General features: G+C 39.9%; 1 protein-coding gene across 2 annotated transcripts; it reads right to left on the reverse strand.

The window, feature by feature from the left end:
- Nucleotides 1-14722: 14722 nt before the first annotated feature.
- N4BP2 (NEDD4 binding protein 2) lies at nt 14723-39190 on the reverse strand. Of its 2 annotated transcripts, none has more exons than XM_086463765.1 (16): nt 38974-39190; nt 35876-37100; nt 34929-35053; nt 33639-33727; nt 31781-31857; nt 30254-30409; nt 26836-29156; nt 25346-25431; nt 24593-24635; nt 23312-23556; nt 21774-21892; nt 20284-20422; nt 19993-20178; nt 17700-17868; nt 15755-15878; nt 14723-14927 (listed from the first exon to the last, which is right to left on the reverse strand). In XM_086463765.1, the coding sequence occupies exons 1-16, from the start codon at nt 39188-39190 to the stop codon at nt 14882-14884; spliced, it is 5367 nt and encodes a 1788-aa protein (XP_086319891.1). In that variant the 3' UTR covers nt 14723-14881. The 2 variants fall into 2 exon arrangements, with proteins under 2 accessions (XP_086319891.1, XP_009952997.1); XM_009954695.2 differs by having other exon boundaries at nt 26836-29162.
- Between the last annotated feature and the right edge of the window lie 29592 nt (nt 39191-68782).

Here is a 68782-nt window from a genome sequence, read left to right on the forward strand (position 1 = left end):
TAGCGCTCCGCTGCTCCTACAGCCGCCTCCTCTCTGCTACAGCGGCTAATGGTATAGCACAGCCCAGCAGCTCCTACACATGCTAGGAGAAAAGGAGCAGATCGACAACTGCCCGGCAGTGCTACGTGCAATTCACACTCCAGTAGCATGAATGAGACTGGGGATATTTTTATGCAGGCTGGAATATGGCCCTGACTTTAAACAAAGAGAGTATACATGTTGCCCTTGTGCAAAACCCAAGGCAGGCACTTTTGGGCTGATTCAACATTTGTTTACAGGGACTTGTCGTAATTCAGTGAGGATTCCCCAATAGCATTGGTTAGGATTGACCAGTATCATTTTACTAGCATACACATCCGCTCTTCTGCCAGCACGAGGAGGCTGAGCAGGAGGAGGGACCACAGGCGTGGAGACTCCCACCTTTCCCAGCATAGACATCTTGAGCTGGCCAGACTCTCATCACTTCCAGCTTTCCTATCACAACACTGAAAGCAAAGTTCTGATGATAGTTTCAGGATTTCAAGCACCAGGTCTGTGCTCTACACTCCAGGAGTTGTGAGCACAAGAGGTTGTTCACTTTGGACGACCAGGCAATCAGACTACAGGGAGGGCATTCCTGTCCCGTACTCCTGAAGCAGCCCAAGAGCCCTGGCACAGCAGGAGAGCTGCCCCAGAGCTGAACGCGAGGAGCCCCGATGACCAGCGCAGTGGGCTGTCTGCTCCTCAGTCAGAGGCATGAGCAGTGGGTTCCCCAGCAGCCTCAAAACTGGCCCTGGAGGCAGAGAAATGGAATCCAAGACCTTTTCAGAGAATATTTTGGGTTCAGTGAAGCCATTTCAGACCAGCTGTAGCTATGAAGCAGTAGGAACAGACTGCCTGATCCAGATCTAAAGCCTTGCATTTTGTGTTCCTTGCAGGATGGGAACTCTCTGAAGACAGCTAACGAATTTGTCCATGTTAACATTATGACAGTACAACGCATTCCAAGATAAAGTCATACTGCTTCCAAGAATGATTACAAAACAAATGGAATAAATTAAAAGAAAAAGCAAAAAGGAAACAAAAAAAAAAATTTATGTGCAGATGAAAGGCAGTTTGTGCCTAAAATATAAATAGCTGCCGAAAGAATATAACCTGTGTAAACCTGTTGTAAACCTGCTGATACGAAGCTTTCAGAACAGTGCTGCACAGTTAGGCTGGGGAATCAATTTCTTTTCCCTATGAAATTAATTTAATTCAGTTAATTATCAACAGGGACGAAGGTAAGGAAGGGTGGCTCATGGATGGCATTGTTGAAACACCATCTTCTTAAAAGCTTCAATCCTCCTTTTACTTTGAGACAAGATTTTGGATAAAGGGCTTCAGAGCATTATCAGTTTATGTGAGAACTTGTGTTACTCAATTTTCACATTGAACAGCTATTCTTCTGTTTTTAACCAGGTTTGGGTTTCCCAATACCAGCGCACGCAATCAGGCAATAAGTTTCCATTGCGATCATGATAAAGAAAATCAGACGCACATTCTGAAATGTTTCCACCAGAACGCTGCGGCTTGTCAGAAGTAGAGAAATAAATACAATTCGCAAATTACATTGATATTAATGTCTTCGGTGATCATCAACCGTTTTAGGTCTGCTACAGATAGCTTAAAACTGCAACTACTCTCTTCTGGTTTGTGCTGCAGACTAATCCAGATGTGAGGCCATCTGGCTAAGCAATTTGCATTTTGGACAAAGAGTGCATCCATCTGTAAAATACACTTCATAAACAACATTTGAATCGAATGAGCTCAGCAAAAAAAACCCAAGATTGTAGAATAAGAAACGTGTTCTAACATGTCTTGATTTCTACCCATTTCCCTCCACTGTGCTTCCTGGAGCATCTTGACCCAAAAACTTCCCAAAATTAATTGAATGTCAGATTTATTTTTGCTGTTTCCATTCTTTTGGGGTTTTTTGAATAAAAATTTGAGACCATTCTTAGTGATACACATGCTTCATGCACTTACTCCATGACTTCACTTCCTAGTGACCTGGAACTCCATGAAGAGACTCACAGCTCCACGCTTTTCTTGGGCAATTCCAAAGTCAGGTGTAATATTGCAGCCTGTCATGTTTCTCTTGATCTTTGCTTTTTTTTTTTTTTTTTTCTTTACTGCAGTTTTTCTGCTCCTTTTCAACTCTTCATGCTGTGCAATGAAGGGAAACATCCGTCTGTATGAGAATATTGTTAATACATTAAAAAATACACTGCTTCTCCTTTTTTTTAGACTCAGTATGAGTCATTATCTGGAACTTTCAGAAACAAACACTTTGTTGTGGAAAATAATTATGGGGGTGGATTGGAGGGTTGCAAATTATTTTTGCATTGAAAAGTAAGTTGACAGCAAAAATAAAGTCTTAAACCTCAAGTAACTAAGGTTTTATGACAAACTACATAAAATAACATTATTCAGGGTTTTGTCATGTAAAAACATCGGCCAGTTTACAATGAAAGGTCACATTTGTTTCTTAATCCACTGATTTCAGTCTCACTTGGAGAAACCGGCAGCCTGCTGATGTCAGGAAGGGGTTGAGATCAAGGAAGGAAGCTACTCCTGTCTTCCCTGCCCAATTTCCTTTTTGTTCTCAGATTCACTCAGCTCTGGTCTGCTTCAAAAAGTATGGTATGTGCAATGCTCAGGAAGTAAACCATGACACTCTTGATACCCATTGTATTTAGCCCTACAAGCCATTCTGTTCTAGGTGATCACTACATTATACAAAATAAAGCTAATTGTTGTTCATGCCTAGGCACTGCAGCAGATACAAACAATGCACAAGAAGTGTGCTTATTTGGTTAAAAAAGGCCTAATTTTCTTTGTTAACATTTTTGAAGGGAGGTAGGAAAAACATATGTGGTCAAGATGCCGTGCATTGGTATAAGAGTTGGTCCGAAAATGGGGATGTGTCTATTTCCTTTCCCTCGGGTTCCTGGACAGTACATGGGAAACCAGGTAGGTTGTCCAACCCATTTCAGCCTAGAGGTGAAAGAACTCCCTTCCCAGGAACAGATACCTCAGGAAGGGAGGCTTCCTCACAGCACGATGGAGAGCATCGCTAAAGTCTCTAAAGTAGATCAGACATAGCAACCTCTACAGCATTACTCATTGTCAGAGAAGGAAATCTGAAAGGGGAAATGAAAATGCAGTTTCACAAGCAGTTCCTACATGGATTTTGGTAAAGCTCTGAGACTATGGATTTTGTAAAACTCTTACACTATTCATTACTTTGCCTTGATGAATTTAGGCTCTGTTTCCTCAGCAAGCTAACACAGTGGTTAGACACGCCTCAGTTTTGGTGTTGCAGTGGCACAAACCTAAGCGCATGGTGATAAAACAGAATCCAAAACCCAGCGTGAGGCAGTTTCCTGACACATCATGTGTGGAGGAGGTCTTCAGAGGGTGAGTCAAAGCCCTCCAGCATACTGAGGTTGGAACATGCCTGACAGAGAAGCCCAAATGCAGGAGCATGCCTGAAATGCCAGCCCCTCCTTATGGTCCCTCCTGCCTCCCTCCTGAGCTAAACGGCAAGTTACAAAGTTCAGCCCTCAATTCAACAACTCAACTCAACTCAGCTCTTGAGCCCCTTCCCAAAGCATTGGCTCTTCCCTGAGACATGCCAAAGGAGCTGACACAGCTCTGGTGCAGAGGAGGAGGTAATGTGTTGCTAGTGGGGAGCCGCGGCCACAGCTGCAGATCCCCGCTGTTGTGGGCATGGGCTCCATGCCAGCTAGGTACCACCTCCAGCCACCCAACAGGACTGTGTGAGGGCCATTGGGAGGCAGAGGGGCAGCATGGGGCAGCCACAGCCTGGGCACTGCCAGCATACCCAACAGGTAGAGTTGGCCAAGGAGTGAGAGCCTCCATCTGCCCTGCAAAAACAGATCTGCCCCCCCTGTAATGCAGAAATGGAGCTGCCTTTAGTGACAGGCTTGCCCTATGCGTCAGGTAGCCACAGAGCAGCCCCCCCAGCTACCCCTGCTCTGAGGTATTTGGCCCTGGGCCACCCAGTTTCTGGGTGCAAACAGTACTGAGAAGGGTGCAAGGCACTGAATGACTCAGACCTGGGCACACCTGAACAGCACAGACCTCTCAGGCGCACAACAGAGAACCCTGAGTTGTGCAACTGGTGATTGAACTTGGGTTTGGTACTAACATTTGGGTGTGGGCATCTATATTTATCCAGCCTCTTTTCAGGACTGACGTAGCTCTGTTCCATACATTAAACCCATACACTCGTGCAGACAAGGCAGACACCAATTTCCCCACTCTCTGAGACCACAGCCTCCTGCAGTTTTAACTACAGAACTACCCTTTACGACTTTATGTTTTCCTGCTGTGTACAGGCTACTGATTAGCTATTTCTCTGGAATATTCCTCTTGAGATCAGGTTGTCAGCAATGTATGCCATGTGACAAAACTAACGTTTACACACTTTTTTTTTCTTGGTATCTGATAAGCAGAAACTAGCGTGCTAACTTCCTAGTACAATTCCTCCTGTGACGCCAGTGCAGAACTGGCAGTCAGGACAACGTATAGGAAGTACTTTCCTCCAGGGCAATATGAAAACCTACTTCCCCTTTCTTGAAAGGGAAGCATACTTTAGGAACCGCACCGAGGGTTACTTAATTCCCCTGTCTCTCGTTCTGAGGCAGTCTAGTATAAAAGCAGTCACACCACTGAGAATAAATTCACTCTTCTTTCCCAAAATCAGGTACTAATTCCAAAAATACCTATCTGCCCTACTGAAGGAACAAGATTTCTTCTGTGTTTGCCCACTGTTGTTTTCTTGCTGGAGCTCTTCGGAGATGTTTGCATCCCAGAGGAGCACAGAGTGGCTGTGCAGTCCCGGACCTGGCAGGGACAGGACAAGAGTGGCCAGGCAGGTGGGCTGCCTGTGGCAGGGATGTGGTGGCCAGGGCTGCTGGGCAGGCAGCAGACAGCCGACAGGGGCGGCCAGGGCAAGCAGGCCCCACTCAGCAGCCCTGGGCTCTGAGGGACAGCCCTCTCCCACCAGCAAACACTTCCACACGCATAGCGTGCAAGCCCACATTGGTTTCTGTAAATTGTCCAACTTTTGCAATTTTCACTCTCCCCAGGGACATTCACACTTCCTTCCCCCACTGGACTTAATGCAAAAATAATCCCAGTGGCTTTGCTAAAACCATGGAGGAGGCTCCAGTTGTTTTCTCTGTGAAATCACACCCAACCTGAGGCCACTCCATGGCTTCAGGGCCAGGTGGCTTCCCGCACACATCCCCTGGCCTTGCCCAAGGGTCAGAGCAGCTGAGTGCCCCCCCAGTGCTGCTGCCCAGGCGAGAAAACACTCACGGAGGCCACAAGCAGAGGAAACATTGGGTTCCTCCTTTCATTCTGCCTAGCTGGGCAAAGACCTGAGCTCTGCCACACAGAGAAGTGCTGGAGGAAGCAGCTTTTCTCACCAGCCCTGCTGCGAGGTGGCCCAGGACAGGCCCCATGGCCTGCCTGCCCTGGGGGTCCCCCTTCCCTGCCTTCCCGCAGCCCCCTGAGCACCCACGCCCCAGGACACCACAGCTGCCAGCCCCCTTAATGTCAAGCACACAGCTCCCTGGGCATCCACCCGTGGCAAGCAGGACCAGATGCTCCCCTCTCCCTTCTCCCCAGCAGTCGCTCCTGCCCTGGCCCTGCTCTGCTTGTGCACCTTCCCACCCCACAGCGCTGCCCTGCCTCACTGCCTTTCTGCTGTCTGCACATTATTCTTGTCAGGAAAAGAAATGCCAGCACAAACTAGGCCTCTTGCCCCAGCAAAGTCAGAAGAGATTGGCGTTCCCCTCGGTAAAATCAGCAAGACGAAGGCAGCAGCTGTTTTTATCTCCAACGTGTTTTTCCCACTTCCTCCTGCTCTGAAGGAAATGGGGACAGTCACACTGTGCAGTCTCAGGCTCCCCGCTTCACCAGCCAGTTTCTCCTTTCTAGTCTATGAACCCGCAGTTGTTTCCCCAGAGGAAGGCTCAGACCAGGAGCCTGATGGAGGTGCCCTGAATTGCTCCCAAAGCGCTCTCTGGGGGAAGCCCCTCTGCCAGCCACGGTGCATCATCCCTCCAGGGACGTTCTGTTCTCTCTGCAGGATATCAATAGCCACTTTAGGTGGCCACCTTGATAAATACCAAAAAGCTGAAGCTCCTAGTCACCCATGGCTTGCCTAAATGGCACTGCACAGACAATAAAAGGGGATAATCTGGAAAGGCAGGAAGGACACACAGGTGACGAAGACTACTTTTACCTTGACTTAGAGGTGGGAATCCGAGGCAATGCCTTGTGAGTTAGCCAACGTAGAGCAAACACCATTATGCAGAGCTCCCACAGCCCAACCTGACATGACTACTGTTCCTCCGTTTACAGATCAAAATCGTGGCACAAGCAGAAGATTTCCACTGCTTGCTCTCCTGTCCAGTGTGTCCACGGAGGAGGGTCCTGTTTCTCAAGATAACACAAAACCAATAATGATCCATACAGTTGCCTATCAAGCTTGTAGAAAAAGCCATTGTCATAACAGCACTACCACACTCAAATGCCCTACTGCCCAAAGAAAGTTACAGATATCACATCCTGATCACACTGAGGAAATGCATCAGCAGTTAATATTTTTACTATTATTTTAGCGCTCCCCAAGTCACGTAAGATGTCTCCTGAGCCATAGGAAACAATGCTTGCTACTCACAAGGAGTACACAAATCTAGTTTTAGACCCAACGCCATGACAGAGGACACAAAACAGCCAAGGACAATAGGGAGGAAAGCAAGATGGTGGCCTTTATCCTGTGCTGCCCCTCAGGCCTTTTCGTTGTCACAGTTCGAGTTTAAGATCACACAGCACGACAGGAGAAGGGTCTCAGGCCATGGGGACCTCTGGTGGCACTGGGGATACATGTCTGCCTTTTTCAAACCCTGGAGTGGCAGGGATGGCCTAAATGTCCATCATGGAATGGATACCAACAGCCCCATTTGTTCACCAAAAGGCTACCAAAACTGCAAGTCCTCCCCACCCCACCTCCACAGTCTGCAACTCAGTTTTTGTCTCAGTCAAGACAAAGATCTGCAGCATTTTTAAAACATGAAAGCCACATAAATAAAGCTAAAAGAAAACCCCAAACCTGAAGACGGTACAAAACAAGTCGCTCACAGGATGCTGAGCCCTATCTACTGTATTCGTTTCAGCAAGATCTCCAAATGGCGCATCCCAGCGACAGTCTGCTTTCAGATGCTGTTTGGATATACCAGCACTGCTTTGCTGGAGCTGAGGGAAATGGGTTGCCCCAGGAGTAGTGCCCCATCCATGCATGGTACTTTACTACACGGTCCTGCAGCACCTCAAGGTCTCCCAGACACCTCTGCACTGCCCACCTGCCTTTCCCTATCAGCTTTTGCAGATCCCTTCTGGTATTTGCTATGCTCTCAATTCACCGGCATGCCCGTGCTCCACGGCACCATCCACCCTCTGGCATAAAGCCCCTCACGCTAGAACAGGCCTTTCTTCTTCATCACAGCAGTCTCTTGGTACTGATTGACTTCTGGATCCAGTAGCCAACCTTCTCCACAGCTCTTTCAGGGCCTGTGCCTGCGCCTGGTAACATGCCCCCTCAAATGTGGCCCATTCATATGCCTCCATAGATCTTCCCCAAAAGATTCTTAGAGCTTACAGGGTGTCTGTGTGCCCCGTAGTTTCCCTTACCATCTCCCTGATGTATTTTCCATTGAGGTGTGGGAGAGAAAGGCTGTGGGCCTGATTCAGCATCCCAAGGGCTCTCAGCACTCACGGATAGAGGGCAGACTGGCCCAGGGGGTGGTAAAGACTCATGGATCTGGCAGAAGGGTGGAGAGGGGAAAGGGACACTGTGAGTATGGTAAGGAAGGCCCTTCCTTACCAAGAGACAGCTGCTAAATGGCACACTCCTGGAAAACCAAGGCTCCTGTCATTCGGGACAAACACAGGCCCTGTTTATGGCAAAAGCTTTCTGAGGTCACCCTCAAAAGACAGCACCTCCCAGCTCCATGCCATGTAGACTATTCAGGCTATAGGAAAAAAGGGACTTTATCACCCGACCTACCCCGCACAATTAATGATGACAACTAACAAGAAGCCTTTGCTAGCCCAGCCAGACCCCAGGATGCAGAAAGTCAAGCAATATCAGGAAGGTCCTTCCCCACAAGGGTTTTCGAGAAGACTCTGTGCCACCAGCAACACCCAGAGTGGCACAGGACTTCACCAAACAGCACAATGTCTTTGTGTCAGTCTCTGAACAGACCGATTTGTCCAAGCATCCAGACAACTAACCTACAAAAAACAACACAGGGTAGCTAAAGGAGAAACCCCAATGTTACCATCTTCAAATCTGAGTGCAAAATAAACTTGTCTTGCCCACCTTTAGCAGAGAGGAGCAAGTATATTTTGAAAACAAACTCTACCCCACCCATCTGTAAAGAAGAAAAAAAAAAAAGTCACAAAACAATACTCTGAATACAGTATTCTCCCCCTGAGGAAGAAATGAACAGCACGTGATATGTAATAACATCCTTTAGTGCACGTCACCCAGAGAAACAACAGCTCTGGTTAAGGGCACAGTAAAAGCTGCTGCCACCACCACTCTATGCCATTGGCAAGGGCACCACCTATTGTCGAGCTACCCGATGCATTCCACCAGCAGACACAACATTTAATTATACTTTAATGATTTTGGCTGAAAATTTCAGTTTGCCTCAAGCAATGTTTTTATTTTACCACACTTCAATTTTCAGCCTTAAAGTTCAAATCATTTCCATAAGTAAGGACAGACTAAAATGTTCCAGTTCTCTTATTTAAATAGAAAGAAGGACTCTCAGAAGCCTCCAGAGCGCTGTTGAGGAAAAAAACTCGCAGCTGCAAGCAAAGAGGAGCTCAGATCTAGCTCAGCACACAGGGGAAATAAGGGCATGAACTGAAACAGAAACTGGTGAATCAGGATGGACTGCTTTAGCAAGGGCAGGAGTTAAGCTGGGTCTCCATGTTGAACTGCTGTCCTGCCTCCAGAGAGACGGCAAGTCCAGTAGCAGTACCTCCACTTTAAAACATGACAATTTGAGAGACTAATCCCCAAGCTGGACCTTGAGCCACACTACCAGAGCAGGGAGACCTGTAACTAAGTAGCACACAAGCAAGCAGACATTCACCGATTCTGTGGTCTAGCAGCTGTGGCTCAAAATCAGCCATGTCAGATCTAAGCCAGCATCTGCACCCAAAACCCGTTTTCCCTGCTCTCTTGAACAGTTTATTAGTTAGTGCTTTGCTGTGCAAATGCACAAACCCGGCTTGTTTCTGCAGTCTATCCAAGCTACAAGGCAATGAAGTCATAGGAATGACTCTGCAGGGTCAAAGCCAGTTGTCCTCGACCTGAACTAATAAAATAGGCTGGACTCCAGACAGCACTTTGCTCTCGGGTGTCTTTCCACACTTCCAGGAACATGACACAGGAATATCTGCATTTGACCTGCACAGAGCAGGCTTGGGAAAAGCCAGGCTTACTAGCTCTGAATCCACAACGACAGAGCGATTGTGCTTCCTCAGGATCCAGCCTGTCACTGCCCCTGACCTCAGGCATCTTGCTAAACCAGGTCTATCCAGACCGTTTCCCTCCCCCAAACTCTCATCTCTGCAGCAGTCATACCTGCCCCTCCCCTTGACATATACCACTGCCCTCAGTCTCCCACAAACTAAGCTAGGCCTGAACAGCATCTCTTCAGCTACTTCAGGCCAAAAAATATCTGAAACCATGACCCCCATTCTCAGTAATGTGAGCATTCAGCTCCCACTCGCAACACTTAAAATCAGGCCACAAATCTGTTCCTTTTTACGCCTGCAGATGGTTGCTTCATCTCCCTACAGATGGTATCCTGAAGTCAAGGCAAGTGGCTTTCATGTCGAACTCCAAGACTACTATTTGACAAAATTTGATACAAGCTGACATGTAGTCTTCCAAGCAAAGGCAGAAGGCTATACTTGTGGCAAAAATCCTTTATTAAACTAGATTTTGTAAATTCCTTTTCACATTAGAAATTCTAAATGCAAGTTACAAAATTGTATTTCAGTAAAAAATGAAAGTTATAGTTAACAGCAAAATTACAACTTTATACAAATAAAAAAATCCATTTTTATTTTAATTTAAAAATAGACATAGATATCTTCCAATGTACTGGTCCTAACAGCTTTTACAGCTGATAGCTGCAATGCTAGGTCTTTTCACATGCATATTCACATATAAGTAATTTAATCCTCTGCACAGTTTATTTAGCTGAAATAGCATAAACAGTTGGGCTTTGGTTGGGTTTTGTGTGTTTTTTTTCAAGAGAACATCATACTTGGGAATTGTGGTAAGTCAATGAACTCTTCTTCGTTACAGCGTTCATACTCTATCCTCTCCTTGGCTCTGCAAAGAGGACAATATTATTCTGGAAATGCGAATTGCATCTGAAGACATAAGCATCAGTAATGTAAAGTCTATGTGTAATTTCTCGTATTCCATTTATGATGATCCTTCCTTGCCATTATCAACAATGAAATTATTCTCTTGTTTACCCACCATATTCTGTGGCAAGGTTAACAACCAAACTGGTTATATGTCACCTCAAGTAAAACCTTCTAGAATACACATTCTGCTAAGCATGTAAAGATCGTCCCTGACAGTGTACACATTCACAACAGTGATGCTCTAGATGTTCCAGTGATGTTCTAGGTTATGACTAGAGAGCATCTGGACATTGTTTAAATGGGGATTCCCAAGTCTCAATGATTTCCAACAGCCACAAAATGAAATGCCATTTAAACTTTGCCTGAGGTGTCCTTCAACAAGCCTACAGAAACATGAAGTTTAAATAAAATTAGACCACATACTATTAAAAGCAAAAGCCAAAGTCATTAAAGTATTATCAAGGTATCTTGAAATATTTTTCAAAAAATCACTTTTGCCCTACTACTTTCACAATCAACTGAAATATATTTTTAAACACTCACATTACTTAGAAGAACAGCTTTCTTCATTGCACCTCTGGGCACTTTTTTCTTTACTGCAATATTACTCATCAATGCCAGCACAAGCATTACATTTTGTATTAAAAAAAGATAATTTTCCTAAATTAAAAATTGGGATGTTAAAATGTTTTGTAAAAAAGAAACCAGAAGTCACATATTAAAGGCTACCAGTCATTACAACCACATGCTGCTGAAGAGCAGAATAAAAAGTGATACACAAAATAGGTACTTTAAGTCACACATTACATCAGAGTGCTGGTGGCAATACTGCGAAGTGCTACTTTAATTAAAAGTATAAGATGATACAGAAGTTACATGATACCTCGGGATTCTCACTGATGTAACTGCAAAAGACATTAGAAAAGCTGGAAGTTCTAAATGTAGCCCACTTTGAAACACCATTTTGAAACAATTATATTTGATGGAATTCATCCCGCTATACATTATAAAAACAGTCAAAGAAATACAAGAAGTCCACTGGCTTTTTTCTGGACAGTTTGGCAGGTAGCTGAAGGCATGGAGAACCTTACTAACAAAAGTCTACTTTCCTCTCTCTGTGCACTGATCTTCTGCTCCATTCTGTACCCAGCTCAGCACAGTTTCTACGCACATGCTTAAAATCCTACAGAAGAAAAAGGCTGAGCTCATCCTATTTTCTCTAAGGTGGAACTGCAATGCCTCACCCCGAGTTGCTGAAGCTGATGGAGGCTCTGTCACTAACTTCAATAAAAGCAAGATCAATTCTGCCCACATTACGATTTTAAACCACTGTTTCATCAAAGCTCAGCCTGTAATCAAACAATTTATACTGGGCAAATTATCAAACTATAACCATACAGGGTATTCGGAGCCCCTTAGGAAACCTCAACCTGTACCCAAAGGGGCAATGAAGAGAGGGAAAGAGAGAAGTACTCCAAATTGCTCTTCAGCTATGCACTCATCTGCTGACTTTGACAGATCAGAGAAAAACTCTCCTAGCAAGGAGTGGAGCTGAGGTTTTGCCCTGAACATTTATTATGCATTTATCCAAATAGGACTAAGAGTTAAAAAAAAAAAAAATAATACAGAGGGACACTGAAGCTCAGAGGGAACAGCTTCTTTTCTAAAGAGTCCTAGCCCCTCTTCCACAGACCGTTTATGCACTTTTTATTCTTTAATCTCTTTTGTCCCCTTAATCTTGCATTTTTAGCTTGCAGCGGCAATTCTGAAAGAGGCTCAGGAAGTGGCGACTTCAAGAATGCCCCTGAGCACTCTAGTTAGAGCATTTTTCAGGGAAGTGAGAGTCAAGCTCAATTGCCATCCCCTTGCTAGGCCAGAAGAAGGTAAAGAGCATGTTTCTTATCTCCAGGGTAAACTTGTCAGCAACGAGATTATGATGAACAGATGGGCAAGACAACCACTTTTTCTGCTCGTCTTTTGAACTGTAATCTAAGCTGCCTTTGTCCATGTCAGGAATGGTGTGAACGTGCTGAGTGAGTCAGGCCCCCTCCCAAAACAACCAGAAGTGTTGGCACTGCCCTGTTTACGAGCACATTGCTGTAGGGCACGGGCACCTAGCAGCTCAACACGCAATGCTTCTGAGCATCCACTCAGCCACCCAGGCCAACAAACAGAGCCTATGCTTTAAAGAGCTGCCCCAGGGAGCTGCACCTCCATTCGTTATAAACAGCAGCACTAAGGAACACCTGTTCAGGAGAAGGAGGAAGTTCCTCAGTCCAAAAGAAAGATCTGCTGAAGCAACTCTAGCATCTGCAATCCTTGACAGCTGACAGCCTGAACTGCTGTCTTGAGTCCAAGTGCCTAAACGACATCTCAGTCCATTTTAGGCACGGTCACAGAGGATGGAGCATGGGCTTCACCGCACAGGACAGTGTGTGGTGGTAGAAACAGCTCTGCTAGTGCTGTTTGGGGAGCACAGATCTTTTGCATTTCACCCACTGGTTACCAGAGCAGCCCAGAGAGAAAGAAAGAGAAGGGAGAAAATTCAGATGAACTAAGTACCCACAAAAAATATAAAACTTATTATGGCAGTCTATTATGCCAGTTAAGAGACTCTTTGATTAAATATTATTCAAGCTATTCTTCCACTTGAAATCACCATGAAAAAAGATTACCCTATCTGGTGAAGCATGACAAACTCATTTTTAAGTCTACCGTACACTGCATTCACTGGGTACATAGTACAGTAAACATGGGTATTCACAAGACATCATGTCTTTCAGTTTGTCAGCAATTTATACAGACACATTTTCAAGTGAAACCTATTTCTGTGCACAGCTTTTCTCACAGAAGTTCCTTGCTTATTACTACCCATGCACACAAACAGCAGAACTTGCACACACATATGGATTCATACACAAATTCTATGTGCATGTAGTTCCCGGATAAAATTTACTGCAAAAGTGGTTTAAAATGAAAAAAAAAAAACCACATCCCACTAATCCTTAACCTATTAATATTATTCCTAATACACAACTCATATCTGTTCTGAAAAAGCCTTACAACAAAATTTAAATGGTTTGTAGTAAAAAATTCATATGCGTTTCAAGAGGCAAAGATTTAATTATAAGTAGTAACGCAGTCTAGAATATATTTCTATTAAAAAAATGTTCTGATTGCTTACTGGAAACACTTGCCAAAGTACAGATGTTTATATTTAATGGGGGGGGGGGGGGGGGGGGGGACAGGGGAGACGGGGGACTGTTTGGGGCGCGCTTTTTTTGTGTGTTGTTTTTTTCACACGGGTATTTCTACATGCTGATGCAACACCATCACCACCAGATTAGCTTTTCTACTCCCAGATTTTCCAGTTCGGCAATTATTACTGTAGTATTAGCATTCACTTTGATGTTAAAAATACATTTAAAATGTCTCACAGACAATTATATTTTCTACACGGAAATCACCAAATTTAATACACACAGAGTGAAGACACGTCACTATGAGACACCTGTAAAGTGAAACAGTACTCAATTTGCTCCACTTAGAAAGCCATAAAGGAAGAAACACTTCTAATCCAGTAGATGTTGAAAAAAAGTAAAGGCATTTCCTGCAAAATTACAGTATTAGCTATGTGTAAGTAGAGATTGAACTACAGCATTGTATTTTTCCCTTTAACAGATCACAGTAACTCTGCAAAATTACCAAACACACAGCTGGTCTTACTGCACAGTCCTTTATATGCAACTTCCACCAATATCAGGAGAAGTTTAGAATGGAATAAGGACAACAGAACTGGTCAACCCATCAAAAAATAACCACTAAAAAGCCAGACTTTTGAAGAAACCTGGAAATACTTAGCAAGCAGCTGTGACTGCATGTGAAACACCAGTAGTTGCCCAGTTCCCACCTCCCTGGTGCTCTTTTGAAGGGTTTAGCACAAAGCTCAGAATCACAAAGTAACTTTGTACAAGGTACTATGTTTTAAAAACACAGAATCCACAGCAATTAAAATGTGTGAGGGTCAAAAGACATAGACTGGGTATGCTGAGAAGACAGTTATATCTAAAAATTGTACCTTAACCTCCCTTTAAAACATTATATACTGCTCAGCAGAATTTTTAATTTGCATTTCTGAGACTTCAAATCTTGTGTCTTCTTTTTGCAAGTTCAAAAAAAGGATCCATTACACACAAAAATTTTCTTGGAAACAAACTGACAAAACCACTTGATGTAAATTGAGAACACTTCTAATAAAATATTGTCCTTTAAAACAGATTACAAAATACTATTGCAGTTGTTCAAAAAGTTTTTAGCCATAATCCGACACCTCAGTTTCTATATTCCTCTTCTCCATAACTCTTCAATTCAGCATGACTTTCAGGCAGCCTGGTTTTACTTCTGTGAACCTGTGAAATGAGAAAAGATGAAGCTTCAACATGAAAGCTATGTGCAATGCCATCTCCTTCAGGCCTCATCAAACATGTGGAAAGCGAGAAGGTTCTCAGTTAAGTATGTGTGCATGTGAGAGTCAGGAAATCAGCATCATGTCCTCTGGATGTGACAGTGCAGGAGAATTTTACAAGGTCTGGAGAAGTGGAGAGCTGGAAATAGCCAGAACTAAGAGGAAGATTTAAAAAAAAAAAAAAAAAAAAAAAGAGCTGCCCAATAGTCTTGATTGTATTCATCCTGCTCCCCTTTCATTCCCTCTTCTTTCAAAACAGATTTTCTCCCTTGTCTTCTGTAGAAATTAAGCAGGAAATGGGAAGTCTCTGCTGTTTCCGAGTCCCACCCTCACAGTCACCTTCACACACTCCCATAAAGAAAAAGCAGCAAACTGATGCCAGCCCAGACTTGCTAAATCACTGTCCCACATAAGCAGCCGAGAGCTAAAGCAGGTATTGGAGACCAATAAAAAGCAGGATTAACAACTTTTCACAGTAAAGCTGGCAACCCTGAATGGAAATATGTAATTATCTATGTTAGATAACTTTAATTCATAGTGTTTTCATCTGTCTCAGAGTAAAGGATCTAACATTTAATAAGTGCTCTGTATAAGACGGTTTTGTGTCACACAATTGCATTGGATTTATGAAACGGCAGATCTACTTTGATCTGAAACAGCAGACGTGTCTTATTCCGTTTAACAGTATTCTAAAACTAACTTCAATTTTCAGTTAGTTAAATGTGGGTTGAGAAAAAAAAAAAAGTATCAGTAACAAAAATCTAAACTCACCTGAAGTTGTGGCTTGTGAGGTATCTGATAGCTGCTGGTCTGATGCGAGCAACTCCTCCCTGACTATGGCTTCCTCTTCCCGTGATAACACAGAGATACGGTTTGCCACCAGTCTGCTGGTACTCTGTAACAGCAGGGATTGTAACGGTTAAAATTTTCCCTCAGCAGAGACCTGGCGTTCAGTATAACCTTTCCATCCATTCTTCTGAAAACTCTCACTCGTGATTTAGAACTTTGCTGGCCCATGCTGGCTATGCATCTTTTACATAAACATAGCCATTTTCCCCCTCTTCTGGAAAAAAAAAGAAAAAGTGTCAAGCTTTTTAAATCTAGATTGCTTGCAATATGTTGTGATCATCACAAAATCCTTCTAATTTCATAGCAGCCTTACTGTTTCTATCATCTAATCTTCACTTGGAATTTACATACTGTGATATAAATTAAAATTGCAAAATTAAAAGAGGTGGGTATAGTTTAGTTAATTTTTAAGTGACGCTTCTCTCTTATTTCATGTTTTATCTTAAATTAACGTGAATAAAGAAATAATATTTCATTGGAAAAAGAAAGGAAGGACGAAACTATAAATCCACACAGTTTTTGACACTTAAGTCACATTTATTTGGACTAACTTCTGCTACGTTGGAGCACATGAATCTACAGATCAACATATCAGATTAGCTTCCTGAGAGGCATCTAGCCCTGATAACAAAAGAAATTGCTCTTCTCCCAGAGATCCCAGCAATCTAAACGGAAGAGTTCGAAAAAGAGGAAAAACTATAAACTAAACTGGATTCTCACAACAAGCCAAGGCTTGCCGGTTCCACATAACCAGTTCACATGACATCTTTCCTCGACTACCCTCTCTCTCTCTCTTGCTTAACTTTACTTGGTTTTTTTTGTGTTAGTTTACTGTTAATTCTGCCAGCACTATGTGCCCGGTATTGATCCCTTTCCCATGTATGCACACTGAAATGAACTTTTTTTTTAGATTTCAGTGAATGGACTGAACAGAGAGTCCCTACCATCATTACAGGACTCCTGATTTAAATGCAGCTCAGGAAATTTAGCTCTAAAAAGCATTAGGTAACAGCTTAAAGTATACAACCGCCATTTTGGGAACAGCACAAGATAATGCAATTTAATTATCTCTGATGTAGACTGAAAGAAAAGGATAATCTAAGGTCTCACTGAACACTTTTGTCTCTACTGTGCAAGTTAGATGTTTCAAAAAATTAGGTTTGTGCAGCGGTACCTTGCGTAAGAAGTATTCCTTATAAAAGCATTCGCAGTGTGCTTAAATTTATAGGGTAAGCAAATGATACAGAAAATATATTTTTTTTACAGCAAGAACACTCATGAAGTATTTGAACACTCCAGTGAGAGAAAAAACAAGCCCTCAAGCAAAACGGCACAAAATGACATTTATGGAAGCAGCAGTATTCTAACGCCAAGAGATCGTGCTACAAATCGATACGAAGTTATTGAAAGACAGGTCAAATCACACACTTTCATGTAAAAGTTGAATATAATCATTGTGGTTAGAATTCCAACATAATGATTTTTCTTTAAAGATTAAAAAAGCAACGTAGTTCTGACAAAGCAATGCAAAGATGGCACAAATGTTTGCAATACCACCTCTGTTAAAAATGCCAGGAAGGATAGATAACGTCTTCAATAAAAAAATAAAAGTAAAGGATAAAACAGAAGGAAAAGGAAGATTTACAAAGCAGCTGGGGGGAGGGCAAGACAGAGAGCAAAAAGAATCATTGCCATGTCAAAGAAAAACAATTCCATGGGGGAACTTTGAAAATAACACAAAAAACAGTTGCTTTTACATGTTATTAAATTACATTCATTCCCTCTGATATTGCCATATATCATGTTTTCTTAGTAGAAAACGAGGAGAATAACTTTTAGGGAGCAGGAATTATTAGCTTATTCCTACCTTCACTTTTTTCCTGCAGTACTCTGGACAACTGATTCACAGCTTCATCCACATGGAGACCATGCAGATCCAACACATTCATAGGCAGCAAGGAAGTATTTACTTTCTCAAAGATTTGCACAGCAGCAGCATGGTTGGCTTCTTTCATCTTCTGCTCATGAAGGCGACCCTTTATTCATAAGCACAGCAACTATTACACGCTGAGACATAATCTAAGCTCCACACTGCTCATCGGGTTCAAAATGACAGTATGCTTTTACACCCTGCAAAATGGCAGGGTGCTTTTAGCTCACAGTTTGAAGCAGTAAAATTTATAATCGCAACAGAACGTCTGGAAGAGGCTCAGTGAGACCTACTCACAAGGAGATTTCATGAAATCTGTTCTTAAGAAACTACTCAAAGCTGGCACAAAGAAGTAATTATAACAAAAGCCTTACAAGAAAGAAAAAGAGCCAGAAAAGGCACAAAACCATAAGGTCTTTACATAAGCTACAAAGTTACACTCCATGCTGGTTTTCAGACTCATTATCCTAACAACAGCATTTTACTTTCTGAAAAAATAATTTAATGAAACAGTGTCAGAGAAACTGCCCAACAGCCCAGGAAAAACCTGCTGAGTGTTACAGTTGAGGTTAATTCTTCTGAACACACTCCCTAAAAATCAGACAAGACAACGGCAAACACTTTTTATTTTTTTTAATAATTGCCTACTATCTTTCCTAATATTTTTGAAAGCTCTTTTATGACTGTCAAGGTCAATACAGTCCCTACTGGAATTAGGGGCAAGGAGCAGTACAGGGTTATTCGTATTACACAGTGAACAAGTATGAACTATTTCCCATGAACCTTGCACTGATAATATCTGAGAGACTGAAGAAACAAATTATGTCTTCACAGATCTGTAGGCACAGTCTGAAAAGTAATGGAAGACTTAACTTCAGGTATCAGACTGACAAGGGCTCAAGAGAACAGAAGTGACAGCCTGTCTGTCTTAAAATGAATCATCTGAAGTGCATTAGCGTCAGACGAGAGACACCAGCGCCGTAACTCTCACTTGCAGAGGATTCCCAACACAGGCTAAAGCCACCAAGCATAAAGTATGTTTCATGAACCAAGGCAGCTTAGTTTGCCTTTTTATTACCTAAAAGAATATATATACTAAATTTCCAGATTGTACTTGTCATTATGGCTAAGAACAAAAGTAAGACAGGACTTGAAATTACATTTCTATGTAAAATCATGCAGACCTTCGTTTAGAATCCCTCCAAAACTCAAGAATATATAAACCAAGAACATAAAGATTTCATTATAAAGACTGATAATCAGTATTTCCTACATGCATACTAACAATCTAAACATTTAGTGACCCATTATGGTAATTGCACGAATTTGCTTATTAAAAAAACTCTCAAGTGATTCATTATTACATTTTTGATCTGTCATAATGCAATTCATAGTTCAGAATTAAATGCTTCTATAATGTGAATTCTTAATGAATTTTTATATGCTATCAGATCAGGAAAAAGCTACAGCCTTTGAAGATATTCGTAACAGAACTTTTAAGAGTGGTCCAAATCAAACATGAATGGAAGGGTCTTGTGTGAAGGCACCGTACCAATGTACAGCAATGCTTAGGAGAACAACTGATACTTACAATCAAGAAAACGATCATCATCAATGATCAACAGTAATCAAACTGGTATATACTGAGAAATGGGCTTGAATCAAGCCCAGAGAGCTTGTGCTTCAAGGCCAGAGCACACAAGATTGATCATCAGCAGATCTACACTACAAAACCAGCTGGATAGCAAAAAGCACGGCACACCACACCACGTTTATCCCAACCCAAGACAGAGTGTAGTCATAAAGACAGTCGGAACAAGAAAGCAAAGACAGCAGGCAGCAATCTTGCCCAAGATTTACAGAGAATGAAGTAAGCAAGATTCTGAGGCAAAAGATTGCATCTCAATACATGTCCGATTCCTAAAAAGTACAAAAGACCTGTCTAAACACAGTTCATCACCAATTAAGAGGAACGCAAGGGACATACAGAGGATTCGAAAACTAATGTTTGCTGCAGTCCATGTCACACACGAGTGAACCTGGCCAGACCAGATGGACACAAATCTCGGTGCTTACAAGTATGTGGACACAAGAGTGAGATCACTCACACAGGGAACAGTAATTGAGGAAATGTACAACTGTAGTAGGCACAATATTTTTCTTATTACTCCCAATTCGGTATTTAAGTACCTCTCTAAATTCAGGCAAAAAGCAGAATATTTATGTTTACCTGATGCGCATAAAATGCTGCCACAGGCTTCATACCCATGCGATAGGCCTCCCCAGCCTTTTTCAAACATTCCTGTCTCTTTTGCTGGTGACAAAAAGCTTCTGCTCTTAAATCATCATATTGTGGGTACTCAAAATCTTGAAATACTTCACTCAAAGGATCATCCTCTTCCTTACTTTTTTTTGCCTGTAGGAATTTGCAATGTTGAAGCTAAGTATGCATTGTAGGATGTTTTCATTAACATAGCTTTGGATATGTTTCTAACTACTATTTAAATAAAAATAAAAATACCTTCTTCTCCCGGTTCTTTGAAGCACTGTAGGAAGAAACAATTTCATTTTGCTGAACACTTTCTTGAGCTATAACTGTTTTTACAGGATCTGCCTCCAGAACGCAGTTCAGAAACTGTTCAGTTTGTTCTAAAGAGTAGCTGTAAAGGATAAGTAAAATCTGTGACTTTACAAATACATTAATAGCTGATTTATTCAAATGCATATTAAAGACCTTGATATTGTTAAAGAAATAGATGACAATAGAAGTAAAGCACTGGAATGAAATTTTCCACCTTATTACAAAAAGGCTTGCAGACTCACTGTACTGCATTACTGGCATTGATACACATGCAGTCTTGGTTGACTGAAACATAATTGAGGGGGACTTGAATATTTAAAAGACAATGAAATACTAAAGTAAATTGCATCCTACCTTAAACAGTCATTAGTTTAGAAGTAAACACTGCTTTTTTAGGTGGGTAAGTTACTTCGTCTTAAATCTTCTCTGGTCAGGGTTAGATAGTACAAACTAGCTTAAAACTTTCTCAGTTTTATGAATGCATTATGCAGGAAAATCCTTGTATTTCCAGTCAAGCTTTGTTATTAAATTTAATGAAATAAGAATAGGACATCAGTTGCCATCAGATCTCTAATAAGCCCTCTTTGTTATTTATTCTTCTTGCTGTTCAGTAAGCAGACAAGAGAAAGACTGATCAAAAGTAAAGACAGATTTTGAAAAGGTTACTCTATAAAGAGTATTTAGAATGTGGGAAAAAAAGAGACGGTGAAATGTTTGAGCTGTAGAGATGGGTGAAGGACATATTTTAAACATCCCACAAGGAAAGGTTTTGGTAACAACTTGGACAAGCAGAAAGACTGACAAGTAGGCATGCACACTCATATGTAGAGACAGACACTCAAGTGGCCAAGGATGATAAAAGAAGTTTCTCTTGAAAAAAAAAGTTCAGTTGTCAGGAACTTGGATGTAAGAAGGTAGCCACATACCCAGAAATGCAATGCAGAAAAGAGAAAGAATGTCAGCAGGAAGAGATGGAGAGATGGCTCACTCCTTCAGAACTGCTGTAGTAACCAGGAACGTACTCACAGCTAGCATCAGGTGATGGTAGTTTTCCTCTTGGGTGGATGTCATTTTCTGTGACCCCACTACTACCACCCCTACTAATTTCTCCCACTCAATTTAAACCTCAGCTCTAGAGCAAACACGCAGTTCCACTGACAGTCAGAGGTCAATAGTCAGAGACATTCTTCTCCCAATGAGAAACTATCTACTCCCCCCTAAAAAGAAACAAGTCTACACACAGAGGTTTTATGCCCTTTTTGCTTTTAAGACCAGGTAGTTTTGCCTTTATTTAGATCTACAAAAAGTGTGCTAGTTTGGAAAAAGCCATTCTTTAGCAGTATCTTAACACTTAATATTTAAGACAGTAACTGTGCACTATAGAGTGTTACCAAGAACCATTTTTACAAAGAACTTTAAAGATTTCTTACTTGTTGTCCTTGAAGACATCCATTAAGAAATTTTGATTAATAGTTGGAAACATCTCAAAAAGTTGCTTCTCCTTTAGTTTAGCAGCACAGTCTTTTCTAGTCATAGAAGGAACACGATTCTACCCAGCAGACAAAGGAAAAATATTACAAGCCTTTGATTAGAACAAAATGTAGTAACAGCAGAGCCACTCCAACTTTACTGTTATTTGTTAAGATTTCAAAAAAATCTACTCAGTAGGTGTGCACCCACAGCAATGACAACATGCCCCTATCAGCCTGCCACACTGATTTGATAAGAATAAAGTAGGGACAGGTGAGTTGTATTATATACCACTGCAGTACTCCGCAGGCATTTGAAGTGACTCAGCTGGAGCTCCCTCATAACTTGGACAAAGCAAAAGGAGGATTTTTTTAGGAAGAATTTAAGTTTTGGAATGCATTCCCTGCTAGACTATCTATTCAAATGCTAAGTTTGTGCAAAGTCCACCTCTCTACTCTATACTGAGGGCCTGGGGTTGAAACAACAAGTTATTATTAAACAGCATAAACAATTTTGGTTTGGTGTATCTGAAGCTGTACTGTAATAAACATTCATATTTGTGAAGTCATGCTGAGAAGAAAACAGAATAAATTGGACTGATCATTCCAATACTCAAGTTTAAAAAAAAAAAAAAAGGCGGTCAAAACAAAGCCAAGCTCCATGAATCCAAAGTGAAAGTAAAGCTGCAGACGTCGCAGTTGTTATTATCGGTAAGCTACATACACGCAGTTCAAATAAAGGACCCACAAGCCATTCTCTCAAAGCACAGGCTAATCCATCCAACTTTATACGCCAGTAGAAACAAAGCTCCTCTTTTTTAGTACAGCTACTTATCAGAGACAATTACAAATAAAAATGCCTGTTCTGAACAACTGCCGGGCAGTAGAGGGCAGCATTATGCACACGCCAACCAGACAGGGTATGGGAACTGTGTGGAAGACAGAATTAATAAAAATCTTTTTAAAAATTACTATTTTCTGACAAGTGAGTACAGAAACCTGTTTGAGATCAACCTCAAGTACTTCTTTTAAAGTCTATTCTCCTAGGAATATTGTGGGTTCTCCTTACAAAAAAATACTAAAATAAATTCAATCCACTTTAAACAAACAAGCCATGGAGCTGATTAAGAACTTTTTTTGATATCGCCTTCCCAATAAAAAGGGTGGGAAATCACACTGATCTTTGTTTTCAGGTGAGCAATCAAAAAACAATTCAACCAAAACACAGATGCTAACCTGTATAGTGAAATGGACCATGATCTTTTTGTGAAACAATCAAAATACATTTTAAAAATGAGACTTACGTTTTTAAAACAGAAACATCTATCTACCACAAGCAGACTCCTGCATCACGGTAATTAACAATACTAATTGGCATGCATTTGTCTCAGAATTCAGGCTGTAATCAGCAGCACATACATGAGTCACCAGATAAGACACATTCTGTTTCATTAATAGCAACGAATTTAAACTGCATAAAAGACTGGTGTTATCCATACCAGGTTCTGTTTCTCCTGCATCGCTATTTCTTCAGAAATTATTTGTCTGAGAGAAACTTTTTGAATCTGAGCATTCCAGTGATCCATAAAAGGAAAAACATCTGATGTTGCTGGTTTTTTAGTCTGTATGTCATTAGATGAGCCTGAAACCCAGCTCATATTTTTCTTCTGTATTTTACTGTCTGCATTGTGAGATAACAGCATTTCTGAGTCATCCGTATCTATCTGCTGAATCACAGTAGGACCTTCAAAAGCAATAAAAATGAGGTGACAAATAAACCAATTATTAGCTTATTTATACAAGCAAAGCCAAAATAATCAAGACAAGTTTTTCAACCTAGATGGCTTAGGTTTTGTTAAAACAATATTATTAACGCTGAAAGAGAAAACACCACATTGTTTTCACCTTCCTCACTTCTATTTTCCAAAGACTGTCTGATCATCTTTACCTGTTTTGTAAAACAAAAGCAAACCCATCAGACTCCCTCATCAAATTTTCAAGTGCCAAGACATACCTTACAGCTGTAAACTACCTTGCACATATCTTAAGTGGGGATGTTTGGTTGGTTTTTATAAGAGATTATTGAGTTATGTGTTTACATGTTTACTTGCCTTTCCTCTACAGCTTAAGGACAGATGGTTAAACAATTTGGTTTTACACTTCTACGAGTTAATGCTAACAGCACTGCTCGGTCATTCGCATGTAGAGTTTGCACCCAACACTGCAATACAGGTCTTCACCCAGGTCCCATGTAAGAGTATTGGGGTTCTGCAGAAGAAGGACATTTCTTCTGGCAGCTGAATAAAAACTAGATTTTAACACTTTTTGAACAAGGACATGCATCCTCCTGCTACAACCAAGTCCTCTGACAAGGACAACAACATGTGAATGCTGTATTCCTGATCACCTTCCCCCAGCTGCAAAAAATCTTACTCCGCTAGTAATTCTCTGGCCACACCTCTTCTTGCCACAGAGGTTACAGAAGTCCTACCAAACAGCTGTCTGATCCAGCCAGAGCTTCTCTAAGCTCTCTGCAGTACACAAAATGATAGGCTTTTTGCTTGCATCTACCTGGGACTAGTGATTCCGCTTATAATTAACCTCTTTTTCCCCCAACTCTGTATGAGAATGGTAAATGGAACCAAGGGCAATAAATGAAAGCTTAGCCCATCACTTTTCAACAGATAGAATATTTGCAACCTTACTGAAGTTTCAAATAATTAAGTATTTTTATAATGAGAATTAAGTGGTTTTACAATTAGGAGAAATACATAACATACCTTCTGCAGACAACTTACATGATTCATCTCTCCTCTGACGCTTCTAAATAAAAATAGTAAAACCATGCACATTATAAGTAAGCCATAAATTCTGCACTGAAACTTCACAAGTGTCAGCTTCTAAGCAAACCATCTTCAAAACAATGTCTCACAGTATTTCTCAAAGACTGGATATTTTAAAAGAGATATATTTAAGAAAAATAATTAAAGTGAAGCTTAAAAGATAGAACTATCTTTCAAAAAAACACATCAAACTAGACGGACATGCCCTACTGCTAAGATTTTGTAACCAAATAAACCAAACAAAAATTTTGCCAAAAAGCATTCCAAGTTTCCTAAGGCTATGAAGGAACAGAGGTTAGGGAACCCTTCTCAATTAATGTATATGGAGAAGATTTGCATATATAAAAAGAGCTCTTCTTACATGACAAAAAGCCAGCAATGATTTTTGGCCAATGGAATTTTTGAACAATCTTGTAGTGAAATTGTGCATTATGATCCTTCTTTTTTAAGAATCTTGGTTTCGCGATGAGGCATTTGTGCAGTTTCTTCATCCCTTAAACTGTCTTTCAACAGCTCTGATGATTATGACATGCTGATACACTCCACATCTTTTACAACTACTATTGCATTTTATCATTGTTCTCGCAAAGATACAAGTATCTTTCACAGTTAGACAAACATTTAAGGAGACAAACGGTCTGACAAAGCGCAAGCATGCCATATCATATCATAAGCAAGAAATCTACTAACCAGAATAGATTCTTTCCATTTTTCATGAATCACTTTTGCCAAATTCAGATCAATATGAACCACACAATCCTCAACAGTTAGTGATCCTTATGGAAGAAAGAAAATATATTCATTAAAGCATTCTATAAAAACTTATCTAAGCAATTAAAGCACAGTAGCCTAGACTTATTAATTTGAATTCTGGGGATTCTGCACAAACTGTCATGCCTGAAAAAAGCTTCAGCAACTGCCAAGTTAAAGGAAAAAGCACTCCACACAGAATTCATTATCTGGTGTTCAGCAACTCCAAAAGGGTAGGAAAAAACAAGTTAACATTAATTATATCTTGTTGAAATATGACAACCTGAACAACTACGTTTTTCCTCCTTTTTTCCATTTCTCTAGCAGAATCTTCTTCTACAAAGCCACCGCTGATTTACAACCACAGTTTCATCCGTGAAACTGTGATTCTCCCTATTTCATTGCAATCAACATGCAACTGCTCTTATGTAATACAACGTACTCACCACTGCCCAACAGCAGTCACATCCCTCCTTTCAAACACACAAACTCGGAGAAGCAAACTCCAAGCATCCCCTCTAACTCTAAAGGAAACGGCAAGGATTATCATGGTTATCATAATGATACATCTTTCCCTAAAAGATCTTTCTGATACTGCTTCTCACTCTTTCAAAAATAAAAAGGCAGGAAGTACATATGTATTAAATAAAAAGGCTGGGCATATTTCTGACACAACAGAACACCTTTCTGCTATCAAAATCAAACTTTTTTTAGAGGAGGCAGGCATGGAAGGCAAAGAGGCAGCAAACCCACCAATAAATCAGGTATCCAGGGTTTCACATCACGAAATCTTCAGGAGAAAAGAAAAAAGGAGAGGAAAAAAAAAAAAGGAGAGAAAACAAACAAGGTATACATTCCTTGTGTTTTCCTTTCTTCCTTTTTCTATCAGTCTAACTTTTGTGATGCCTGTTCAAGCTGTTTATGGCTTCCTTCATCATAGTCTCTCAGCAGACTAGTCTGTTTTCATCTTTTAAGTATAGCTGCGCTTTATCTTCTCTTTAAACCACTCATCTTCTCCTTCCCCCATTTAACTAATGCCTAAAGCTTTCTTTTCTTTCTTTTTTCCTAAGTAGTCATAATTTGCATCTTACTCATCATCTTAATATCTCCTTCAGAGTTTGAATATAGGCTCAAAGGCCTGTTGCTCAAAATGCAAACAAGCCAATATATTTTCTTATGATTTTAAAAGTATGTGCATATACAGAAAGATAAAAGCAGAAGGTAGCACTATTGCATTTATATTTTATGCCATGCTTAGTTCAGTCCGTTTTTAGATTAACAACAGCAAACAACAGTATCACAAGGAATTGTGCCAATCTGTTCCCTAAAAATCAAGCATGAAGGGGAAAAAAGCACAGGCAAAGGAAGAAAGGTTTTTTTTACCCACACTGAGCATTTTCATACAAATATGAATATAATTATGCCCATACCTGCATCAATGCCAACAGGACCAAATATTTCTTTCAACTGGAGTGCCAGTTCAGGAGGCAATGTTAGTTCCAGGCACTCTATACTGAAGGCTGCACGTGACGCCGGTATAGCACTTTGTATCTCGGCTTTAGCTTCGGCCCAGCTTGGAGCTTCAATTTCTTCTTTACCACACATCTCCCTAGAACTCCCCTCAGCTTCTTTATCTGTCTCCAGTTCTTTATCACTCCTAGGACCGACCAAAGGTACATAATCCCCTTCCAGTAACGAAGCAGTTACTTTGGAATTCTCTGCATTGCTTTCTGAAAGGTTACTGTCACTTTCCTCATTTAATTCAGATTTTAAATTGCTAGAAGCTGCATTAGGACCATGAGGTAAAGTCATGGGTATACAGAAACCTGCATCAACTTGTGAGACTGATGGCTTATTTATGGTCTCTTCAACAGGACTCTCAGACTCCATCTTCTGCTTTCCTGAAACGGACGGCTCAATGATACCTGCTGCTGAGTTGCCTGTGTCAGTTCTAAGGGCTGCATCTCCAGAACTTTCCAGTTCTGCTGAATCATTCAATGAGGTAGCAGTCAACGAATCAGACACATCAGCATCTGCCACAGTTGCCTTGGTAGCCCTACTTTCTGCAATGAGTGATGAGTTCTTGCCTTCTGAAGGCTCAGAGGTATCGCCAGCCCCAATTACTTGTGGTGTTTGTTCGCAGTCTTTGACATTCCCATCATAGTTTGTACTTGCCTTGAAATCATGGTCTGCAACAACTGGCTCAGCTTCTCTTACTTGAACGCATTCAGTATCAAGGTCTTTGCATAACTTTTCATCAGAGTCTAACAGCAGACCCGTGGCCCAGTCTATGTCTTTGTTACATCTTTCATACAGATCTTTCAGAGCTTCATATGAAACAGACTCAAAGAGCTTACACAGCGTATTTAGCTTTTCAGACTCATCAATATTGATAAGTTCACTTTCTTCCACAAATGTACTTTTATCATACATAACTCGATAGGGTATTTTTTGCTGAGAATCTGAGGCATTACCTACATCTTTGGGTTTGAAGCCATCTAATCTGCCTTGCAATACTTTGGTAGCCTCAGTAAAAAGCATTTTCTTTTCTAATCTCCACAGGAGAGCAAAGTCCTGCGATTCAGTCTGTGAATGGCTACTTTTTTGTCTACATAAGCATGCATCCTGTTTCTCTTCTGCTGCGTTAAGCACAGACAAATGTTCCTCTTCTTTGGGGTGGGGCAAACTATTGTTTGTAAAAGTGAGGGCTAACTTGTGATGTTTCCTCATCCTCTTATTTTGCTGGGGTTTTTTCTCACCTCCTGTTTCATTAGCTACTGTTTCAGGTTGGTGTATACGCAAACTCTTTGTATCTGGTTGCTCTGCAGTGTTCACAGGTATCCCACGAAGCACATCTACTGTCTCAAGAGCATTTCTATTAATGTCACCTTCAGCATCTCTACCTTCATCAGACTGATTAAGACTGGTCTTTCTCATTCTCCTTGACCTTTGTTGTCTCTGTTCTAATGAGCTTGAGACAGGCCAATGTCCTATCATTTGCAATTCCAGTGTAACTTTATCTGAACTAACAGAGGAACAGCTAGAGGCTAGATTTTCTCCCTCACGTCCTTTTTCAACGGTATAGGTCCCAGGCAGGCCCGCTTGCTCTTTACCTAACTCAGGATGCTGCTGACTGAGAGTTTTACCTTCCTTATCGCTCTTCGGAGAAGATTTTTCTAGTCTTCTAGCTCTTTTGACTCTCTGTCCCATTGTTTGCTCTACAGGCCAGTCGCCCAGAAAGTTTAGTAGTTCTGGTTTTCCCAACGTGTCAAAAGCTGAACTGCTTGGTTCCACTGTGTTACTGCTTTGTGTTGATTTTGTTTCTGTACAGACTTCACCAGATTGTTCAACTTCAGTTTGAACTTTGAGAATGTTGTTATCACTGTGTTCCTCAACTCCTGTATGCAAGCACACAGTCTCTTCAGTCATGGTCACATCAACCTCATCCATTTCTGTTTCAGTATTTTTTTCCATTTTTTCTCCCTTTTCTTCTTCCTCCTTTGAGGACAGTTCTTTTTCGACACAATCTGATAAATAAACATCCAAGTCATCTTGAACAGTGCTATTCTCAGAATTGTGTTCCACTGAGTTATTTTCCACTTCTTTTTTCTCTTTCTGAAAATGTTCAGGATCACAGTCACTTTTTAATGTTAGAGAAGTACTGGGAAAAGTGTTATCATCTTCAGCTAATTCAAGAGGTTCCACATCAGAAGCAAAAGGTTTTTCTTCCTTTACATCAGAATGTGCCTCTCTCTTTCTGGAAAACAAATTGGAATGAAAGATAAAACCCATTTCAAACCTTCTTTAAGCACTTGTCCACATTTTTAATTTTGGCTTGACTATTTTAATATTTTCAAATCACAGACCAGAAACCACCTTTTAAGACACTAATCATCCAGCTGCAGAACTCTAGGGAGAGGACAACAAATACAAGACTTAGCCCTAACCTCAACACTCCTTTATAAAAAAGAAGGAGCTAAGCAAAGTGGAACTTTCCTTGGTAAGTATCTTTTTTTTACTTCAGCACGGGGCTAAGAATACTTCCTCATGAGTCTAGTTCGCCCCATTCTCAGCATTCAGTTATGCACAGAAGCACTTGGCTGCCAGAGATTTCCTCCTTCAGATCTGCAAACCTGGTAAATATGCCTTTATTTAATGACTGTTGCTCTCTCCTGATGGCTCACTGCTAAAGTCTAGAAGTTAATTAAGAGAGGATGTGCCATTTCTTGTCATACTATTTTTCACAATCAAGTACATTCCATTAATTATCAGTGCCCACTTCATTTCAAATACATTAAGCATGCAAATACCAGATGAAATAACTACAATAAAATCTGATTTCCTATGCATTAACACATACACAGCATTACTCAGATTAGCCACTACAAAATAGTCACGCATACCACCAACATAAATCTAGACAACTCTAAATCAAATATTCTTAAGAGCAAGTCGATAGCTCATTTCTACTGCATGAAGAATCCACCTTCTACCACGTTTTTCTGAAAAGCATTTTATAGATTTTAAGTGTTTTGTATCTGCAACATACATCTACAGCACATTGCTAAGGTAAGAGAAAGTCCATCAAGATTGACTTATTGAAAAGTAACACACAGCCATACTGGGAGGTTTTCAAAAAGCATTGGAAAGTTGACTAGATCCCTTGACTGCTTGTTTCTAGAAATCCTGAAATTCTTAAAAAATAAGAAAACTGTGTAGTGTATTCTTTTTATTATTTAACTTTTTTAATGCATTCACTGCTCAACAGCCTTATCCAGGTTCCATTGCTATAAAATTTCAATTTTTAGCCTTCTATTTGAGATTACAAAGCTAGTAAAAGAATCTAACCTATGGTTTTCCTCCTGACAAGGATCTTCACTCCAGACAGCAGCTTCTGATTTGTCTGGAACTGAAGAATCCAATATTGAACTAATAGTAAGGCAGCGTTCATACCGTTCCAACATTCTTTTGATCTTTTCTTTAGATACACCATGAATATTTCGCCTATGAATTAAAAAAAAAAAAAAAAAATCAAAAAAGAAACATGTCAGATTGTATATTACAATAAGAGAATAATTTACTAATAATTCAAAGATAGTAAGTTTACAGCAAGACTAACCAGAGATTTCAGGGGGCCAGGGCAAAAGCTGTGAAACAGCAATTCTTTCTGTATCAGTGCACCAAGGCATTACAAACAGGGTCTCTTGGACAAATCACTACTCCACCTCTCCACCCCACCTGGTGGCCCTGTTTTGCAACAGGATGTTTTGCTTAATACTAAAATCTAAAACTGTACCAATAACGCATCTTCTTCAAGTAAGTATCAGAAACATACCATATCAGATCCTGACAGTGATGCAAGGATATCAAACTGGGTACAGAAGACTTCTGACTTCAGTCCCCCTTCTCTGGTTTCACTAAACTGAGAATTCCTCGAGCCTCGGAGAAGACCTATTCACCTATTATTTTGGACACCATTTGACTAGAAATTTTCACTGACTCTGTTAAACACCAACTAGCAATCTGCTCTGCAGCAGTTCCACCTAGAACAAGTGAATCCTGCCAAGGATGGCAAAACAGAAATTGAAGGTACAGGGGAAAGTGTTTCCTATTTTAGGAAAGAAAATAACCTTCCTTACCTCACTCGGCCACCCTTAAGCTAAGCACGCAAATTCAGATGACAACATTATGACACAACAAAATAACTTATATTGAAAAGGACGTCTGCAGGTCACATAATCCAACCTCCTACTCAGAGGAGGTACAGCTAGATCAGGTTGCCCAGAGCACTGTCTTGTCTAATTCTGAATATCCCCAATGACTGAAAATCTACAAACTCCCTGGGCAAACTCTTTCAGTACCTGACCACCCTCAAAGTATGTTTGGGTTTTTTTTCTTTTATGTAATCACAATTTCTGAAGTTCCAACTTGCTTATGTTTGTTAGTCCTATCCCTGCACAATTCTCAGAAGAGATCTTTTCAGTCTTCTCTGTAACCTCTCAAAAGGTAGCTGATGACAACAATACGATCCTTCCTTGACATTCTCTTCCTAAGGCTGAACAAACTACTCTTGCTCAATTCAGTATGATCTGCAAATCTGCTGAGAGTGCACTCTGTCCCAGCATCCAAGTCATAAAAAGAACATTAGATAGCAGCAGCTCTAGTATTCATCCTAGAGGTATATCAGCCTCCTCTTGGACTTTGAACCACTGATCATACCATTTTATGGGTAAGGATACTTATTATTACAAAAATCTTGACTGATATCTTGCTACTTCACCAGCCACTGTACTAAGTGATACCTTTTTAAAAATCATAGTTTATAGACTGTGAAAGATAGACAATCTAATATGAAATTTTCCTTTACATTCTTACCTTTCAAGTTCTTTTGGTTTAAACTTCCACCAAGTGTCTGGCTCTCGGAACATGACTTTGTATTTGAACTGCTGAGCCTGAATAAAACAGATACAAAACACAACAAGCCACATGACTCATTTCTTATTTCTGTGAAAAAGTGCACAACATGTACAGCCTGCTGCTTTAAAGCTGTTTTTTGTATTTTTCAAATCAATTAAATACTTGGAATAACATACTTTTGTTCAGTGTTTCACTTCTGATTATACAAATGGAGATTTAAAAAAATGTGTATATGCATCTCTTACTGTAAAATGAAATGTGTGTCACAGTCACAGAAAAACAAACAAACAACCACTTTTATATCATTCCTTTAAATGTTCTACCTCCTCTGAGTCAAGACTGCAGAACATCTCCTCGTTCCACATATAGTATGCACTTGCCTACGCAGCCTCTCCAAGACAGAGAAAAGCTCACTGCTTACATTCAGAGCTGACCAGGTGCGAGCCAGTTCCCAAACAAGCAATTCGGTTACACTAACACAGCTACTGCAGACAGCCTTCCTGACATACGGGAAGGTTGAGTGGGCTGCAAGTAAAGGTCCTTAGATAGTCCAGTCTCATCACGACAGAAAAGGAGCCCTAAGTCTAACCAGGATGAACACTGTGAGTACTGTGCCATTTCACCCTGTCCCTGTCTTCAGAAAAAATTGTTACCACCTTACCAAACCCTGCACTTCCTGGAAGAACTTCTGTTATATCTTTATTTCAGTATACAGCAAAATCAAGGGCTTAATTTACGAAAGAACTGTTAATCTGACGATTGTGAATAAATTAAAGGATAATAGAACAAAAATTTTATTAACAAATATTATCAGTGTTAAGTCCCACTGTTCACTAATCCATTATCACATGCAGCACATGTAGAGTATCTGCTCAAACACAGTTCTACACACTACACACGCTGATGCATTTCTGTACCATGGCAGCAGAAAACCTAGATCTACTTTACAACATTTCTTCCAATACATTATTTCTCCCAAAATATTATATATATTTAATCAGAACCAATTTTATAAAGTAATGTAGTTCTGTAAGCACAAAAAATTATAAAAACTACCAACCAAATTGGTGAATGATCAACAGCAAAATAAGAGGTAGACTCTAAAAGTGCTAATGCCCATTTAGAAACTATTAAGCGAAAAGATGAGAGGCTCCAGACAACTGGAGAAACCTGTATCTAACAGAGTTCACCAAGTTACTTAAATCATTAAATATAACTTTGGAAGTTAAATGTAGATTGCATTTACTTAGTACTAAATAAAAGCAGGTCACTTTTAGACACAAAATAAAAGCACTATACTACTAACATAAAGTAATGTAGGTGTATTATTTTGATCACATCACTTCAATAAAAATTACTAAACAAATTAGCATAACTTCAAGCAAGCTAGCAACATTCAATAACTGTACCCCTCCAACTGGTCAGCTGGTATCTGCCTCTATGTCATATTTAGGATGAAACTAAGACTGAGTTTTCAAGTTTCGTGGAGCATCAAACATCACTCATTAATTAGTGCTGATTATATTTTGAAAGTAGCTTGTAATTTTACTGATCATATAAAAGAGGAACAGAATTCACTTTTCTCAATGATATCTATTTTCGCTCCAAAGTGCAAAGCACTTGGCTTTGTCACTTAGAAACTAGGGCAGGTCAGTACTTAGAGCACAAAGAATATGATACTGGGTAATATGATTCCAGGTAACACTTTTTTTTTACTCCAGACTTCCTTGTGGAATAACAGCTAGACTGAGAAACGTATGTTGTTGCTGTGCTGGTCAATAATCCCTTTTCATATTTATCAGACTGTAATACTAACCAAAGTAACATAAGGCTTCATTTCCCATGCTTGTATGTTTGTGTTGTCTATTATTATAGGAGAGATTCTCATTTCAAATGCTTCTTTGGCTGAAAGACACACATGTACAAAAGAATGTGATGTAGCAAATTTCATTGTAATAGGGTGGACACATAACATTTATACTAATTCTCTAAATTTGTAATTTTTTTAAAGTAGGTAATCCATAATGATTAACCACTGTGTAAAGAACTCTTGCCACAGCTTGATCTGTTTCAAGGCCCTCTTATTTTAGAAATCCCACCCTCACACATAAAGCTACTGAGATATGGCTTTATTCTTTTGAATTAACTTATGTATGATAATCAAAGAATGAAAATGCAGATGTAAAATGCACCAAGATGACTAATCAATTGGTAAATTAAACTGAGAAAAACTACATGATCACCTTAAAGTGGACTTCTTTGTTGCATACAAAATTCTTGGCTTTATAACAGTCTTAAGATTAGTCCACTCTGTAAACTGTATAAAATATGAAAAATCAAAAAAATTATTGTAATTTAAATACACAGTAATGAAATGTTTAGAATCACTAGCTTTGAGGTAACAGCACCATGTTTCTGTAGCTATGTTATAATGCGTCTGAACAACCAAAGTTATCATTGAATCACACGTTTCTTCTTAACCCATTTCTCCACTGGTTAGACATTTGACAGTAGAAAAGTGATCATCGTTCAAAATTATCAAAGAAATGCTTAAAGAGTTGCTCTGTAGCGAGTTTAGTAGGAGCCACTATTAAAAAATACACCAATTATGGAAAGAAAAAAAAAATTATTCTGTCTTGCTCCTATAATTTTGTTTCAAATTTGCGAACAATTTTGTGCTCAAGAGAAAAAAATAATCAAGAGCGGGAAAATATCTGTGTGTTATTTGTATCAACATCCTCATCGCTTATTGCATATGCATATATATAATGGCTCATCTCAGAAGAAATATTTCTGGGAGATGGTACAGGTTATCACTCCAGAAATGGGGCACAACCCGAAATACATACCATGATGAAATCTGAGGACAAAGCAATCTTTTGACAAAGACACTGGCATTTTTAATTGCAAAACACACAATAGACAGATGACTTCTGATTTCGTGCTCATATTCTTTTTCTACACACATAGTAAAAAAACCCCAAACCTTCTATGATGGGATAAATGCTTGTCGGGTGACACAGGCATTACAAGACAGACAGCTTTTTAAACAGCACACAAGCATTGAACTGTAAACGAACAAGCTAATCCCTTATTTATTTCTCACCTCGTTTCCTGTTCCAGTCATGTGCTTCCCCTAAGCAATCAGGATCATAATGGTATTGTCCATGTTCATAAAAGTAATCATCAGTACTAAGAATGATTCCACCTGGGTTATCCTCAAGTAAAGTCCTGTGAAAGATCAAGAAGTAAATAGCTTTTTCCCTCTTCTCCTCCCCAGCCCTGAAATCTGCTACCACACATATATTTATTTAGTCTCTTGCACAAAACCAGTATTATTTGGAATGGAAGCAGCAAATTCGGGGGGGGGGGAAATCACCCTCCAGACAAAGGTGATCTGTAATACTTTCCCTCCTTTCCCAAAGATGAAAGAGCTGACCGAGGTTCCTTACAAGTCTCATTTCAAAACAAGGGAGGTATTTTTCCATCTGCATCCAGTGATATACTTTCACACTGACAATACATATATACATTCTTAATTGCACCAAATATTTCAGGTGCCAGCCAAAGGAGTCTAAGCTCAATCTAGGCTTTTGGAGAGTTACAAAAGAAATAAAGAATTCAAGCCAAAAAGGTCCACATGTACGACTTACACAAAACAATTCCAACAGTGGAAGGGGAATTTCCGCCTATAAAAAGCTGGCGTATTTCCATCCATGTTATTGGAAGGAAACACACAAAATGAACAGGGACTGGAAGAATACAGAAGTCCTAATACTACTGCAGTGATCCTCTGCTGACACAAACTCCTTTGCCCAGTGACAGAAATTAAAGCTATCCCCTCCTATTTCAATTTCCACTAGAGGTCAAGGAGCTGCAAGCAAGTCAGCTCTCTGCAATTATTACTACTCATCATGCTGCATGTATTGTGTAGCTGGCAACCGGGGTATAAGCGTAACTATTTACAAATGTCAGCAAATTGTCTCTGCCCGCAATAAATCCTGTTCACAATTAGGCAATTTCTTTTAGAAGCTCACAATATAGATGTTCTACCTTGCCAAATATGATTTTCCTGATCCTGGAACACCTCTGAGAAGAACAAGTACTTGACCTATAAGGTGCATCTTTTTTCTCATCATGTGACCAACAGATGGCTGCTGTGCTTGCGAGAGGTTCAATTTTGAGTTTCTATCTTGATTTCCCCATACCTTCAGAGAAGGGTTGCTATCCAAGGCATTTGAAACCACTGGAGAGGAAAAAGGAAGTCCTTTTTCCAAAGTCCTATAGTCTGAAACAGGTCTCCACTGCCCTGGACTGACAGCCACAGGAGTTACAAAGTTGTGACTTCCATTGGATGGATAAAAGACAGGAGCCATGAGATTCCAGTGTTGTTGAGGCTGACATGATGGTGTAGAAAAATTTAAGTTACAACCCTGCTGAGTTTGCTGAAAATCTGCAGGTTTTGGTGTTTTGAAACTGGATGTTTCAAGAGATACATACGCCTCTGGAAGAGAAGCGCTCTGGTGGCTGTTAAAGGCAGTCACTACCTCTTCGTTCTGTTCCAGGGACCTTGAATTAGGGTTTCCAGTGACAGCTACTCCAAGTTCCAGAAGTCTTTGGGAGGACTCCCCAGAAGCATCAATCACACTTTTTTGATCCAAAACAGTATCTTGTGTCTGATCAGAATTTCCACATGATATTTCTCCGTTCAATTGTTTATAGACTTCTGAAGCTACACGATGTTGAACATGAATGTCTGATAAATCGGAATCTTCCAATATCTGTGCAAAAGTGTCTGATGCAGCTAGTGAGCCTGTCTGGACGCTCAGCTGACTCACTGGTGGCTGAGAACAGCAGAAGTTTTCTACAACCTCATTATTTGTCCCTGTTTGCTGTGGAAAAAGTAGGACATGGCAACCTGAATCAGATTTTTCCCACTCAGGAAATTCATTAAAGCCATCGTGTTCCACAGAGTGCTTATACATTATTTGGTCATTTGCAGAATTAGGCAATTCATGTCTCAAGCTGTATCTCTGAAAGGCATTTTCTATTAAGGAATCCAGTTCTTCAGTCAGCTGCACATCAGGTGATAGGACCTTTTCTTCTTCAGCGTTACTTTGTTCTCCAGTACTTTCCCCCATTCTTTCATTTGCAACAGATCTTTGAGGATTAACAAGAGCTACTGATGATGATGCTGAATCAAAACCCAAGGTTTTTGAAGATGCTACTCCTTTGGCATGGGTGGACAGCTCTAGCAGATAATCCATAGCGTTTTCTACTGTTCAATAAAGTAAAGAGAATAAAGTACAGTCAACTGAACAAATTCAAGCTAATGTTAATGCAATTTTTTTACTTGAAGGAGTATTTATCACAACTAAAGAGACAACCAAAAGACAGTTCACCGATTCATCTTTTAATACACCTTCTGCAACTCCCTTGATCTGTTTCTCATTAGAGGTAAAGGCAGAAATCAATACACACATATTGACTCATATGTCATAATAAGCATAAAAATTACTAAGGAAATAGTGTCTAAAAGTTATTAAGTTTAACTGGAAAAAATATCAGAACTGGGTGTTTAAATGGATACTTATTTCTAATTTATCTCATACAGGCACAATAATGTAAAATTAACTGAAAAACACTACTGAGGACTAAAGAGATGAACGTATGCAACGTATGTTCATTATGGCTAGGCCCAAGTGAAAATGCCATATCTAATATAGTCTGAAAAATACAGTATCTGCATTAATTCTTTGTAAAGCCACTAAATGGAGCATAGGTTGCCTGTGATCAATATGAACAAAATGAAAACCTGGCACAAGTATCACCTGAGCCCTAAAGCTAAACTTCTGTTTTCCTGAAAGACAGTGTAGCAAAAATCCTAAGTCCATTAAAGTCCAACTCTTTCTGCACATATGTTAAATAAAATCTTCCTTATCCTTGCATCTTCTCTACTATATGAGAGCAACTTACTACCAACTCATATGAAAAGATGCTAATCTTTCAATTTTTAAGCTGTTGTTAATAGTACAACACAATAATGAACACAGTGTGTTTACTAAATTCTCCAATAAGCTTCTAGACAAATATGTTATTTTAATAAAGGCAAATCTTATTAAGAGTTCAAAGCATGGATCAGTAATTCCATCAATTTCAATTTTAAAAGGAATAACAATCATAGCAACAAACGTGAGACAGCTATTACTTTATAAACTTCATACAATTTAGGTAAGGTAAAAACAGCAATCAAAGCAGTCCTTTCAATGGCAACCTAGCTTTCATACATATAATAAAAAGCCAAATTCTGCCTTCTTTGCAAATACTCTTAGAAACATCTCAGCTACTCACATCTGATCATATGAATATAGATGGATTAAAATAGTCCATATATTATTTATTCCTCTGCCAAGTAACTCCTCAGATGTTGCTATCCAGCATCTCATCCATTACTTTTATTATAAATGAATTAACTTGTATATAGAAGAATTTCAAAACCACAAAAGCATTGGAAGGACTGGGCACAGAAATTAAAATAGTCTGCCAGGACTATGTAGCTTGGCAGAATGCAGGAGAAGAAACAGTCCAAGCGAGGCTGCAGAGAATTCAACATGACAAACAGAATTTATCCTGCAAAAACTAATCCTCAGTGGAGATGACAAGACAGCAGTGCAAAACAGAAAGTAAAACAAAAGCTCAATTCAAGTACTTAAGGAAAAGCAAATGCTGCCAGGACCACATACAGTGTACCATTGTCTTAAAATTTGTGACCTAGAACAGAAAAGACCTCTCCTGCAGAAACAGTTTATGTATCTAGCAGATATGGCACAAAAACTAACTGGAAAAAGCAGATTCGCCTCACAACCCTACCACTGCCTGCTCTGTGTCACAGAGCAAGCCACTTAAACTGTACCTCCATTTATGGAGCACAGTGCTACCACAAATAACCAGCCTCACAGAAACATTGTCAAACTTGGAGAATCTTGCATGGGAAGAACTACAGAATTTCAAAATATTATGACTCACCTACTCCTTAAAAGCTAAACTCACAAATATGCTTGCAACTCCCACACTAACTTTTCTAGAGTCACCCTAGTTAAGAGCTGTCTGCATACGGAACAAAACTGTAATGCCAACGGTACATTATTTACCTTTAAAATCACATTCAGACAGAACCATATAAACCACACTAGGATCTAGGTCAGAAAACATCTCTGACATGCCATTGAAGAGCTCTTCCTTATTGACACTATGCACTGCTTCTGACACTGAGCAGCTCGGGTCCCCTTGGAATACAGCAACAGCAGTTCTGTCAGAATTGCCATTCTTCCGAGAAGGGCTCCCACCAGTTTTCCTTCTCCGCGGCATTTTGTTTTCTAAAAATCAGCTTGCTTTTTGTTTTAGTTTGTTCACATGAGGCTGACAGCACCAAGCTCAGAAATCACAAAAAAACCTCTCATAACTGGGATACACGTAACAGAAATAGCAGACCTGAAAAAAAAAAAAAAAAAAAAGAGAACAGAGAAATTTTAATAAAATACATGGTCACATTTCCATGTCTCTTATTTAGATTGCTAAAAGATAAAAGAAATACATAAGCATCCAAGAAAGCATTTTCTAGAAGGCTGCCTTTCTTCTTTTCAAATGGCTGACAGCTAAATAGCAGCCTTATTTTCCAACTAACTAGATATCGACTTGCGTCTGGAAGAACAAACAAACAAAACAGAGTTTAAAAGAAAAATCCAGAAAATTAAAGGAAGCGATGCAAGGCACCCAGTTCACAAATACTCCTCTGCTAACACCTACTGATGACCAGTTAACACTATGGACCACTTATATTCCGTTAAAATTCAGAAATTTTGCTCAATTTTGCTCCCCTTACAAAAGGACTGGAAAACATAACAAACATCTCCAAATCTTCCCAAAGTCCTTCATGACTTCCCCCTGATTTTTTTTCCAAGAGCAAGCAGCTGCAGTTCTTCAATGTTCAAAGACTGACACAGGTTGCCCACAGAGGTTGTGGAGTCTCCAACCATGCAGATTCTCAAAACCTGACCAAACATGGCCCGAGCACCCTGCTTCAGGTGACCCTGCTTGGGCAGGTGGGTTGAACCAGATGACATCCAGAAGTGTTTCCAACCTCAGCCTGTGTGTGGTTTTTTAATTGTTAAAAATATTTTACAGCTTCATAAGCCATAAAGCAAGAAGAGGCTTCTGTCCACCCCCAGCCCCACTTCCACCATAAAGTCTTTGAGTATGTCTAGTAAAATGTTATGGCATCTATAATAACTGCAGTCAGTTACTGCATTAATCTTGTATAGAAAACGCAAGTGATTGTTAATTGAAGTACAAGCACAGAGTATGGTGTGGTCTCACTTTTTTCTTTGTATCAAGTACCATCAAAGCTCTGTTGTGTCCCAGTGATGCTCATAATAAACTAATTTATAATTTTTACAAATAATTATTCAGAAGACTAGCAAACCTTGTTATGGTTCAGAATCTGAAGTTAATTACAGCAAAGAGTCACTATTTAATTGTAAGTTACTGAGCAGGCCATAAAACACCTGTTTCTCTACAAAGATTATTTTGCCAGTGATGATCCATTCAATATGTGCAGATAAATCAATGGCAGCACTTCTGAGTTCATTAGTCCTTCCCTCCCTGGATCACCAGCACACAAATGACGATGTCAGATCAGTGCCAGATTCGGACAGCACTTCTCCATTATTCTCTTCCAGCACTCAAGAGAAGTATCATTTAGAAGATGGTGGGCTGTTATATTTCCAAGTCATAGAAATTTATGTAAGAAAAAAAGACAGCTCCAGGATCCCAGGAGTTTCTACCATATGTATATAGACCTTAGATACACAAATGAGGCAGACGTCTCAAACAATGAAGAGGTCAAGGAAGTCTGAAATGCACAACAAGAAAAACAATACACAGGAAAACGAAGAGGCAGACTTCCAAAAATAAAGGAGAAATGACAGCGGAAGGTGCTAGTTAGCCAGACTGAGCTGGGACAACTGCAGCTGGTTTTTTCCTTACACTTTTTATGGTTCACCTCTCTGATTAGCCATCCTTACACCAGTCTTTACTGTCACAAAAAAGTATTCAAGCAAAACAATTAAAAAAAAAGTTATAGCAAGTCATGTTTTTCAACTTGTATTTCCAATTGATTCATCCTCCAGCCAGTAAAACAGGCTGAGACCTAACTTCACACAATGTGTCAGCACTAAAAAATTTGATTGTTCCTCACTAAAACTGGTTCAGTGACAAAGAAAAGATCTTGCAAGGGAGGAAGGCATTCATGCACCTTGACAGTATCGAGCACCAAAAGACTTTCAATCCAACTCTCTTATAATGATCAATCCTGTAAGGACCTGCTGCTGGAAAACACGCTCTGTAGCTAGGACTTTTAACAATCAGTTGCCTTACATTGGCAAGGGAATATCCTACAGTGAAGTATTTCCTGCATTAGGCTGTGCATCCCACTATTAGGATGCTTTACTCTAATAACCTAATGAAGCCACACACTTCAGTCTGCATGAATCTCAACCAGTGAGTTTACAGTGCATTGCTTCAGGATTATTGAGACCTAAACTGCTTATCACAATTAATCACAGAAAGAAGGCAGAAGGAAAAAAGGGAAAACTTATACAAAGGTCAAAACCTTGGTGACTCTCACTACATGCACATATGCTAAGGCAAAGATCCACATTTTGTCCCATCTCTTCATCTAAAGTCTTAGCAAAACCATAGAAATCGTTAAACTTATCAAAAAGATATATCAGCATTGCCCAGGATTTAATTTAAATAAGGTATTTACTATGGCCAGAATTGCAGACAGATATTTTGACAGAATCTCCTTTCTTTACCACAATATTTTCAGATTCCCAGGCAATACCTTCTGCTGATATCAGCAAGCACAATAAAAGTATGTAAAAATAGATACTTTGCACATACAAAGCACACTGTACTGTATTACATAAGAGATAACACACTGGAATGAAAGGAATAATTTTCACTTCCTTTTAAGAGCATGCCCTGAACTTTACAGAGGATTTTATCTAGGGACTTGCCTTTTCAGATACTCAAGTTCCTCTTTTGGAAAATTAGTTTATTTGAAAGAGGAAATACTTTTGAATAACCCAATAGCCAGACTTGCAGGGCAGCTATATTCGTTGGTTCTGCTTAACACATGAATCCATCTGTAGTTTGCTGTGGATGAGGGGTTTTTTCCCACAAGATGAAAATGGAGTTTTAATAACATGATGATTTAGAAGAGCAGGGCTGTGCTGAACACACTGAAAGGGAATTCTAGACAATTAGCCAGAGGCTGCAATATACTTGGAGGTTTGCTAGTCAGTTCTGGGTACTGCCATTCGACACACATCCAATTAGAGCAAACAGCTGTTTCATTTCAGCACTGATGAAAAACAATACTCCTGTGGCAGTCTCAAGTTCACTTTTTAAAACAAAGCAAAATAAAATCCAGCAGCACCTCCTCACTCATAGTTCTTCAGAAATACACATCTCCTGACATTAAGAATCTCCTCCCAATGTAATTCAACCACCACAAACAAGCATATGTACAAAAACCTGCCCGCATGAAAATTACCTTCCAAATTAAGCAATCTTACAAATAAAAGAGATATTAAGACACTGCCATTTTCTACAAAGTCAAATAATTTTCAAACCCTACCAATCCAGAAGAGAAAAAGTAGACTTGTCAGGTCAGGGTGCTGTAACATCATCATCTTTCTAGCTAGCCAGAGTTTATTTCTGATGGTAAATTATGAGCCTAAGGTGTGTCTGTTCCAGTACTGCTACCCTTAAGGAGCTGGATAGATGCATCACAAGACATTCTGTAGGCACAGACACATGTAGCCAGAGATCAATTACAAGGCAAGGCAGTCACTACAGACGTTGGCAGGCACCAACATAAGCAACCTAACACAACACATTTTTCTTTTTTGTTTGACAGACAGAAAAATGAAGTGTAGAGAAGTGGCTGACGTGGCACAGCAAGAGGATGGACCAAGATCTCAAGTCTCAATCCCAGCATCTTACTAACAACATTCAACTTCCCTTTCCAGTGAAAGGAAAAAAACAATCATTTCAGAAACTAGTTCTAAGAATGTGTTTGTAATTCCCTAGGGGAAAGGAAAAAAGATGACCAATGTTTCCAATTGATAAAAGTGTCTGTCAGTTACACAGAGGAGGAAAAATATCTAAGGGTTTTTTGCCTTCCCTCTCCATTTTTTGCACTCTCATACCTAAATTGATAAACTAACTGATGAAGCATAACAGTCTTGGGAAAATATTTAAGAAAATTCTCCCATAAAGCATGGAGTAAGTTTAAATCACTGTACTTACTGCAAAGGAATTCCCTTGCAGACACATGTTCCAAAAGGTTCCATTTTACTCTCATTAATACAATTATCCATAGAAGTTAATCCAAAATACTGAAGTATAATAGTCATGCTGGTCAGACTCTTCACATTAAGGGAAAAAAAAAATATGTAAAAAACCCCACCTCTCCAGGCTCCAACACAGGTAAAGCAAATTGTACCTTTACCTTAATTTTAAGTTGTCCTTACAAAATTCAAAGTGTACTCATTCTTATGACACATAATCCAAAGAATTCAAAACATTTAAATCATCCAAACAAAAATTTAAGGAGGGGGAAAAAAAAAATCCCCAAGACCCTCCAAAACCAAATCTGTTATTTTTAAGAGATCCAAGATTTCATTTATGTTAGGAAATAACTGCTGACATAGACTTGTCATATACAAGCCATCACATTGCTAATCAGTACTGTTGTGTTGTGAAGGATGTTCCTAGAACTTCGAAGAAATTAAAAAAATCAGGCTACAAATGCATTTTCTAAAATTAAGCTAAAAGGCACAAGTCATGTTTACAGTGAGACTACATTACACTTGTCCAGTAAACACCTTTTGTTTTTCACAGCAAAAGCTAGAAATTCCCCCCGCTTTCTAAGAACTGCTATATATTGTTGAAGAACTGTATTTTTTTTTACAAAATCAGACAAAAGCTACTATAAAACAATATTAGGCACCATCTGACTGTTCTAATATTTCTGGAAAAACAATATAAGTCTCAGGCTTCAGACATCCATTATTGTTTCATTTCCAGTATAACATGAAAATGCATATGCATTTGCTGAATAAAGATTTGATGAAGACCTGGCATATCTCGTATGTCTTTTACCCTGGGATGTCTTCTTAGAAGCCACACATGGTTGCTTGCATTTTCAAGATGTGTCGAAAATATCGAGTAGAATGGACTGACTGCAAGTCCCATTACACATATAATAGAAAGAGAAGGAAACAGGTAGTATTCAAGAAGAGACAGAATGCACAGAATTAAGGAAGAAATACACTGAAGTACTTTTTAAGTGAACGAGTTAGTTGACATCAAAAGCTCTTTAAATCAGAGATACTGCACTGGGATACAATCAGCAGTAAACATAATTTTTCAAGTCATTACAAGAACTTATTTTTTAAGCAAACAGACCAGAAAAATAGTCTAACCATCATTCAAGGTCTACTAAAACCATATAGCAGCACAGGACATTTCCGGTTGAACTGTGATCAAGTTCAAATGACAAATATGTTATCAATATTACTTCTCTTCCTTTTTTAAGGACAAATGACAGCTCCAAACTTGACACAATGTAACATTCAACCAATATGACCAAAGTGCCATACATATAAACGAGCTACGGTTTGGGGTTGGGTTTTTTTCCATTGTTTGGTTGGTTTGGGGGCTTTTAAACAATTTTTTTAAATTTCAAAATACATAAAATATTTATCATGTAATGTTCATTTGAATCTCCTGGCTTTTAAAAACCACACACACACATATATACTGACATGTTGGAGACTGGGGGAAAAAAAATAATCTATATTTGTAATTCAAGTAAAATAGTAATGGCATAGAACTTACATTTTCAGCTTCACTGAGCTGCCCCGCAGTGGGTCCCTTCTCATCTTTTCAAAACTACCTCTGATGGCACATCTAATAAAGATCTGCTGTTAAAAAATACAGTGCACTCTTCTGTCAGGAAACCATACTTTCAAACATACAAATCAGGCGTCAGCAGAAATGGATGCTCCCTCCTGACAAAGGAACCATCAAAACACAAATTAATATTGGTATTTTGCTCACAGACCGTACAACTTTAAGGAAAGTTTTATCGCTGAGCAATACACATAATTGGTTTTAGTAGATTAAGCACAGCTAACATTTTACTGACAAAGTACCCAACACGCCAAGCTGAGCTGAAATGTAAGTTTGGGTACGAATAGCTACTTGATTTCAGCTACTGATTTCTCATCTGAAAAAAAGCTGACTTACATCAGGTAAAGAAATAACATAATGGCAGCAGAAATAGTTAAGAATAAAAGTAAGTTTCCTCACTTGTCATTCCACTTGGTTCTCCACCACAGTTCTTAATCATCTTGAAAAGGTCCACATATTCACACTGGTCAAGAAAAGATTCGTTCCATCACGTGGGGAATCAGGCAAAGAAAACCTGGTACATCAAAATCAGAATACGTTACTTAAACCACTAATTTGCAATGCCCTACTGATGCTAAAAACCTGCACTTCTGTTCATTGAAGCAGCTGCAAACTCCTAATCCACTGTGTACACACCGAAGACTTTTGGTCTAGTCAAAGCCTGACTTAATTCCAGTGTACATACTAGCCCAGAGCTCAGTTCCCTGACAACAGTCCTGTGCTTTCAATTGAATTAAAATAAATTTAAAAAAAAAAAAAAATACACCACCAAACTATGAGCATACACACCTAAATCAGGTAAGGAATTTGGAACAAATACTGCGTTGCACTGCTAACATGGCAGACTGAGGACTCAATTACTTTATAGCAGTCTTCACAAAAGATAGAGAAACCCATCTCCCATTTTGCATCCAACCTCATTCCGCTGCTCCAAAGCATTAAGAATTGCCATCAAAACACACAGAGCACTTCACATAAGCAAGAACTTGATGATGAGAATCCAAATTTACAAAGTAAAGGACAGGCTGCAGGCACAGAACGCTATCCTCCCCACTCTCAAACATACAGCTTCACAAAAACCATACCAGGAAGGGCTGAAAATCCACCCAGCAATTTTACAGAATATTTCATCTCTGAATATAAATACAGCCTAGAACAGAACAAGAAGGCTGAAGTGTACCTTATAACAGTGTAATGCTACATTATTTCCACTACTCAGATTTCTGCTTTCTGAATCAGGCTCTACTAACACACACATTAAAATACAAAGGTTACTTCCACATTTTTTCACTTGCACTTCGAAGTCTCATACACAGAGCAAAACAATTAAGTATTTAAGTACAAGCACAAGAGCAAAAAGCAGCCAATGAACTCAAATTTAGACCAAATCCTTGTACTCTCTAGTTGTATTTATAAAACAAGAAGCTTTTCTTTTTTTGACAATGCTCGAGTCCCCTCTCTAAAAACCAGCAGGTAAAAAAGGGAAGGGAAAAAAAAAAAAAAAAATGCCTTCCAGCAGATTTTTCTCAATAAGCGTAAGAGTACCAAAGGAGACAGTTTGGAGACTTTTGCACTCTTCAATTTCTGCTACCAGTCGGCAACAGAACAGGCCACCTAAACACTTTGTTATTTAATGTGAAAAGAGACAAAGTGCTTTTAAAAACACTTCAAGCATCTTTTCTACTCTTTTCCTTCTCCCATGCAACATTAGTCCCACTCGTTGTTCCAAGGGCTTTGGCTATTTCAACATTTTTAACTAAGGTCCTCTTTTTCACACCAAATTCTGTCAAAGGGCAAGACACTGACACATACATTCAGTACAACTGCTTTATACAATCTGCCTTGCTAGGGGTTTTTCCACTTCTGTCATTTTTAAGTCTTGTATATAGCCTGGACCAGAGACAGATTCTTTTGAGGCAGCTGCAAAAAATAAAGCCTTGAGTATGAAACAAAAACTTTGTCCATCAACTACAGACACAGTTCAAGAGTACAAAACCAGCACAAACTCCTCCAAAGTAGATGCCTAGCAAGTAAATACAACTTCCAGGAACAGCAGAGCCCTGTTCACCAGGAATAACTCAATGGCTCTTCTCCACATGCCACGTAGCAATGAGAAGTCAACCTACAGTGGCAGTCAGCTGGCGTTTGACAGGTGACAGAAGCTGTCGAACTCCACATCACGCAGTTTCATTTTAAGCTGGGAAGCTGCTCTGGCTAGAGGCCATCTGCGCAGGTGAGCACGAGCTCCCAGAAAGGCACACTCTCAAATACAGGCAGATCTGCTGGGTGCACATGATTAAAGCAGTGAGGTAGGAGGAGGAGAGCCACCAGTAAACGCATTCTTCAGTACTAGGTCTGCTTGGCAAGAACTACTTTTGTACTGACCTTCCTTTTGCTGCATGCTAAAGGTCAAAGCTTGGGACGTGGTAAAAAAACAAGTAGCCTTGGGATTATGAAGTGTGCAGATATACAGCCTGACAAGCTAGAAAAAACAACAAGCAGTTGTTTTCCTTATTTAGGTGGAGAGTGTTGTTGCTTGGTTTGGGTTTTTTTGTTTGTTTGTTTGTTTTCCCAGAAAGTAGTAAGAGTATCTGCAAAATGTCTTTCCAGCCCTAGGAGAACCTAAGAGAATTCAGATCCTTTTATAGCTTCGGTAGCATCTCATACAGCTCACAGCCCTGCTCAAGCATGCTGAAGGGTTACCCATGCCCATGCTGAACTCAGCTTTGAGGGGGGATCTTCCAGGAGGCAGAGGTCTCAGGCTACCTGGGCTGTCCCCAGTGTAAACTCCACATAGCTCGGCTGCTTTGCTGTGACCTATGCCTGGCCCCCAGAGCAATGTAACAGGGTGCCACAAAGGAGACCAGACTCATGGTTATGGTGGTACTTCTGCAGTTTCACACCTGCAATCAGTACTCGTGCTTAAGATCGTATTCCTGCTCCACATTACAGAACAGCAAGAGAGAGAGGTATGTGGAAAGAGAAAAGATAACTCCTGCCAAATGGAGCTGCGACTTGCCCACATCATGCTTCCAGAGACTGTCCAAAAATCAGGCTGAAGGGCAGTGAATAAAAGTAACATGTCTCTGCAGAATTACAGTTCCTCAGCACAACAGAATTTCGCTTCACATCCTCTCCAGATGAACTTCCACACCTGTCTCTGAAAAGCCTTCGTACAGACAGCAGTGCCTGGATCCCGTAATTCAAGACCTGTTGCCTCTCTGAGTTGCTAGAAATAGCTTGTAATCTTTTATAAATTGCAACTCTGGTAATACCTACCCTAAGAAGCTACGATAGAGCCTAATGCACAAAATATTTGAAGCTGATAAAAAAAAAGGAAAATATAACATTAGAAAGCTGAGCAAGACTCTCCTACTGAGGTTAATTTTAATATTGTTGTATTCTGCTATATTACTGTTTCCTAAGGACTTTTGGGGTTTTGTTGAGGTTTTTTTATGTGACTGAAACCTGGCCAAAGGATAAACATTTATTTTAGTGCTTGGAAAGCCAGCAAAAGGGCAGCAGCAAGGGTGAAGACTGGTTCCATCAAGAGGAGAAGATACTGTAAGAGAAATAGTACTGCAGATCACAGGTGATGCTTATTATTATGGGCACACACATGCAGGTGGCATTATGGAGGAAGGAAGAGCAGAACATTAAAAGAATACTTATTTAAAGTTTCCTGCACTGGCAGCAGTCAGTGTTGGCAATAAATGCAAATGCTACTTCCCCAAATCTTGGCTTGCTTTAGCTGTTGATGCAAATGAAGACAGGCAACTCTAACATGGCTGGGAACAAAGGGAAGTGGCTGTCAAAAGACTCAGACTCCAGAGCATAAATCTTCAGACCTGTGTAGACACCTAACAGGGCTTCTGCAATGTGACCAGGTCTTGGTTCTGATGCTTCCACATATAAAGGCTTCTCAGCTCCACACCTTTCCCTTCTGCCTGACAGACAGAACAACTCAAAGGCAGCACTGTCTGGCCAACTTTCTGCAGTACAACCTCTTCCTACCTGAAGGTCTGCTTAAGACCTTCACGCCCATGATGCACACAGTGCTGCACTCTGGCGATCCCCAGCTGCCACTTCCCTCCTAACAGCCTCACAGTTTTCCATTCTGCGACTCTAAATGAAGGTTTGTGCACACTGGGACAAAGCTGAAGCACAAGAAATTTTTGAACTTCAGCATGGGCTCAAATACAGAGACAAAATGAGGATGCGTTCAGGCTTGCAGAAAGCACTTGCTAAAACAGGAGACTGATGAGAAGATCATGACTGCTGGAGCATCAGAGCACAAGGTGCGATGGAACGTAAGCCAGACTTTTTACCAAGGTGTTATCCATTAACAAGTGACCTCAGAACAGTAGCAGCCACATCAGGAAGCTGAGGAGTCAGGTTAGAAAGAGGCATAAAGCAGTTTGTGAACTTTGCTGGTAGTCCACATACAACACCAACATGAGAACCACTCATGTTGTTTCCCAAACAGGAACATGCTACAGTGACACATAATACACTTAGTCAACTCACACTGGTTCAAGTTGCATCATACAAATACAACCTAAAAAAGAAAGCAATATAGGAATGAGAATAGCTTATTCATGTAGACTTCCTAAATATTTTCCAAGGAAAAAAGAAAAAAAAAAATCACGTATCAGGTCCTAGGCTGGAAACTACATTGCACAGAGCTATCAGTGCAAATATATCTACTTCATACGCTCAAATGCATTTTCTCTGCTGAAGCCACTAGGCCAGCTGAACACAGCACACACAGAGCCATTATCCAGCTATTAAAAAGATAAAAACTATTTTAAGCTTAATGTAAATCGCAGATAGATGACCTCATCCTGACCTAGTACATCAACAAAAAGCTTATGGCCTCCAAATGACTGTCATTACTCACTTGATAGAGACTTAAACCTGTCATTTACCTTCAGAAAGTAGTTCACATCTGTTCACCTTATATGACTGTAAAAATCGTCAGCCAGGTCCATTTACAGTTTTAAATGGTGGTTTGAGTTAACGCAGGCAATTTTTGAGATGGAATACAGATCAGTTACATAAACCAACCCACCAGTAGATCAAAAATTCCCAGTAGAGTCATGACAAGAAACAGCTGGAAAATTTAACCTCATCCATTACCACAGCTGGATTCAGGACAACATATCACTGTACGGTCTTACATAATTCTGAGAGGCAGTGTAACTGACAGCTAATTAATGCCCTACTGACATTTTTATAGTAGCAAAACCTCTGTAAGAAAAACAAAGGCAGCAGCTTCCTAAAACTCAAGGATTAACAATTCAGGAACTTTTACCAGAGCTAAATTCACATGCAGAAGAAATCTATTTAAAATAATAATTACACTGATTACGTCAGCCATTTAGCATAGACTACAGATCAGCACACAGGTAGGAAAGACAAGAGATCATGCAACACCTCAAAACTGCAACTGCCTGAAGTCCCTATTACAACATATTTATACACTAATTCAAGACAACACAATTCTCTTTTGTAAAATGTACAAGGTCACAGATAACAATTCACCTACACCACATAGCGAAGCAGCTGTCAGAATACCATGGATGCTTCCTAACACCATGCCTAGGCTAACATTTTTGTCAGGTACTATTGCACTTTCACACTGGTAACACTAAGAATCTCGCTGCCCTCTACATCAGTGCCTTCCCCAGCTGAAATGCATTAATGTTAATACAACAGAGGGAGAGTTCTTAAAAAAAAAAAAAAGTAAACAAGACCACAAAAACATATAGGGAAACTCTACAGTTAAAAACACAACAGGAAAAAGCCTATAAAGAAGAAATTAAAGATGTGCTTTGATGCTGTTAAATTTCCTTCATAAGCTCTTCACATCATCTATAGGAACACAAACTATTGCAACTTGAAAGTGCTGCAACACATGACACAAGCAAGCCCTGCTCTAGTCATGGTGACTGTACCCAGATGAATCAGAGCTCAAACTCCCATGCTTGCAAACATACACCATACTTAAGTTTTTCTGCCCTTCTGTGATTTGCTTCAGGTTTATATCTCAACCTTTGGCTCTCCAATCATATCCCAAGACATACTATCTAAAGCTTTTATTCCAGTGAAGGTGAAACGGATGAAGAGCAACCCAATTACCTTCTATGTTGTTTTGCTTTACCTGAAATACCCAAAATACTTTTGAAGGCTTTTTGCTTAAGTTCTATATGAATTATTCTCATCTTTTCACCACAAGACCCTACTGAAAGACTTGAGATGCATACTAAACTTTGTCAAGACACTGTATAAAAACATTTCAAGTGTCTCTTAAGAGTCAAACTGTTCTTAGTCGTTTAGAATAAGAGTTAAAAAAGTAATAGTAAATATGTATTTCCCCCCCCTCTCCTCTGAAGTCAGGCTCCTCCGAAGGCCCAATGACTATATGGCGCTTCATCATCAAAACTGCAGACCGTGTCCAAAGCAAGCAGGAAGAGTGTGCTACAAAGGAGCAACTTAAATAACCACGTTTCAGCGGTTCTCGACTTTCAAAACGAACAACCCCTTAAAGTACAGAGAATCTTTTGCTTTCATTTTGCAGGGGGTGAATTTATCTTGCGGGGCTCGACTCTGCGAGAGGCTTTTAAAGTTCACAGGCACTCCACGTCGTTTGCTGGGGACTTGCCAGCCCTGACCCTTCCTCCCTCGCTCGGTGCCGCCGCCACACAGGCCCCAGCCGCCGCCAGGACAGGCCGGGGCCGCGGCCCTCCCCGGGGCAGCAGGCGGTGTTTCTCAGGAGCAGGCCGGCCACCTCGGCCGCCACCGAGTGCGCTTATACGGCCGAGGAAGAGCCACTGGCGGGTCGGGGCAGGCAGCCAGCACCCCACGCCGAGGAGAGCCTATAGTGTACCCCACACCGAGGGGGTGCGGCGACCCAGCAGCAGCTCCAGCCGCGAGGCCCACAGGAAGGACCTCGGGGAGGGCAGGCCCGAGCGGCGGCCTCAGCCCGGCGGCGGAGAGGCCCACCCACCGCTAGTGACAACGCTTCCCCGGGCCGGGCCTCTTCCCCGCGCAGGGGAGCCGCTAGCGGGGGCCCGTGACCCACAGCCAAGCCCCCGGCGGGCGGGCCCGCCCGCCGCGCAGCACCCGCCCCGCTGCCTCCCTCCCACCCGCAGGCAACTCCTCTCCAGTGACGCCTGGGGACGGGCCCCCCGGCACCACCGGGCCCGCCGCGATGCGGGGAGGCGGTGGAGGGGACCTGCCGACAGCCGCCACGGGGGCCGGCCGCCTTCCCGCCCCCAGGATGGCGAAGAGCGCGGGCCCCGCGCCCTATCGGGAGCAGGGGGAGGGCAAGGCTCCTCCCCGGCCCCGCCGCTTCGCGCCAGACCCCGCTGGCCTTTACCTCCCGCCGCTCGGCTCGCTCGCTTCCGCCGACAGCGGATGCAGGGACTGGGGAGCTGCTCGGCGGCGGCCGGGGAGAGGGGGAGGCTCCGGCGGAGCGGGCGGCGCGGGGACACAGTGCCGCTCTCCGTCCGGCCGGGGAAGAACAGCCCGGGAGGAGGCTCCGCGCCCCGCCGCCGCCCTCCCCCTGCCCGCCCGGGACCTGCAGCGCCGCCCCGGCAGGCTCCCGCTCCCGTTCCCGGCTCCGCCGCGCCTCGCCCGGCCGCACCCGCCGCCGCCCCGCGAGGGGCCGCCTCGGAGGCCGGGCCTGCGATGGGCGGGGGCAGCGGCCGCTGCCGGCCTCGGGTGCCCCGGGCGGCTGGGGCGGGCGGGCAGCGGGTGCCGGCGGGGCCCTACCTCTGCCGCCCTCCGGGGCCTCGCCGGCACCCGGCCCCGCCGTGAAGGGGTCATTTCAGACGGAACGAGAAGAAACTCGGGAGTGAGGCGAGCTGCAGCCTCCTGCTTGCTAAGGGCCGGTGCGGCCCGGCTGAGGGCAGCTCGCCTCCGGGGGCGGGAGGGCGGCCCTCTCCATCTTTCCTGGTGGTTACCCGTAAAATTTGACCGCCGGTACAGCTAAACCTTCGCAAAGGGTAACTCAGCTCTACCGGTACGGGAACACCAGCGTGAGAAGACAAACCTTGCCTGTAGATGGCATGTTGCTGGTTCCAGGAGGTAGGCGAGTTCAGCGAAACCACTGGATATGACAGAGGTCGAGAAGAGCGCAGAGAGATATATTAGCCATGTAGCGACAGGTTTTAGATTTGAAACAAAAAGGATGAGTGTTCCGTTTCTGGTGCCGCTGCCCTGTTTTACTAAGCAATTTCTGACGTCGCAGCAGAAGAGAAAGCTCGTGCGGCCCACAATGGTGCAGTGGGTCTGCGGGTGAATGCTGGAGGAGAAACGGCATGTCAGCAGCAGGCAAGAGACGAAGAGCTCTTAAGGAAGCTGAGGAGAGTCTGGTGGGATCTGGCATCAGTGATTGCAGTGGAGGTTATGAGCTGCAAAAGAGGAGCAACTGATTAGGAGAGGGCTTCGTTATCTGGAACAAGCAACAGACATTCGATGGACAATGGAAGCTTATGGAAAGGTGAAAGGAAAGAGAGACATGCTCCTGACAGACTGAGATGATGATAAGCAGTTCTTAAATTAGAACTGCTGTGAAGCCAGCATGAAGGGAACTAAGCACCTGAGCAAGAGTTCTGAATTGATCAACACAAGAAAAGGGAGAAAGCTCTTAAGAAAAAAAAACCCACACTCAAGGTGATGTTCTACAGGAAAACTTTTCTGTAATTTTATGGAAGGCTGTTGATCTGAGAAATTCCACAGTCAACAAACGGGCATTAAAATATAACTGGAAAATTAGTTATAAAGCTTACCCATTACAGATTTCTAAGAGTAGGACTTCATTACACAGCCGTAGGCATCCGTGTTCACTTTCTCTCCTTGCATCCCCAAGCAAGCGAATAGGCAAGGTCTCCACTTCTTCCTGCTTGTTCATCTGATTCCCAGAAGGGGATGGGTGCCTTTCCATGCTCCATCGTCTTGAGATACCTCCCTGCCATCTGTATTGAACCACCTCCCATCAGGGCACAATGCCTTGCGAGGACGTTGGCTGGAGGTGTCCCACTGTGATCTTCCTAGGGAACAGAAGCAACGACTATGTGAAAGGCAAGAAGCATTCCCTCCCCTCCCCCCGCAATGGGAGCAAGGCTGTCTCCCAACACAAAGGTCCCTCACATTGTGATTCATCCCATTCAAGGATGAGGAAGCATCCTTGAGCCTCATTGCTCCTTCATTTTCCTTCAGAGAGGGAAACAAGGAGTGGCCTGTAGCTGACTACTAAAGTGCTGTTTATTTAGCACCTTATCTTACATACTTTATAAGAAAGACCAAGAAGTCACAGCCAGCTTTGTGTCTCAGCCACTCATACTCCCGCTGCTGCTCTCCTCTGGGGCCTGGAGACTCTTTCCCTCTGCCAGCGGGACCGACCTGTATGCATTAGAGATGTAACTTTAGTTTTAATGCCAGTAAAGAATAAGCAGGTGCAAAAATAATAGGTAGTTTCAAGGTGAAATAATTACGCATGGGTAGCTCACCACAGCTGTCTTGTAAAAACTACTGAAGGGTGCTCAGCGTAATTTCTCTAGAGCTTGTGGGGATCACAGTCCCAAAGTACTGCCTGTTTGGTAGCACAGCAACGGAAAGGCAAATAGGTTTTACATGTAGGGTTGTCTATATTTTGCAATAAAAGTAAATGTTAGAAATTTTGAAAGTAGTATTCAAAGCATTTAATGTGTTAGGAATTAAATTGATTTAGGCATTACCATTTGCCTATCACTTTGCTATTTCACTGCTTATCTTGCAGTTATAGGGTGTACAATATTTAAATAAACAAGGACAAACATTTACATTTCTAATACAATAAGTAAAGCATGTACATACTCATCCACAGGATGTGCTGGTAAGTTTCAAAAAAAGGTGCCTCTTGCCATGACTGGTAAAAGGAAAATAAATAATTATTCAATACACTGATATTGTACATGTTCACAAACCTGGAGGAAAAGCCTTGATCAGAATTTGTGTGTGCTTGTGGTGTCAAGTGATGGTTTCATGTATGTACCAGGAACTGTTTTCTTTACTTCATGCATTCAGTGTCTGGACAAGTATCGGAAACAAAATCATTTTTCTTTAAGGGTGTGATGCTGGTAATGTGCTAATCATATGTTTGGAAAAATAGGTCATGTAAATTCCAGTCTAATGACTGTGTCTTTATGTTTTTAAGGTTGCCAAAAAAGAGGAAGAGAGAGGTTTTATGTACACTCAAGTCTGATAGCCTCCATTAAACTGCCTTGCTAGTGGGGTGTTTCTGCTGGCACTTGATGCATGAAACTATGTTGTTCTTTGCCAGTTGTACAGTATTTGACACCATGAAAATGCCAGACTAATTTGGGTACTGGCAGATTTCTCACTACCACAGTTAACACTTTAAATAGGAAGGATTTTGGTATCTAGATAATTATAATCACTGTAATAGAAGTTTTCAAGTATATGTCAGGTTTTTTTGAGGTTTCACACAACTTTTTCAAACATAACACAATAATCACCTATTATCTACTATTGTTTGGGTTGGGTTTTTTCATTGTCTCTCCTTATGTCTACAGTTGGCTTGGTTTTACTTAAGAATGGCTTGAACATACAGCATGTAATCTGTGCTGTTTGGTTCAAGTATTTATTCTGGTCTTCACTGAATGCTTTAACAACAGATTTTCCATTTCATTTACTACAATGTTACCTTCTCAAAGTAAAAATACTTTACTATGTTCTTGCTTATGCTATAACTCACATTAAAATAGTATTGTTACCAGAGCTGGGACATAAAAACAAGGAAATGTCAGTCCCTTTTAATGTTTCTGATTATATACAGCCTAAGTTTACTTGGCAAATTGTGCTTTCCTTTCTTCTATGCTCAATTGTCTTTGAGGGTCTATAGTTAAAAAAGATTAGATCAGATCTAGTTTTGCAAGAACAATTTGCAGCTAAACTCTTGGTTTGACAAACATTCTGTTGTGGCAAGACATGTTTAACTTTATCAGTTTTAAAGACTCACTTTTACTTACAGTAACATGTAGAATATACAATAATAAATACTGTAGGAAAATGCTGAGAAATAAGGGTGCATTAAAAATTCATGCCTGCCTGCAGTAAATCTGATATAAGTTCTCTTTCCAGGAACTTAAGGCATAGTTTTTATCATTATTCAGAATTTTACTTTGGACCATTAATATATACAATCAAAGCCCCAAATTACCACAAGGTTTTCCATTCTTCAGAAAGGAGAAGTGAAAAGAGCCTTCATCTATTTCCTGCAGAAAATATTTTCATAGAAGTTGATTCAGTCCCTCCATGCTATAGTCTTTCCTCTTCCTAAGGAGCCTTCCACATTCTGTTGCCAGCTTTAGGTTTTGTTTACCATTGGGGCAAATAAAACGTGTTAGCTTCCCCCCCCCCCAGCTCGCCCCTTTCTTTTTTTTAATTGGATTTACCTTATTAATTTACCTTAATGCTGATTTTAAGATTTTTAACTTGGCTTCTTGGAATGTCTGTGTCTCCAGTTAATATTACTTTGCCCATGATCTTGGAGTTTGTGTTCCTACAAAAGATAACTCTTTCCTCAGCCAGAATTTGATTTTAAAATATATTTAATTCCTTAAGTAAAAAAAAAAAAAGGTGGGGGAGGATAGAAGCTTTATAAAAATAAATGTTTGTAGTATAAGTCACATAACTGCCTCTTCTCCTCCACCCCTCTCTAGATTTAAGTCAAATTGTGGTGTTTTATCTCCATAAAGGAACACTACATCTGGCTTGCGTACTTGAAGTATATTGGTCTTCTGTTCCATATAGTTATTGATTCTGTAGTTAACCATAGAAACAGGTTGGTATCACTGCAGTAATGTTAGTTAATTCACATATACATTTTTTCATTCCAAATAGTACATTTTTACTATGCCTATATTGAAATAATGCCTTTATACAGGGTTCTATTAGGGTGCCCTTTATACAGGGTTCTATTTCAGCATTATTTTAAATGGTGAAAAAATAGTATTGAGAAGCAGCAAAAAACTAGATCATAGGGCAATATTTTCCCCACTGAAGACAATACCAAAATTCTGCCCATTTCAATAGGATCACATTTTTAGGTGAGCAGGTCACACACACACACGCATCACTACTAATGAATTGAGAAGTTACTTAAACCAGTACTTTGATTCACCCACCCATCAGTAAACTATCAGAGGAGTTTATCAGGTTACTGCTGAACGTTAATAGTTGCAAATTTTCACACTCTTGTTTAAAGGCATTCTAAAGCAGCATATTACTAGTCTTCATTTAAAGTACTTGTGGTTTAATGAGATACTCCAGATATATTGCAGAACAGAAATAAAATTTGCTTATTATACCTGATACACTAAACAGCACCAGAATAAGTGAACTACAAAGATGCTTGGGTTTTTAGAAAGCAGATGCAGATAGACGATGACAATAAATGCTGTAATCAAAGAAGTAAAGAATTATACTTAATTGTATCTTCTCTGCAGGCAAAGAATGAGGTCATGCTTATGTAGCTGACAGAAGCCTCACTGCTACAAGGACCTTCTGAATTTGGAATAAGCTCACACTTCAGTTTTGATTTGTGATGAATCTGATTCCTGTATAGGATGTTCTCTGCTATGCTGTTTTTATCAATCTGACGTGTCAAATTTCACAGATATCAAAAATCCATCCTGATCCATTTAAACTGCGGAAAGGCAAAACAAATGATGCTTGATATGGCTTCTTGGCACATGATAAAAAATAATAAGCTGACTTTCATTGTAACTGTCAAGTTTTTGTCTGTTGAATATCACTGCCTTTATTTTTAAAAACTGCATTGATCCTATCCCATAGCAAATTTAATATCAGAGATCTTAGAGATCAGTGTATTTAAGACATGGTCTAAGAAGAAGGCTAGTGGTACAAATGCGTATCTCCATTATTTAAAAAAAAAACAACCAGATTTCATTTATGTCACTGCAGTAATAACACCAAGCTTAACGGAAAAAAAAAAAAAAAAAAAAAAAAAAAAAAAGTTTGACACTTCTGTAACTTTTACCATCCCCAAAATATCTTGTAAAAAAAAAAAAAAAAACCAAAAAAACCAAAACAAAACACCGTGGGGGATCCACTTTACACATTAGTTAGCTAAGACCACCTCTCAAACTGCAAACACCATGCAGTACCACAGAGCAGGTTGACACCAGAACACTATGCAGTTGAAATTGTAGGAACTCTGTAAGCAGGGTGCTGTTATCTGAACTGGAATTTGACCAGGACGTGGTAGTTTACTTAGTGGTTTTTACAAAACAATTGTTGTGTGCTGATCAAGAAAGAGGACGTTTCCAAGGAACAGTATCGTTAATGGTCTCCATTCATTGGTAAATCCAGAGCTGTAAGAACGAAAGTGCCCCAGGGCAGAAAATCTCCAGGTTTCTGATTTGCAAGGTAACTGCCTTCAGGCAGTTGTTAAGAGGACAGCCACAGCTGCAGAAGAAATTGCACTGATTTTGAACTGGGATAAAATTTTCTAGGTTAAGACAGAACTAACAGCATTCAAGAATTTGCAGTGAGACTTCAGCATTTTATTTTCTTGGGCATCTGAGCATCTCCTGAGATGTCTTATCCAGAATCAAGTCTCTAACATAAGTGACAGCTACCAAATCCGAATCATCCCATGTTGGACTTCGTCTTCACTAAGGAAAAAATGGGGCAGAGGCAGAAAGGGAAAGAAGTTTGTTTCTTTTAGTTGGAACAATATCATATTATATGTATTAGAGGGTTAAAATAATCTTATGTTCCTACCTGTTTACTTTCACCACGACAGCATGTAAAAATTAAAAACTACCTTGCTCATATTAGATTTTATTACATTAAGGTATGCTGTATCACCTGAAGTAGCTGTTTTCCTTAGAGAAAAACAGATGCATTTCCTCAAACATATTAATTCTCAGGTTTACTTAATGGGACCAAGTTATGCTGAGATGTAGAATTAAACACTTGAAAACAAACCATTTATTGAAAAAGTCAATTTGACATTATGAAGAAAAGGAAAAAAAGCTATCAGTTATTGCTTTCTTTTGACTATGTAATATTATTTCAACTAAAATTTTGGCTTATTTTAGTTTACATCTTTTCATATTTTATAGGTTTTGTGATGTTAAAGGTTATCAGTCCATCTCACCCTACTAAAACACTGGGGAAAAAGTCATTAAAACTTTTCAGTGACTCTAAACAAAACTAGAAGTTTTGGGATGTCTACTGTTTGCTCCAATTTAGAAATTTTTAAATGGTAAAACATTGGACCTTGCTGCAGAATGGAATTTCTTAGAACTAATGTTAAGTAAGAGCCTGAATTTTAGGCAAGTTTCAATCATCTATTAATGTCACTTGAATGAACAAATGCTTTTACCTGTCAAGACAGACTCTACTCCATTGTCTGTACAATTCATTTACCAGAAGTTAATTGCTTGCCAATCACAAGTGATTTATGAATCTGTTTACCTCACAGTGACTGACCTTCAATTAATGGAAGATTTAAAAAATATAAAAAACTATTTTCTTTCTTTCCTCAAAGTGTTTCATAGAGGCCTTATTTCTAAGTACAGATCCTATACAGACGTGTGTATTTTACAAAATTTTCTGGTGCCACAACTCAATGGCTTCAAAATTCTATGATATACGAGTATCTTGCAGGTATCTTGCTTAGTGTCAATTTTGCTCACTCAGCTTCACCTCTGTTGTGAACATCTGCAAATTACTTCAAATTGCTTATAAAAATAAATTAGGAAACTTGTTATGGACTAAACCCACTAACACTCATTTATGAATTAAATTTCACTAACTAGTTTCTAAACTTGAATAACTTGTATGCTGTATGTCTTATGCTGAAACAAGAAGCCAAGGAGATGGGGGAAGGGAGCAGGGAGTGATGTGCATTTAAAAACAGCTGTACAGACTACTTTTTTTTTTTTTTTTAAGGAAGTCCTTTGTTCAGTATGTCATTCTTTGTAACCGTCAGGTGATAGAACTTAATTATTTAGATAGGAAACGGACTCCATGGCTATTTGGTCACTGCTCAATGGGGAACAAGGCCTTCTTTTGCTTTCCTGTAAATTTTTTTTTTGGTCCCTTTAAAATCCACCTATCACTTCTACTTTTTAACATTTCCCACCCTCTGTCACTGGAAATGGGGTCACATTCTTTCCCAGTGAATAACACCAGCAACAAAAGAAGCTCAAATTTAGAAAGCTGCAGGCAGCTAAGGTCCACCTTACCATTTCAGAGACATAAAACAACAGTGACTCCTTGTAACAGGACAGTCTACAGTTTCCAATTTATTTGAGGATTATGTAAAAAATAGTTAGCTGGGACGTGCCAAATTCATGCCAATTCGAAGTTCAGAGAACAAGGGAGTCAGATCTTAAGACAAGCTCCACTCCACCCTGCCCTAGCTCATGATATTCAGATTGGTATCTGTAACAGATTTAGCTCACGCACACAATTCAGGATGGAGGAGAGGTGGTGTAATTTGGATCTGGGCCCATCTGTAATAGACAACTTAAAAAAAAAAAAACCACGAACAAAACAGTCAATGCAAACAGCATAAAAACGTATAAGCATAAAATGTTTACGCTTTGTTTAAATAGATGATCAAACACTGAACTCTTCCAATTACTTTATTCCTCTGTTTACATTCCCCAAAACCCGGAAGAAAGAACACACTAACTTAAAAGAACATTGAAACGTGAGTAGTTCACACTTCCTATGTTGTTCTTCAATTTCTGAGCTATGACTTCTGTGCAGTGTGAACAACGCGGCACCTCAAAACCAAGTAAGAATTTTATCTTTACATTGGTGTTTGTTACGAACTTGACTATTTTCCACATACAAGAAATAAACTATACTACACAGTACTGAAGAGTGGAAAATGAAAAGGTTAAATACTCAGCAGAAGAACAAATGGCCAATTTTCCCCTCATCCATACCTATGTTGGTAATTATTTTCCTCAGCAGCATTATGCAGTTTGTGGCTCTGATGACTCTTAAAGGCAAATGTTTTGGGACTCTCCTAATTGTTGCTGGTTATACACCTACTTTCAAATTCAGCACTAATGAAATGGACATACAAGTAAATCCCTATCTGGGTTATGTTTAAACCTATTATTAGGATTGAAATAGAAAACAAAGAACACTTCCATAATTTAAGCTTGTTCCATTTACCTGTCAACATTCTACACCGTCAGGTTCACCTCTTTGTGGATGGCAGGTTGTGTCACTTCCAAGTGCAACTGCAGCCACTGTCACACATATGTTCTTCCCCGGGCCCAGCAAGAAAACGTTTACTAAGCATGGCAGCATCAAAACACCAGGCAGGCAGGACGTACGTACACAGAAACAAAAGCTCCCAATACATTTTGATGTAGCTCTACAGTTGACCTGGAACTTCCCTTCATATGTACACAGAGGGCAAAAGAAACCCACAAGAATCTCCTTTTTAACTCTGAATTTTAATAGTATGCTTTGCTTTTTAAAAATCTTCTTGCAAGTTTGTTCATCTAGTTTTAGAAAAGATTATTTTTGTAGCTTCCAAATTGAATTTGAAGACAAATTGAATTTGAAAGGAGCCTTTCTATGAAGTAAATATGAACTGCAGGTGTAACTAGTTTTAAGATCTATAACAGAACATTTAATCATATTGTTCTCAGAATTTGGCTTCTCTAGTTCAGCGTGAGTTTGGCAAAATTGTACTTACTGATCACAAATAATTATATTTAATATATATTTGCAATTCACTCAGGGCTATTTATTTCACTTTCTCTCTCTGTATTTTTTGTTTGCTCACATGAAACTCCCTAATGCTCAGCCAGCTACAGATTCTCTACCACATGCGTTCATCTTTGCTCCTTCCCATTTCTCCTGTTCATTCATACATTTTCTTGTGTCCCCATTTCTCACATCCGGCAATGGGCCAAGGCACAAACCTTTCAGAAAGGAACACAGAGACAAACACCAATGTAAGTGTTGGGTAAGGCAGACTAAGTATTACTGCAAATTTGCTTAAATTCAGGAAATGATAAAGCCCTTGGGATTTTTTATTCATACATTATATCAGCATTTGTGTACTTCCTTTAGTGTTATTTATTGCTTGCTATATGAAGCTGCTTCCTTAAGGGGTTTAAGCATATATTGCTAGATAAAGTTTTTCTCCCCTAGAAGTAACACTGCTCTCTCTTACCATATTTAGAATCTGATAGATTTGTCAACATATTTTTTCAGTTAAATCTTTTTTACTATGAAGCTGTGTGAGAGAACGTATTGTTGCAGTTTTTGAAGCAAGGATACAAGCCTAACAGAGTGCATCCAAGAAGTGTCAAGCTAAATGATACTGAAAATGGACGAAAAAAAATGGTTCACTCAAGTTTTCTTCTCCATGCGCTGAACTGGAGGTGGCTGCGGAGCAGATCTTGGAGAAGTTTTTAAAATATTGATTAAATCTAGATCAATGGCATTCTATAAGCAAAAACTGAGTACATCTAAGGTAGTAACTTAAATGTTCCTGTGGTGGCTAAAAGCCTTTGCCTTTTTAACGGTCTCAGATAAAGGAAGTTTACCATTTTAAGTATGCGCTTCCCTGAAAATATGAATGATTAGGTGTAAGTATGCAGTGCCTGGAAGATAAAAAGAACAGTACAGAGATATACTTAGAAAAGCAAGTGGTTTTGTGCTTGATAGAGTTTATAGTATATTACAGTGTACACATAAGCTGCCTCGACAAATTCAGATAGGATATAAATAGTGGTATTAGATGTTGGTGAAATTGTAAGTGGATACATATCAGTCTACTTTACAAGCAATAATCCCTCTGCTGGCATTTAATATCATCACCTTCAGCGATCACTCGACCATCATGGGCTTTTTTATATTTCATCATGGAGAATTTTTGGTTAGAAATTCTGCTATTGTGAACACAGCTTTTGTATTGCTAAGCATTCAGGTTTGTGAAGGCTACGCTTTTCTCATTTCTACATTTGCTCTTGCCTTGTCTAGCCTACTTCTGGCTTTGTCTACTCAATACCTGATATTCTGTCCTCTCTTTAGACAGCAATTCATTGTCTGCTTTACTAAATACCCATTCAAGTACTGACTCAAATAACCTTAGTTACCTTCTCTGCTGCTACATGTCCTGAATTTAGAAAAATCTTCTTCCACTGATATTCAGTATTCCCTGCTGCTGGATCACCATGTTGTCAGCATGCTCCTCTGTCATGCTGGCTGATGACCTGTGAGGAGGATGCAAACATCCAGTGCATTAACTGAAGTAGAATCGTGAGGATGAAGTGACCAGAGCCGCACAATCCAAAAAAGCAATTTTATTTTGTAAATTCAAATGCAAATTGTTCTTTACAACAATTTGAAATTCCAACTTTCACATTCAAGTTCCCAAATGCTGTAGTGGTGTAACGTTTTAATGATTATCCCCTCAAGCCGTTCACAGAACATATTGATTGAATCATCATTAGTTGCTTTCCTAGCAGCATAAGCCTATATGATCAATATATTTCCTGCCTTTGTTCAAAGGCAAACTGTAATGATTCTATTGCTCACAGTCATACCCAAACACTTTGATGCCTCCCTGAGTTTGATAAATGCAACCTCTTTTTAAGCCTCTGAATAGTACACCACATACCTATCCATCATCGTGAAATGACCCCATCATTACAGTACAGCTCTGAGACTGCACATCCATTCATCAAACATCTTTCTTTGACCATAATGGTAAATTCCAAGTTCATATTAATTTGTAAAGTTTCATATTATCCTTTTCTTTACTGCGAGCAGCAGACATTGTATCTATGAAAGAATTTGGAACATCAGCACCACAAATACAATCGCTACTTTTCACGAAGGAGCATTTTCATCAGAATTTGTTTGTACCACACATGTTCTCATTTTTAACAGATCATAGGGCAGGTGTCATCTAGCGTGGCAGAGGGAGAAACTCTGCTCATACTGTCTTCCCTCCAGTAGGCAGTCACCATAGGCTAAATATATTACCAAACTTTCTCAATTTTCTCTAAGCAGTCCCACACACTGTTACTCCCCAAAGAGTATTGGGGAAAATTATTTTTTCCATAGAAATTCCCCAAATCTACCTTGTTATTTGAACAAATATCAAGCAAACATAAAGAGCCATACGCTACTACTAGTACTGCAACTGCAGGTAACTGCAGATTTCCTTGCAGCCCGGCTGGGAAAAAAAAAACTTCTGGGAAGGACTTTACAGAACGGAAAAGTTGAATTTGAAATGGACACTTAAGTGACCTTCAGACATAACACTCAGTGTCACAACCACTTCTGCTGTGCAGCAAGTATTAGAGGGCCAATAAAAGGCTAATGAAAAATACAGGCTATTCTTGAATGTGCTATCAATAAAATAACTTTACTTAATTAATAAAAATAGAATATAAGCTAACTTCATGCTTAATGGTCTAGCTACAGAGCCTGTTCATAAATTCAGTTACCTGGGATCAAATTTATCCAATCAGAACCTGTCCAATAGAAACCGGAAAAATTTGAAGAATAGTTGATCCATCCATGGATTCCCTTATAAAAGCCTGAAAAAAAAAATTTCATCTCAAAAAGTAGAAAGATTTGACTGCTGAAACGCTTAATTTTTTGCTGTAGCAACTTATGAATGTGAATTCTGAGGTATTATTGATAGTGACAGGAAGAAAATTGAAGCTTTTGAGATGTGATGCAAGCGAAGACCCTTGCATATCTTCCGGGCAGAAAAGATGATAAATGCTCATATTAAATATATTATTGGAGAAAAGTAGACTTGGTTGTCAGAAATGAATAGGTGTAAATGTACGTGCTTTGGACACATCAGGACTAGAGATGGAAATAACCTTGAGAATGTAATTACGGAGTGTGAATGGTGACAAGTCATCATAATAGAGAGCAGCTACAAAGGAGGTGGATAGATGGCATGCAGTAGGCTGCTGTGACTTCAGTTTCTGAACACTCAAAACTAGCAATGGATCAAGGAAGCTTCTAAAAATTCTCTTAGAAAATCAGCAATATGCAGGTGCCAATAAATTAATCTTACTTCACTTGCAAGTGAAGGAAACAAGTGCATTTGTTCTGTTAATACAGTATTTTGCAAATTACAAGTGTATTCGCAAGTATACACTTTTTCACAATAGCTTGAATGTATTGACAATGACAATCCTTGTAATTTCTGAACGTGCCCGATACCACAAAAATCCAGTGGCAATTATAACTGCCCTATCTCCAAGTATGACTCAGAATAAGGACATTTCAGACAGCACAGGAGAAAGCCTCCTTACCAAAACCAGAGCAAAATAACATTTAAACAAATTATTGCTAGGGATCAGTTTCAAAGGAGTATATCATCCATACAGTATTTGGTCTTTCCTTTTATTCAGAACTGGTGGTACTCCGTGAAAAGTCAGTGAGTCGTGGGACTCTCTTCTCTTTTCCAAGGAAGCATTTTGTGTCTCCAGCTGATTGTCTTCATATGATAGCACACAGAAGTCCTCCTCCACCCTTTTACAGATTTGCTTTGTCAATGTAGATCATGGGAGACACACATAAGTCCCTATTTTCAGGACAAAACACACTTGGTCTATTCTTAGATGAGAGCAATTTCACTGCAAATATCCTCTGGAATGGGATACCTTTTGGAGCTCTTTTGTTATGGCCACCCACATTGTGAAGAGACCCACCTTTGACTCAGGTAAGTGTAACCACTGTTCTCAATTTACAGCAGACGTAAAAAGCATCAATTCTTTAATAAAAATAGGTAGTTAAAACAATTAGGTGCTGTTACCAAAGACACGTTACACTGCAAAGTTTAATTAGAAACCTCGGGGATATCTGAAGATCCAGTGCAGCAAACTTAGAGGCTATAATTTTAACTGGAAGAGCTGCGTGCAACTGCACATGCAAGACAATCAACAGACGGACAAATAAGAAAGACGATGAGAAGCAAGGACTAATACCAAAGTAAAAAAGTTAAGAAAGCAAGCTTCTGTGCAAAACTGAGAACAAAAAATAATTTTTCAGCATTTGATTTTTTACTGAGTTCAGAGGAACTGGTATATCGCAGGGAAAAATGCGTATCATTGAAGAAATAAACATGCTTTCATAAGGGGAAAAAAAAAAAAAGCAAGCATTCACGATTAGGAAGCAGCCTGCCAGAAAGCAACCTGTTAGACAACAAAAACTGGCTAAATGCTAGAGTTGAAAACAAGTAATTAATTTTGTTTTCCCTCCTCTTGACCTATTTGACTGTGACTTAAAAAATTTAATAGTGAAGGATCACACTCTACCACCTGGTTCTGCAAAGCAGGAGCTCTCAAGAGCATAGCTATTATTAGGAAGACAAGTGCTTTCCTAACCCACCAGATAGGATTTCTTACTTGTCTGCCCAGCTGACTGATAGATATGACTTATTCTGCAGTTCATGACACACTGTTGTCTTGATACGACTATTTAGTTCTTGATCATTATTACTATCCATGCTTACTGTACTAACAAAGACCTGAGGACAGCCATTAAGCTGTTCCTGGAAACATGTGCGCATAGCTTAATTTAATCAACATGAATTAAAGGATTTTCTGTGCTTAAAGTAATCACTCCATACTCTCTTCTGTTTCACCTGAAAGCTGTTTTGTTCTGAAAACCTTGTGCTGCATTATTTCCTCTGCCAGTAAAAATAACACATTCTTCTTTTCTTGGTACTTTCCTCTGACCTCTCCTGACATGACAAAGAAAGAAGCACCCTACAAGACTGCTCCACAAGAGTGTTCAGCACCCTTTATTTCAGTCTGCTTATAAACTACACTTGCAACAATAAAATATATTAATAAATAAACCAACAACAAACAGATTGGAGTAAATACATTCTGATAAAAATAATGGGAGCACAATAAATTCCATCAGAAATTTGTCCAGGTAGGGACTCAATCTGGGGAAAGACTAAAGGACAGGGTCTTATTATTAGACAGAGCCATGCATTGAAACTCAAGGGATCATGTGAACCTGACTACAGCTGTACAAGAAGCAGAGCCCAAGTCAGATCTCAGCTGCTTGCTGAAATCAGAAGGGTGAAGGTCAAACAAGCAAAGGCAACAAACCAGACACTAGCAGCTGTAATCATATCTGGGAGCAGATTTCAGGACTATTCAGATTAAGAGTACCACAGGTCAGATTATCTGAAGCTTTTATGTTTGCGCATTCTCAAAATGCCATGCATATATTCAAGCTAATTGCTAGTTAAGTGATCATTCATACCTCCCTTAGTTGGGTGTGATATCAGAACCACACGCTTTGTTTTAGCCCTTTAGAATTTCAAATGGTGCAGAAGTAGGAATCCTGCTGCTTCTCTTCTGAGAAGAGATGGACCATTGCCCAATCATCCCATGATTACAGAATTTGCACCTACTCCTCTCTCAACCACTCTGCTGATCATGATTTGTCTAAGACTCATTCAAAATACCACATATCTGACTAACAGCATCTAAATTAATGGCTATCTTAAGAGCACTCTGACAGTTTTACATTACTATGCTAGCAAAACCCTCCTGCTGTGGACCTAGGGTATGTCAGCAAGGTTGTGTTGATACCAGAACCTACAGTCAGACAGCAAATTATACCAGGAACAGAACAGTCTACCAGTAGAAACTGCACCTACATTTAATGGCTAAAGACTCCAACAACATTGATGCTGAGGGGTGGCCCAAGTTTTCATACTGCTGACTAATTACCTGTGAAAGCAGAAGTCCAGTGTGAACCTCTCCTAGATACTCATCTTTCTACTGATGTATTTCAGGACTTTTTCTGTGTTATACTATAGATATGAAATCCAGAGAATTAAAGATCTGCAAACATTACTCCACAATAATTGCTAACTTCGCTATTTATCTGAAGTCTGCAAGAAGATAGATTGTGGTCCACAACCAAGAGTACTCCAGTGTAGGGCTTCACAAACAACTTGCTCCAGATGAAATAAAATTTTAATTAAATGAGCAAACTTTGCCTGGCACTTTCAAGTGAAATCTTTAAACTGCCACATCTAGTTACACACTAGTTTCAGTGTACATATGCCCTAAAATGCAAGAGTTCATCTTATTCTTCAGTGGAAAATAAAAGTGACTAGAAGTGAATATGAGAGGCTCTGCAGTGTGTTTGTCCTTAACTTAAGACTAAAAGGAAGTTGTGGAAGCGTAGCCCTCTGCCTTTTCATTCTTATTCCTACTTCATGACCTGTTGCATAAAAATTTCTCTGTAAAGATGGCGTCAGTTTGTGACAAGATTATAAGAAAATTTTGACATTGCAGGTCACATTAATGATATACATAAAATACTGCTTTTCAATAACAATAAACGAATACTTGAAAAGAAACATTAAAAAACAGGAAGTTTTGAGACTTAAGTAAAATTTCCAGAATATAACACCCATAATACTTCAATTATGACCAAAGAGAAGCCTGCCTAACATCTTCCTAGCTTTATGCTTGAGTCATAAAAAACACTCAGAAAAGGTCAGTTCAAATTTATTTCTTGCATCATTTTTACTAACTTACATTCTTTTTCTATTTAAATTGAAGACAACTCATAAAGGTTTTTGATACATACTTTCTTTTTTAGTTATAGAATAATTTAGGATTTGTTTCTGATTTATTGCATTAATACACAATCTACACCATATTAATTGTTTACATTAGTAATTTGATTTGGGAAGGAAAATACCTAATGTAACAAATGTAAAGATAAAAACCCAAATTCATTAGGAGTGTAGTAGTTCTCACAGTACATACTATTTTATTGACAACAAATAAGAGTTGATAGCTAGTCTGAGTACTTCAGTGCTAAGGC

Source organism: Leptosomus discolor, chromosome 4, assembly GCF_034619465.1.
Source record: "Leptosomus discolor isolate bLepDis1 chromosome 4, bLepDis1.hap2, whole genome shotgun sequence".
In the NCBI taxonomy this organism is placed as follows: Eukaryota; Metazoa; Chordata; class Aves; order Leptosomiformes; family Leptosomidae; genus Leptosomus; species Leptosomus discolor.

Bases quoted from the DNA above. Each gene is read 5' to 3' on its own strand.
- N4BP2 (XM_009954695.2), bottom strand. From the start codon at position 39,190: ATGCCGCGGAGAAGGAAAACTGGTGGGAGCCCTTCTCGGAAGAATGGC. The intron at 37,101-38,973 runs GTAAATAATGTA...TTTATTGAACAG, and splicing joins GTCTGAATGTGATTTTAAAG to TAGAAAACGCTATGGATTAT. The intron at 21,893-23,311 runs GTATGGATAACA...TCTGCTGGGTAG, and splicing joins TGCAGGAGAAACAGAACCTG to AATCGTGTTCCTTCTATGAC.